At 55.7% G+C, this 69,346-nt stretch overlaps 1 protein-coding gene across 4 annotated transcripts; it reads right to left on the bottom strand.

The window, feature by feature from the left end:
* Positions 1 to 26,253: 26,253 nt before the first annotated feature.
* On the bottom strand, positions 26,254 to 67,253 carry LOC130159780 (receptor-type tyrosine-protein phosphatase V-like). Of its 4 annotated transcripts, XM_056361778.1 has the most exons (40): positions 67,155 to 67,253; positions 60,905 to 60,984; positions 59,743 to 59,806; positions 57,110 to 57,376; positions 55,844 to 56,113; positions 55,041 to 55,307; positions 53,303 to 53,575; positions 52,399 to 52,659; positions 51,558 to 51,830; positions 50,819 to 51,088; positions 50,030 to 50,299; positions 49,297 to 49,569; positions 48,728 to 49,000; positions 48,005 to 48,274; positions 47,347 to 47,619; positions 46,256 to 46,528; positions 45,453 to 45,725; positions 44,306 to 44,575; positions 43,544 to 43,825; positions 43,166 to 43,300; positions 42,850 to 43,060; positions 40,219 to 40,286; positions 39,920 to 40,046; positions 39,526 to 39,573; positions 38,997 to 39,090; positions 38,022 to 38,112; positions 37,427 to 37,503; positions 36,464 to 36,598; positions 35,764 to 35,886; positions 35,155 to 35,315; positions 34,630 to 34,765; positions 33,949 to 34,028; positions 33,083 to 33,170; positions 32,492 to 32,582; positions 31,762 to 31,838; positions 31,280 to 31,414; positions 30,658 to 30,780; positions 30,017 to 30,174; positions 29,345 to 29,480; positions 26,254 to 26,906 (listed from the first exon to the last, which is right to left on the bottom strand). In XM_056361778.1, the coding sequence occupies exons 1-40, from the start codon at positions 67,177 to 67,179 to the stop codon at positions 26,847 to 26,849; spliced, it is 6,861 nt and encodes a 2,286-aa protein (XP_056217753.1). In that variant the 5' UTR covers positions 67,180 to 67,253; the 3' UTR covers positions 26,254 to 26,846. The 4 variants fall into 4 exon arrangements, with proteins under 4 accessions (XP_056217753.1, XP_056217752.1, XP_056217754.1 ...); XM_056361777.1 differs by lacking the exons at positions 59,743 to 59,806; positions 67,155 to 67,253 and having other exon boundaries at positions 60,905 to 61,367; XM_056361779.1 differs by lacking the exons at positions 59,743 to 59,806; positions 67,155 to 67,253 and having other exon boundaries at positions 45,453 to 45,599; positions 60,905 to 61,367.
* Between the last annotated feature and the right edge of the window lie 2,093 nt (positions 67,254 to 69,346).

Here is a 69,346-nt window from a genome sequence, read left to right as displayed (position 1 = left end):
ATCTTCCTCCCACTCTGCCCTGCCAGGGGTAGGCTGGGGGCACGCAAGAACCTGGGAGGGAACACAGTTGGGACAGCTGGCCTGCGCTGAGCAAACGTGGATCACCATGCTCAGCCATAAAGCTATGGGGGAAGGAAGAGGAGACATTCATGGTTACAACATTTCTCTTCCCAAGTAACCGTTATGCGTGATGAAGCCCTGCTTTCCTAGAAGTGGCTCAGCACCTGCGGGCTGATGGGAAGTAGTGAGCAATTTCCTTGTTTTGCTCTTCTTGCATGCCCAGCTTTGCTTGTCTATTAACCTGTCTGTGTCTTGACCCACGACGTTTCTCACTTTTGCCCTTCTGATTCTGTCCCCCTTCCCGCTGCAGGGAGTGAGCGAGGGGCTGGGTGGGACTGAGCTGCTGGTTGGGATCAGCCCCCATAAGCTGTCACGCAGGGAAGCTCTCTGGGGCAGTGCACAGTCAGTCCTTATATTTATTGCAGCTTACCCACTCTCCTGCACTTTTCTCTGGATGGTACCACCACAGCCAGAGTGAGAACCTCATTATGCTGTTTTCTGATCACCTCTTGTGAGAAGCCCTAGACTATACCATCTCTTCTTTTTCTTGGACTGTAGCACAATGTCCCTTTGAGAGCCACCCAACCAACCTGGTCTGCCTTCCTTTTGGGACAACCTTATCAGCCTGCTGTTAAGTCCCTGATCCTGGGCTGCCTGCAAAGAAAGAGCCCAAGACATGGTCAGGGGGAGAGACTCTGCTCCCCATCTCCTTCAGTATCTCAGAGATGTGGGATCTGTGAAAGCACAGATTTCTGTGAAACCACAGTACCAGGGGAACTGCCCTAAACAGTTGATTTTCCCACCTGAATTTTTACACTCTCCCAGCCATGGCTTTATTAGCCAGCAGCATTCTGACTTGCAGTTTATCTTTCCTCTTTGAGTTGAATCTTACTGTGGAGCAAGCCACCAGCCAGTGAGCTCAATAAACAATGTTCCCATCCACACACAACCCAGACCCCTGGGCCAGAAGCAGCGTTCTGCATCTTGTTGGAGGTAATAGAAATGGTCTTTGGAGAAGGCACTGTGTTGGGCGAAAGAGATGATAAACTGTTGTGATCCCAGAGGATAACTGCCTGGAGACATTTGTCTCATCTTGCAGGAGACTCTAATAAGCAAGGAGCAAAACCCAACAATTGTTGACACTGTCAAAGCGAGAGCAGCATTTTTATCGGAATTAAAAATTGTTGGTGGTTTTCAGCCATTTTTGGCTGGAAATTATCTGTCTTCAGACCAAAGATTTCCCAAAATGAAACATTATGGCTGAAAGCTTTTGAAAAATGCCTTTTGGATTTCTGGCCTTTTCATGAGGAAATTTCGAAGACGGCAGCCATGAAATCTCAGCCAGCAGAAACTGAGGATCCAGCCCAAGGAGTCCATCCTGGTTATGGGGACACATGGCAGACAGAATCCTGTGGGTCTTTCCTTCTACTGACGCAGCCCATGTGGGCAGACTTCCCTTATGGTACCAGCACTGGAGCAAGTGATACAATCCGTTCGTTTTTGGGGAACCACTGATACTGGCAGCATCCTCCCTACCGTAAACCAGAAAAGCCTGGGTCTCTGTGACTAGTAAGTATCCAAGCCCTGCCTCCAAGACCGTGCATGAATTATAGACCAAGAGTCTCTGAGCAGAGGAGGAGAGCTTCTGCATGCTGTGTGTAGCAGCCTGGCTTCTTTGCTGAAACTCACAGCCCAAGGTAAGGGATGAATACCAGCTGCATTCCTCACCATGTTCACAGCCTTCTAGGGCAATAAGACGCCTGCAGGGGTTTGGGCTGAGGTGTTCTCCAGCCAAGCCCAGCAAAGGGCTGGGAGCTCCTCTGGTGGGACAGGCTGCGTTTCACAGATGCCAAGAATTGGCTCATCTCAGAGTGATCTCTGCTACCCTGTAACTAGCGGGTTTCCATTAACTGTGGCAGACTCTATGGTGTCACCAGGAACCCACAAGACATTAGAGCATGACAGCTCTTGCCTTGTCTCATTCTCTGGTGGGTGGTCCCTGTGCACCAAGAAAAGCCTTTCTTCTGCTGTCAAGTGGGTAACGAGAGCCTTGCTGTCTCCAGCACACATTGCTGCTGGAGCGCCCGGCTGCGTGGCTCACACTGAAGTGGTGGTGAGTCACCTCGCTCCGGACTCTGCTGGGGGAAAAGCTCCACTTATCAGTGCAATTGGGAAAGAGTGGGGCCGGGCTGGGGAGCTGAACCCTTCTGCCGAGGAGCCAGACCTCACTTGTGGGAGTTCAGCAACGGACAGACTGCTGCGGATGGACCTGACTCATCACCCTGGTGTGAGCCAGCCCTTGCTCTGTGGCCCCTGTGGTTCAGGTAGATGTCCTGCTCCTGCTTCTGCACGCCTGATTTCATAAGGCACGTGAAGCAACAAGGCAGGGGCATTATTTGACCAGAACAAATACAAAAATTCCCAGGAAGCCAGCATGTGTGGGATTTCTTGGTCAGAAAGCTTTGGCCATGCGGAAAACTGACAGAAAGAGGAGTGGATGCAGAAGGAGCACAATGGCTGACAGCACAGGGAAACCTGGATCCCAGAGCCCAGCATTCACAGACCCAAGCAGAGACCTGCCTAGGGATGCCCAGCGCGGTCCCCGGGGCTCCTCCTGTTTGCCAGACTGGGGCACAGCATCTGGCTCAGGCCACTCACCAGACACATCTGTGGTTTGCAGGCCTCTCAAAGATTTTTGGCACACATCTTATCAGGGCAAATATTTTTATGTCTGGATATTCAGATGCCTGGGATGATCCCTTGCTCCGTGGGCACCCCTGGTAATTCAGGATTATTGGAAATCTGCCTGTCTTTATTAGTGTAGAGTTTTGCTTGACAATGCTCAGCTACATGGTTGTGCCCAAAGTCCCGGTGTCAAGACTCTGCTCTCCAAACAGCGTCTGCTCTATAAGTGAGGTCTGGTTTTGATACGGATGTAGCATTTAGCATAAACTTCTGGACATCTCTTGAGAAGGATGTTTTCTCTAAGGCTCTGGAGCAGATTCTGGAGTCAAAGTGGCTCTGGCTGGCACTCCAGACCCTCCTCTGCTCCTTCCAAGACCACCAGGCATAGTTATAACACTGAGGCTTTATGAACCCTTCCTTGCAGCAGTTTTGAATTTCTCCTTTTTGTATCTGCCAGAAACAGCATCAAGTGAGAAGGAAGCTCCTTTGCAAAAGTGCTGCAGCCGGTGGCACCCCAGAGGGTGACCAGCATGCAGCTTTTTCCTGCACATTCATCTCCAGCAGTTGTTCCACATCCTCATGGGAAGAGTCTGCCTGGGAGAAGCTGCCCTGCTGCACATCATGCTGGGCACTGAAGTGCTGCCACGGGAACAGCAAGAGAGAGGCTTAAGGATACTGTGAAAGCCTGTGTGCACACTAGCTTTGCAGACAGAATTATTCACCATCCCATCTCACAGCCACAGTTGAAATGAAAGCTCTACTAAGCTAAGGCATGAAACTGCTTACTGGTTCAAGAAACACTGGAAGAGAATGGAGGCCTGGATGCTTGAAAGGAGTCTCTGGGTGCATTGGTGCAGTCAGTTCAGTCTGCTCCCTGGCTTGCTCCAGGGAACGGGTCCAACAGCAGGATAGGCTTGGTTCCTGCTGGAGCTCATCAGCTAGATCCCAGTGCCACATCAGATGCAGCCTGTGCCAGCCAGAGCCACTATTGCTACCCAGGAAAGGAAAAAGCATCCTTCAGGGAGGGGTCCAGTTCTAGCAAAACAATCTTCCCACTTCCACCTGCCTCTTGTGCCTCTGGTTCAGCCCTTCAGCAAGACCAGCTGAGTGCAGACCTGCCTCTGCACTCTCCTAGGTGATAGCCCCTGAAGCATGACAGCCAAGGCCTTTTCCCAGAATCTTTGAAGTCAGTGGAAACACTCAAGCTGATTTTGCTTGGACTTTCAAAGCTGATGGAAACCAGAGCAGATTAAATCATCCCCCCCCTTCCCCAGGAGAGGCAGCTGGACCTGCACACTAGGGCGAAACCCGATGCTTTGCAGAGCCTGTGACATGGGACAAAATCACCAAGGATGCTGTGGTGGGGAGTCCCACCTCAGCGCTGGGCTTCACCCAAGTCCTCCCTTGTCAGTGGGATAAGAGTGCAGAACAGGGCGGGAGAAACAACTTGAGGCTGATGGCAAAGGCTGTGCAGAGCCACAGATCCCATGAAGGATCAAAGCTGATCCCTGCCTGCCTTTGTGCTCTGCTCCCAGGCTGCTCAGGCACAGCTACGATTGATGGCTGGAAAGAGGATGATGAGCGCAGGATGCTGGATCTGGCCCCGTCTCTGCTGGAGTGCAGGAGGATCAATGTGCACAAGGCTCTCTCTGCTGCTCAGTGACACTGGGCGTTTGCTCCAGTTCCCACCCCAGCCTCTAAGCCCTGCTGAGAGTTACCTGTTCCCTTATTTCCAGTACCGGCCGGCTCAAGCACCAGGGACCGACTCTGTGATGGCTACAGCCTGTCTGGCAGCAATCAGAGCGTCTCAGAAAGAATGGTGAAAATGTCTGATGTCATTTTTTTCAGCAAAAACCACTCTGGAGTAGCTCCTCCTGGAGACACCCTTCTGCAAGACAGAGCAACTGGGTTTGGGAATCATGCCTGCACATGGGAATTCTTCCATAAAAGCCCCAGAGCTGGCAGTGCAGGGGAGCCAGCCCGCTCTGCTTCCCCCATGTAGACAAAACCTAATTCCAAGCTGAAATTTCCTTAAGACATATCTCATATTTCAGGATCTTTTGGTGCTACTTTCATCTCCAATCCACATATTGCAGCCCTATAATAATAATAATAGTAATAATAATAATAATAATAGCAATAATAATAATACCTTTTGTATGTGCATAGCACCTTTCATCCAAGGATCTAAGTCACAATTACAGCCCCACACATTCCTATATATTACAGCCCTATAATTCTAAGACTGCTCAAGTATCCAGACTTCAAAGGGAATGTGGATTTCCCCTCCAGCCCAGTCACGGTGTCCAACATGCTGGAGACGTTTCAAAGGTGTTTCAAAGGTGCCTTGGCAGTAGCCAGAGATTGTCAAGAGAGCCAGAAGAGCTCTCTTAAGCCAAAATGAGCCTTTGCGGATTCTTTCCTCCCCTCTCCCAGCCGCTCTCTACTCTCCCTAGAAAGTCAGCGCAGCCTGGGGATGAGGATGATGCTTCCGTGGGACCTGTGTGCTTGTACAGTGGGAGGTGAAAAGATGGAAATGGTGTTGAAAGGAAAAATGAGCGAAGGCACAAGCTCAGCTGGGTCACCTTCCAGGTCAGGCAGAACGTGCAGCATTTTGGTCAAAAGTAAAGTCACTGAAAAATCATGCTCCACTGGAAAAAGAAGGCAGGGGAGATGGTGTAACATTTCATTGTAAGATCTTTTTTTAAAAGGGTGTAAAGATCTTTAAGTAACTAAAAAATGAAACTAAGTAATCTTTTTTTGGGTCAAAGCAAAACACTTCAGGGATACCCAGACCAAACACATTTTGTTTTGGTTTGGTTTAGTTTTAATTGCATGGGAAACCTGAAAAAAAAAAATAATCTGTTTAACTCAAGCCAGTTTTTCCCCTCCTTTTTAAGTTTAGCCAAAGAGCTGAAATAGCTGTTATTTATTCCTGTATGTTCAGGAAGAGGTATGCTAAAAGCAAGGTAGCTTCCTATAGAGAACAGACTAGATTAAAGAAATGGGGTTTACAGAAGCTCTGGCCAAGCTGCCGTTTACCAGCTGGGTTCATTTCCTCTGCAGGGTTCTCCAGTGCTGCCCACGAGGTTTTAAACAGCTGCTGAACGCAGCTCCAGAGCAGCATCCCAGTATTCCAGTAGCTGCACTGACTCGTAGCTGCATCCATAAGCAAGGAGTGATGAGGTCAGTGGACGTGAAAGGCAGGCTACAAATCTGAGAGCTTCATATTGCTTTTTTTCATGTTGTGGCTGAACAAATGTAAAGCTCAAGATTTTTTAAATAAACTTTTAAAAGGTATTTTAGCTTGAGAGGTCCAGACGTGGCTGAAAGTGCTAAGAGTCTCCAACTCTTCTATAGCACTGTCTTAATCAGTCAACCTCAAAGTGCATTAGAGAAGCGTTTATTAGTAGTGCTTTAAAGATAGGGAGACTGAGACACAGGAAAAACTTTGAGGTAAACCATAAGGCTGGGACAGAGCTAGAAAACAGTCTGGGTTTCTCATGCTGCACTCCAGTCCTCTGTATCTGCCACCTCCACCATACAAAGCTCATAGGGCACCTGTCTGCTCCCAAAAGTCTGAGTCTTTGTGTCCCTCCGTCTAGGAGATCTGCAAGATGGTCAGTGAAAAGTCGTGCCCTGGAAAAGAAGTGCATCTACCTTGTAGTATCACCAGATGAGCCAAAGTAGCTCATGGAGAAGCAGGGCCATTTCCACAGCGTGTGCTATCTCATCTCAGACACACCACACTAACCAGCATGGGCTGCAACACGTTTCCTCTACCCCTTCTTCAATAAATCAAGGCTTCCAGCATTCATGCTTTTGTCACTAATAAATCTTGTGCTGTCTTACACCACATGAAAGCACAACAATGCCTTAACCGACAGGCACTTCCCTATGCAGGACTGCAGCTGCAAACACAACCTGCAGCACAAGAACCTGCTGTTTTGGCCCTGAGCTGAAGAGAAGTTAACGACAGCATGTTAGCAAGGCTGCCCCTATGCTCAGTAAAGCCCCACGTGCAGCTGCCAGCGCACATGTAAAACCACTCGTGCAACAGGCACCTCATGAATCTGTGGAACTCATTGCCACAGGAAATCAGTGCAACAATAAAAGTCTTACCTGCACCTATAATCAAGGTCCCATCTTGGTTGTGATACCTTTGGTTCTGCAAACACAATACACCTGACCCTGAAGGTATGTCTCTGTCCTTTGGTACCTGGGTCACATGCTGCTCAGGCAGGTGACCTCCCAGTCTTGGGGCAGAGCCTTGGGGCAGTATCTGGGACAACAGCTGGGGACAATATCTGGCAACTCCCATGCCCCTGTGTACAGGGAGGAGAAAGTCTTACAGTGCAGCTACGTGAATCTGCACCTCATTCTTCCCTTGGGAGTTGCTGACTGAGCAGCAGCAGCAGCAGTTTGACATGCCCATAGTCAGACTCACTGAGTGCTGCCTGGGAAGTCAACAAAATGCTCACACAATTATTGCCTTTCTCAGCTCCCAGGTACGGGGAGGCTTGTGGGGACACTGCCAGATGGCCAACTGCAGAAACAGGGGTAAAGAAAATGGCAGAGTTTGTCCCCTGAAACCAGAACATTTTCTTGTGTTCTCTGGGAAAGGCAGACAATGAATTTCTATCTAAAAGTGCAAATGCTGTTCCTGCTGTTTTCATGCATGCATGCAAAGTTGAAAATTTGCTTTACTAAGGTTAAAAAATGCCCAGAATTGGGAATTTTCTTGAAGCTGCAGAATGCAATTACACCCAGAGTCATCCCTCCACCAGATAACCTCCTTGGGAAGGTGACTTGTGCCTTCAGATCCTGCAGGTCCCTGAGTTCCCTGGTGCTTGGCCACACCATCACACTGCCAGCATCTGCTCTGGCCTTGGCTCAACTCATTGCTCCATACACAAGGCACCAGTGCCATTGGGATGTGGCCCCAGCACTTGGGCTTCACCTTCCCTTTGAACAAAGGTGAATGTTACTAATTGGTGCCTCACGGGGATGTTCAGTGCTGGAAGCTATCCTGTCTCCCGAGGGCCTCTTTGTAGTGGGACCTGTGGCTGCTCACAAGAAGAGACAGCAGGTCCCTTGAGCAGGTCCTACCCTTACAGGTGTGTCTGGCTTGCTCCACTCCCACCAGCTGCTTGTGCTTGGTCCTGCTTTTCTTCGTGAAGGCTTTTTCTGATACCTCTTCAGCTTCTACCAAACTCAAGTCCTTCCCCAACACCTCAGGCTACTCCCAGCCCTGACAATCCTTCCTTATCCCTTCCCACCGCTTTTCAGAGCACTGCTGTGGTGATCCTTGTCCTGGCCCCAGCACCTCTCTGGCTCCCTGTTGCCTCTCCCAGCTCCCTGGCAGCTAGACATGGTGCTGCCTGCAAGGAGCTCAGCACTGGGCTGCCCTTGGCATCCTTTTCTCCATGCAGAGCCATTTCCTGTGGTACATGAAGGTGGCTCATGTTCCTGTTTCAGGTACTCCAAGGAACCTGGCCCATGTCCAGAGCAGCCAAGAGGAGGAGTATCCATCCATCCCATTGGCAGCTGGCTCACTGGGATCCAGCCCAGTTCCTTCAAAGATGAATCTGGGGGAGCAGCTAGTTCCACAGCATGCAAGACATTTTGGCACCCCAGCTGAAGTGTCTGGGCTCAAAGGCAGCAGCACCCACTGCCTCGCTGTTGGCAGAGGGTGCTCCCACCTGAGAGGGGGTCATGGGGATCCCTCAGCCCCCACTGCAGTGAGCTGGGAAGTGCTGCGCTTCCCTTTCCCTCCTCCACCCTCCTGCTGCTCCCTGACCCAGGCAGGTGCAGAGGGGGAGAAGCATTTGCAGCTCCATTGCTGCCTTTTGGCACCAGAGCCTCTGCCAGAATCAAAGAGCTTTTCAAAGAAAACCCTAAACTCCTTTAATCGCCAGCTAGAGCTCCTCCTGCACAGATCTAAGGGCCATGAGCTCAGTGTTTTCATTGCCCTAGGCAGATTTATGAGCTTATTCTTCAAGGAAAGGAGGGAGAGAGGGGAGGCTGTGGCATATTACTTAGCCTGGGGGGTGGGCAAGGAGTAGAGGGGGGAGGATGGAGGAAGGCATTTGCAGTGGAAGTGCACCACGATGTTGCAGAAAGCTAGGCTCTGCTGTGGCTGGTGCTCTCAGGCATGGTGGAGAGGCAAAGCAGGATCAGATGTGAGCAAGGACCAGCTTGCTGTGCCTGAAGTCCAGAGCATGTGGTGGGTGAGCAGCAGCTCTCTCCCACCCAGGCTCTTTGCAGGGCAGTGCCAGCTGGAAAGGAGCATGCAGACACAGTGTGCTTGCTGCTGCCCAGCCTCACTCACTGATGGATGGCACCAGGAGTGGGACACCCCTCAAAGCACGAGCAGAAAGGACTGGTCTCCTTCACTTCCAACCAAGCTGCTCTGATTGCAATTTGCAGAGCGAAGAAGGAGGGAGGAGGCTTGCTGGAAGTCACACATGGCTACCCACCCTGGAACACAGCCCCTTCCCCATGCACTTTTGCTCTAGCCACTCCGCTGTGCTGCCTTTCTCACCGCGCTCATCATCCATACACCTGCTCCCTTCTTGCCAGGGAACGCAGTGCTCACTGCCAGCTGTGAAGCAAGTGCAGTAAAGGTCTGGCTGCTCCCTCTCCCGCAGAGAGACCCAGGCATCAGTTGTTGTCTTTGGGATGGGGCGGGTCCTGTGCCTCACTCCCAGCAGCCCTAGTCAGACACTGTCCCACCAAGAAGTGGGCACGTGCTCACATCCAGCACTCCAGACACCCTGCTGCCGCTTCCAAACAGCCCTGCAAAGGACACCCCTTTCTGTTTGAACTGAAATTTTGGAAAGGTCTCAGTATGACCTGTGGTACTAAAGCCACAGCCCCCCAACCGCATCGCCCACAACACTGCTTGTTGTAGCTGGAAGTATTTGGGGGCTGCAACCCTTGTCCATGGACCAGCCACTCTCCGGAGAGCACAGCATCCCACGACTCCTGACAGGACTCACACTGGGATAGCAGCAGCCAGGTAAAGCAAAACACTGTTGGACCCAAAGCATTTCTAGGTCGTGATATCAAGAGGCAAAAGAAAGCAGATTTTATGGCAGAGGAGGGGGCTGGGAGATGATGAGGCAGGAGGAGATAGGAAGAGCTGTAGTGAACCTGAAAGTTTTGCCTCACTGGAAATGCAGACTTCAGTATTTCCTTTCCCTTGAACCCAGAACAGAGAGCCAACATGTCAATATTAGTATAGAACAAAAAAAATCAGTATATTGTGGTTTAGATACATGAAGATGCTTTGCTTTGATAGTTTTGGAGTCCTGCAATGTGAATATTAAATCACCTAGGGGTAAAGGTAACACCAGCAGATGAAAATACGTAAATGGAAACTTTTTTTTAAAAAAAAGCCACCATGAAGTGGAATTGTTAAAATAATCTCTCTTGATTCAACTTGTTACTACATTTCTACCATTCACAGTTCCATGAACACCAATCCATTTCCATTAAGCTTTTCCTTTTCAATGAGATGAGGTATGACTTGGAAAATCATCCCACCAAATGCGCTCTTCAGGCAGGTCTAGGCCTGACCTCACTGTTAATGGTCCCTCAGTTCTGGCTTTGCCCTGAGCACCACCAGTCCCCCTGGGACACTGGTTTCCCCACCACTACTTTGTCTGGTGGGTTTGGAATGTCCCCGCTGCTCTGCCCTGAGCCTCAAGCCCAGGCACACCACCGTGCAGCATCAGGCTCATGACAGTAACGCAGGGATGAAGGTCCTCTGCTCTGTGACTGCTAAATCAGCAGTGCACTGAGCACCGTCAGGGGCCAAGGGACTGAGAAATTTCAGCTGCTGGCTGGGGTGAGAGTTACGTGATGCCTAGGGGATACAAAGGACATTTGGAAGCATATGCTGAGTAGCTGTGGCTTTTCCAGGTTGCTTTTCCGTTTCTCTCACAAGCCACTCTCAAGCTGTGCCTGATTTCACATCTGCTCAGTTTGGTTTTCTCCTCATTACAGGCTGGGGTATACAGAGGCAGGAATTACACTGCTTCTGGTTAGCTTTTACCTATCTGCCTTCTTCAGAAGGGAAACACCAGCCAGAGTCAGGGCTGGACCCGTTACCAGCAGCTCTCCCTGATACCTGGGACTCAGGCAGATCTTGGTTTGATACCCAGCCTACTTGGGTATCCCAAAGTGTCAGCTGTTATTAATGCTGGAAGATGCTCGCCTGTGGGGCTTTGGTGCAACATGCCAGCAAACTGTCACTGTCAGCCACAAGAGAACCTGAGGTGGTACTTGGGGTGTAGTTAACTGGAGCTGAACCCAGGTTGCCTGACCTTAAAGACCCCTTGAAATCCTGCTGACAAGGAGGCAATGAGGATGCAGAACATGCCTGTGTCCTTGTGGAGTACAGAGCCAGCAGGCTCTGTGGATGGCCTTTGTAGGGCCTCTTTGGAGGAAACCAAATCCCTGGAGGTAGGAAACTCTCATTATCCCTGATATTTTATGGGTGGGGGAAAATAAAACTGTCTCAAAGCTGTTAAATGGTGAACATAAATCTCTGAACCCACTGCAGGGTGTGTGTCAGAGCACAGCTCTTCTAATACATCTCACCAGCCTTATCTCCCATGTTTGGCACCCTGAGCTCATAAACATTTTCCCTTGCTCTTGCTGTGATGGCCATTCTGCAAAGCATGCCGGGCACTTCCAAGGGTGAGGCTGTGGACTTCTGCCTGTACAGGGCAGGAGTAGCACTTCCCATTAGTCTTCCGGCAGGGAAGAATAACAAGCAGAGAGCCAGCCCCTTAGTGTGTCAGCCTGCCCACCAGGACCTGGGGATGGCTTTGGAAAGTCCTGTGTTCTAATTGTGAACTGAAAAGTTGAAGGGTCTGGGAGCTCTCTGGGGTGAGTTTGCACCTTTGTGATGTCTTTGGATGGGTCGTGGTGCAATGATGGGGCTCCTGTGGTGACCATGGCATGAGGAAGAGGCTGTGTATGGGCCCTGGCACTGGGCAAGCATCAGCCACAGAATGGTGACTCACTGCTCTCTGCAAAATTACCTGTGACAGGGGAGCAGGGATGCCCCCCGGGAAGGACTTTACACCTTGCACGGGGATTTTGTGCTCTCTGCATTTTTGGCTGCTCTTTCTGCCTCCCTAGGGTGTGTGACTGTCACCTAGTACCCAAAGGCACACAAAAGTCCCTGTTGTCCCTGCAGGAGGTCCATCTCTTTGTCAGCCCCCCGCAAACCCAGTCAACCCCTCATCTCAACACTCCTCCCCACATCTGCAACGCCTGCCCAGGCTTCTATGGGTCAGGCACCAGTCCTGTCCTGAGGTGCCCTGGCCCCTCTGGCAGCTCCTGGGGTGCTTCCCATCTCAGGGGGGGCTGTGGTGGGGGTCGTCTTGCTTTTTCCCCAAGGTGGGGGCTGCAAAGGGGCAGAGTCAGGCAGATGGTTAGGGAGGTTTTTGGGCTGAGGGGAGCTGTCTTCAGCATTGCTGCTTGTCTTGCTCCAGGTGCAGCTGCAACTCTGTAGTCCGCCTTCAAACTCTGCTGCCTCAGCTACCCAGAGGTTTGTGGGTGCTTAGAAAATGCAGCTATCAAGAGGCATCTTCCACTCACTCCTTCCCTGCACTGAAGGCGACCAGGGAAGTGTCTGCCTGGCTTCATGTCAGAGCATCCCTGCCTCCTGCGGATCCTTATCATGGGTCTGTGTGGCACCTGATCCCAGAGGGATCTCAGAGAAGCATGGGTGATGTGGGGCCCCCAGGATCCCAGTGGGATGCTAAATTCCAGAGAATGGCTCAAAATGTCTCTGCAAGGTGATAACAGCCCTGAAGTCTCCTGATCCCGTTCACCTCAATGGAAATATGGGGAATGAGAAGCTTTCTGTCTGGACATTCTCCTGAGATGTCTGGTGATATCCGGGAGCAGCCAGACTCTCTGCTGCTCTTTATCCCCCCAGATCCTGCTGTGACAGCAGCAGCCCAACAACCTCATCACTTGTCTTGTGCCCCAGGTCTTTGCTGGCTTTCCAGGACAGAGCAACAGCATTGTGTGCAGTGAGCTGTGGAATGGCTGCCTGGCTTCACTGCAAGCTCTGCATGGGGCCTGGGGCAAGGACACAGCAGTCACCAATGTTTCTGGGGATGGGGCACAGAGCAGGGGTAGAGCCTGACCCCTCCGTGGTGCTGGGGAGACCTGAGACCCTGGGGAAAGGGGGGATGTTTCCTCCATCTGAGCTTTGATCCATGGTGCTACCGATGTCTGGTATCCTACAGGTCTGTGTCCTTCATCCTTACCACTTCCACTGCAGCGTTCCCATTACCCTGCCTGCCCTGATCTCCCTCATCATGATGCTCCCTGCTCCACTTGTGTCCCATACAGTGCTCATACAAGTAGGTTTGACCAGTCTTCACAAAGAAGGAGAAATGGAGGAGTGTTATTGCTGTCTTTAACTACTGACTGGGAGAGTCTAGAGAAGATGGAGCCAAACCCTTCTTGGAGTTGTGCAGGGGAAGGATGACAGGTAATGGGCGCAATATGAAACATGGCAAATTGCAATTAGATATTAAGAAAAACATTTCCCATGGTCAGAAATGGGAAAAGGGGGAGGGAATCTCAGAGATACTTAAAACCCTACTGGACAAGGTCCTGACCAACCTCACAAGCTGGACCTGTTCAGAGCAGGAGCGTGGGTCAGAGACCTCCAGAGGTGTCTTCCTGCTTAAGGTATTTTATGATTCCAAGCAATCCTTCCAGTTTCTCCCTGTGTCCCCTTAATCCAGGCTGGGGATAAGGCATTGCAAGATGTGTTAATTTCCAACCTATACGTGTGCAGGTTGGCCTGGGTGTCTATGTGCTGTCTGGCCAGCTGACCTGAATGTGTGACCATGACACTACTGCTGTTGCCTTTCCATCTGTGGGCACTGCTGAGGGTGCCCTCTGCTGAGTACAGGCACCCCATCTCCTTGAGCCCCCTATTTCCTGCCAGCCATGGTTGGACAAGCCAGTGTGTCCCTAGAAGGGACCCTGACAGGCACCAGCAACATGGTGTCACTTTTTTTCTGATGAAACAGGAGCAGCCTCAGAAAACTGAGATCATGCCTTTGTTCCCCAGCACTGCCACCAGTCCCCCTCCCCAGGGGCTGGTAGCCAGATGCAGTGGGGCAGAGGGGGGGTCAGGATGGCATCCTGGGGCAGGGTGCTGTGCTGAGCACCTGTTCCCAGTGTTCAGGCAGTGGGTGACAGGCATGGAGGCAGCTGAGGACTGAACTACCCCAGCCCATGTGATAAGGCACTTCCATACCCTGGGGGATCTGAGGTGGGGTCCCTCAACCAGGTCACACGCAAGGTTTGCAGTGGAGCCAGGGATCGAAGCTAAGCTAATACTCTTGAGTACCAAGCAGCTCTTCCCATTTTCCTGTCCTTTTCTGCACTGCTTTGCACAGTCTCCTCTCTGCTGCACAGGAACCTTCCCTTTTGCAGCTGCAGTCTCTGGCACTCTCAGCATGCTGCTGTCCTCTCCACAGATCCGCCATCAGCTCCAACTCATCTCTGTTGCTGGCCCCAAAAGCAACTCTCCTAGATATGGTGCTGGCCATGGAAGACAGAGATGTGATATTTGACACACTGCTGTCATACCTTAATGGCATACAAGCTAAAGGTTAATTCTGCTCTCTGAATAGCTCAACTCTTCTGGGTTGATACAGGCCCCGGGGTCTCTGGACATAGCTGCATAGAAGAGGGTGTGCTGACCTTCCATGTTTCATGGCTGGACTCTAAAGCCAGGCTAAGACATATAGTTCAATACCCCAAATATGTCATGAACCAAGAAGCTCTTTGCCAGCCCCTGTGTGATAAGCCAGGCAGGACGGTCTGTGCTGCTCCAGAGAAATGGGCTGTTAGAGCCAGCACGAGCCCTGATTCAGTTCAGGCTGCCTGCAGGAGCGACACAGACAGCAAGGGCCTGTCACCTAACATGGACAACCACCAGCTGAGCTGCCTGGGCTCTCTCCAGGGCTGCCAAAGAGACACCAGCATGGAGAGGCACGCCTGGGAAGAAGTGATTTGCTTTTCTCCCATCTGCCTGACCACAGCTGCAATGGCACCAGTGATACCTCCATTGGAAAAGCTTGGGTTTGGATGGTGGGATCAGGTCTGAGTTCAGGGAGGTGCAAGAGTGAGCAAAGACAGGGTTCTTGGAGAGAGATGGGCACAGCAGAGGCACAGCATTGTCAGGACAGGGCATGAATGTGAGCCCATTAGTGGTGAGGCAGTGTCTAAACAGAGGTTATTACAAGGATCCTTTATTTTGCACCCAAGGGAGTCCTGCTCTTTACAGAAAGGAGTACCAGCAATTTGCTTAGAAGAAAAGGCATGGAGCAAAGGAGCTGGAAAGTTTTGGGAGCAGCTGCCCTTCAGCTCCATGCTCCTTGTTGCCATTACAGGGCTTGCTGTTCAGCATTTGCAGCTATTAAAAAAAAAAAAAAATCGAGGCACTTCTTTACATACCTGAATGTGGATTTTTAAAGCTTGAATTTACATGAAGAGCTTAGATCTGGAATATCCATACTTTCTACAAAACTTTTGCTGATTTGCTTTGAACAACCAGCCCTGACTCCACACCTTACAGCCGAGGAACCAACCCTACATGACCGGCTGAAGGTAGTGGCAGAAACGAGGGGGAAACTCCGGCAATAATTCCCAGTTCATCCCGCCTCCCTACATAATTCCCAGTTCGTCCCGCCTCCCTACCCCTGTTACATCCCACTGGCTAAGCCACCGGCGGTGTCTAACAGGCGGGCGGCAGATGCGCCGGTTTTCCCCCAGCAGGTCCAGCCCCACGGGCAGGCGGGAGCTCCGGCCCTGCCAGCCCCTCCCCACCCCCGCACCCGCCGGGGGGGCCCTGCGGGGGGCGGGGGCGGCACGGCCGGCGCGTCCCCAGCCAGCGGCTGTCACCGGCGCCCCCGTGCGAGGCCGAGCGGCCGCTGCCGCACCGCGGGTGGGCCCGGGGGCTGCGGGGCTGCCCCGACCCCCGGCGAGCTCCAGGCTTCCGCCAGCAGCAGCCGCAGGCTCACCTGCCGCGCCGCGCCAAGAGCATCGCCAAGCGCCCGCCCGGGGGGGACCCTGCCGGGGGGTCCGTGCCCCGCTCCGGACCACCGGCACCCAGGTGTCCCTTGGCTCTGGGGCTCTCTGCGGCTCCCGGCTCGAGGGGCGGCTCTGGGGGGATGATGCGCAGCCCCTTACCTGCAGAGCCGAGCCGCGGGCGCCCCGTCGTGCGGTGCCGGGGGAGGTGGAGGGCGTGCCTGGAGGGGCTGCCGCTGGTCCTCGCAGTGGCCTCAGTTGCTGCAGAGCCCTGCACCCTCCCACGCTTACAGCCCACCTGCTCCAGGGCTGTAGTGACTTTTCCCTCACAGGCAGCTGGCCCCAGACTTAGCCCCAGGGTGTGTGCAAGGGAGGGGGATAGCTCTATACAGGACACACCTCATGTGACAAGTGCTCCCTGGGTCCCTCTCCTAGGGAAATACAGCTTGCATTACACATTTCTCTCGTCTTTTTGCTCTCCAGTGAAAATCATCCTTTCCTGTCACATTTCTTTCCCGGCTGACCCAATACAGTGCTGGCCATCCAACTGTTGGCACAAGACAAAGCAGTGCACTCCTCAGGAAAGCGGGACGCGGAGAGCAGCTCTTATCCAGCTGTAGCAGCTTCAACCTGGCTTTGCAAAGCCCTTCTGACTGTGTTAGGGTGCTTAGCTTTAGCAATTTAGTAACTGCATCCCGGGACAATCCAGGAACACCAGAAAACCAGCAACATGGTCTGTATGCCACCCCTGGACACAAGTCCCCTCTCAGCACAACAGGCACAAAATTAATGTCCCCAGCACTGCCTGGGGGCTACCAGCTGCCCTCAACAATTGTGGTACACACGGCTTCCCTTGGCAGCACGGTAGCTGCATCCCTAGCTGGGAAAGCCAAGGTCCTCACCCACCTATCTGCCACACAGCTGTGGTTGGTGGCTGCAGCACTTTCTGCTAATAAACAGACGAAGCATCTTCCCCAGTGCATGCCAGAGCCAGCTTGTCTGCCTGTGTTTCCTCTCCTGGTCAAACCCCCCTGAGATTCTTCCACAGAGTCCCTTACTCATCCTGGGGACATCCTCAGTCATCACTAGTCAGATGGCACCACTGAGACTGTCTCTCTGGGGTTAGAAACAAACCCACAAGTCCCAGTTGCAGTTTAACCCTTTGGGGTATTAATATCAGAAAGCATGGGAAAGATTCAGATAATTGAGAATTTTCAAATAAAAAAAAAAAAACACCAAAGCCAGCAACGTACTATAGCCCCCATACCTCTTATAAGACTTTCATATTCATTTTAAAGACACAACTTGGACACTGCTAGTGGCCAGCTCAACTCAAACCCCCAAAAGCCATGAGTTATCACAGCTATTAAAATGTTTGACAGAAGGATCCCAGAGCAGTTTGTACTAATTGCTCTGTATAAATACTCCATTATGTTCTCAGACAATCAGAATCCACCCAGCAAATCAGCCCCTCTGATCCACTGTAATCAAGAAGCAAAGCATGCATAACATCGCAATATAAACAGCATTTGCAGAGGGGCGAAGGGAGGAGGGGGAGCTGGCTTAGCTTGGCAGGTCCTGGAGTAATAGCTGCCTTTTTTGTTGTTGTTTTGTTTTACTTCTAATTTCCAGGGGAAATTTAATTTCAGGAAAATGCGGCACAAACTTCCAAGCCGGAGGAAAGCTGCAGCTGACAAAGGGGTCCGGAGAGAGTGTTGCAAAAGAAACAGCAAGGGCTGTACTTACAGGTAAGCTGTTAGAGGGCTCAGGTTGGCAGGGACCTCCGAAAGCCCCAGCTCGGAGCAATCCACCGAGAGCATGATGCCATCCTCCTCGCAGTGGCAGTGCGGTGGGCACGAGGGCGCCGCACCTTGTTCCGCAGGCACCGCCTGGAAGCGGGCACAGGAGGCCACCAGAAGGCCCCAGAAGAAGAGTTTGTCCATCCCTGCCTTGGCTGCAGCTGCGGGGACGGCGCGAGGTGTCGCCGTCCCGCTCCGAGGCCGGGGCCGGGCTGGATGGAGGGGAGCGCTCCCGCCCGGCGCGCGGAGGGCAGGGTACCTCCTGCAGGTCGGAGTGTGGCAGGGATGCAGCCAGGGAAGGGGAGGCATTGTTGAATGATCCTGGTTATTGGGTTTCAAGGGCTGGGCAGGGGCGTGAGACACTCCAATGGGAGGAGTTAAACTTTCTACTCTTTCCCTCTCTCTCTCTCCCTCTTAGAGCTGGCAGGAATTTCATTCAAAGGGAAGAAAGAAAAAAAAAAAAAAAAGAAAAAAGGAAAAAAAGAAACCTCAACAAATAAAGACCTGTTCATAGCTCCGGGACCTGTGCTTGTTTTGTAACAATGTTTTTGTGAGATAGCAGAGCAGGGGAAGGCAAAGCTGGCTCTGGCAGGGCAGAGGAGTATAAATAGGGAGGCAGGAGTACCCAACCAGCCCTTCCAGGGCTCCAGACTTTGGGACGCTGAAATATAACCCCAGATAAAGGACTCTGTGTGTCTGTGCTGGCTGCGAAACCCAGCTGCAACTGGAAAGTCAGGGTGCAGCTGGGGAGAAGGGAGTGAGGAGCTCACAACAAGCTGCTTGCTGGGAGCAGCCCTGCCCAGGCTGCAGGTCTGGCTGTCCTGTGGTCCAGCCCTTGCTCACGCACAGCCCCCTTGCTATCCCTGTCCGTGGGTCAGGGGCTGGGGGGGAGATGCAGAGGGATGGAAGAGCAGTGCCATAGTGCTGAGCTTGGTGGGGGACCACTCCAGAGAGTTCTCCAGGACAGTGGGACATGGTGCTCTCGCAGGTGTGCCACTTGCTATAGTTTTGCCCAGAACAAGGTCAGGTGCATGCGACAGCGTCGATGCCAGGAGCAGGTGGCTGATTTGCTCCCAGAGCTCTTCCTAACCTTGGGTAAAGTGGTCAGAGGTCAAAATAGAGGAACAGTTCACTGTGGGGGCTCGGAGCCACATCATCTAGAGCTCCATTACACCAAAGGGAGCAGGTCTGGCTTAGCAATGGGGTACTGCCCATGCCAGCCCAGCCCAAGGCCTCAGGGTGTACCAAAACATAGGAGATGTTCATCAGAACAGGATTTCTTGCTACTTGGGTGTCAAGGAGCTACACAGTTCTGGGGCAGCAGAAGCACTTGCTTAGAAAAGGGCTCTGGATCTGCCCTTGGGATGAAGGCTGCAAAGGCCAGCTCTGTGTGGCATCTCTGTTCCCCCTCCTGATTGCAGCCACTGGTTTTTCAGGGTCACCGTGGTGCCCCTGACTGGGGTGATTGCTGTCCTCCTGTGGCAGTGGGTTCACTGGTAGGGGCTGAGTCTGGCCCCACAGCTTAAACTGTGCTGTGCCTCTCTCTACAGGGCCATGCACCTTGTCTGCAATGGGGATGGCAGCTGAACAGGGTTGTCTCATGCTGAAGAAAGACAGCTGGCCACTGGGCTTTGGGCAGATCTGAACTCCCATCAGAGCCCCATGCCTCCCCTCTAGCCATGGCTGGAAGAAGTGAATGGGGCAGAGAAAGAAGGGCCCAGGTCTGCATGGCTGCAAAGTGCACCCATATAGTCACCCCTCTGGCTGTGGCCATGCCATGGTAATATGCCGTATGGCTGAAGCACAGACTGGGAGATGGTTTTCACAGCCCCGCTTCCTCTGAATGTGCTTTTTCTTCTGGCAAAAGAGTTTGCTAATTGTAATCCCCTTTATCTTGGGATAAAAGAGGCAGGAGAGTTATCTGGGGTCAGGAAGGTGAGCCTGTGAAGTGGGACACTTAAAAAGTTCCAGCTTACTTGGGGCTGGCAGGTATCTCCTCCAGAAAAAACACTGCTCAGGGTTCAGGGTTGATGCACAGACTCTGGCTGAGGACTCCTGGCCTGGGTGAGGCAGGGTCTGAACCTATTCCATTTGCAAAGTCCATTGAGATCCTGCCGTTTCAGGACTGAAACCCTATCACTGCTAAAGTCAGTGGAAACTTTAACACCAAGTACAGAGGAGCGAGAATTTTGGTCTAGGAGCAGGAACTGATTTAATTGGAATTAAGTCCCCTCCATCATGAGCAATTCTGGACATGTCATTAATTAAACATTTGCAATGTGTTTTGACAGCTCCGAATCACTGCTTGGTGGGCAGACAGGAAGCCCTTCTCAGAGAGAGGGTTCCTCGACAAGTTTCCCTTCCAGCTCTGACGTGGGACTTCAGCATCGCCCGAAATAGCTGGATTTGCTCTGACAGCAGCCAGGAATTTGGTGTCAGTCTGGAGAAAGTGTCAGGCCTATCACTCTGCTCCTGGCTGCAACAGCGGCTTTTATCTACAATTTCCCCATCCCTCTCTCTCCAGCCCAAGCAGCCAGACACCAACCGCATCGTGAGCTCCTGACAATTTCTCACTCAGTGAATTCTCCTTGGGGATCCAGGGCTCTGGCTGAGCACACTATTAATAGAGCTCTTAATAAAAATCACACTGAAGAGATTCCTATTGAAAACTGCCATTCTGCTGAAACAGAGCCATTTCCTCAGGAAGGCATTGACTGCAGTGACATTTTTCACATTGTTTTTGGAGCAACACAGCCTGAAGTTGGAGGGCTTTGCTCTGTCTGTCTCACTTTGCTTTGACTTTTCTCTATTTGCTTTTCATTCCGGCTCGGCTGTGGTGTTTCATTTCCATGTCTCATTTCTTTGAGACCTGATAATGGACGTTAATATTCAAAGTGTTCACTTATTCCAGCATGTCGCTCGGCTCCTGGCAAAACCAAGAATCTGGACATGAAGTCATTTAGACCAGAGAGCTTTGACCTTTCCATGGTAAACCTGGAATTTCTGAATAAGTCCCCCTAGGGTGGAAGTGTCACTTTTCAGCCACCTATCACTGAAACCGCATTTTACTGCGAGTAGCGTGGGCTGCACTGTGCCCTTATTAAAGGCACCGGGAGCTCCAAATGCAGCTCGTTCCTATTAACGCAAGTGGATGTTTTTCTGCAAGGCTCACAAGTGTTTGCGTGTTGTCCTCTAGTGGCAGGCTGCGGCTGGGGGGATGAGCAGAGCGCTGCTCCAGAGCAGGCTGAGCTGCGCTACCTGCTCACTGTGCCTGGCACATGCATCTGCACCCCCCTTCCCAGAGACCTGCTCTTATAGGATGGAGCTGGGACTCTGGGATCAAACACCGGGGGGGGGGGGGCTGTGGCCGAGCGTGACACCTTAGCATGTGGCACCTCCGAGTGGCAGGTGACATCCCAGGTGGTATTTCTCCTGCTGCCTTCACACTGCATGGCTAACAGGTCTTCCTACAGCTTGCTTAAAAGCAGGAAAAAAAAAAAAAACCTTGGAAAAATTTAGAATACAGCCAAAGTGGGGAACAAGGTCCAGCTCATGGGAGGTACTGCAAGCACAGTTATTGCCTCTGCTCGTTGGGGTGGTGGAAAAGGGCTGCGTTACTCACGCCAGCACAACATACTTGAGGTGGTCTGGCTCCAGATCTCAGCCTTGGGCCTCCAGAGACCTGGGACTCCGGGTACCAGCACTGGCCAGATCCTCTCTGCGGACCAGAAATGAAATGCCAAACAAGCTTTGGGTTGTGGACTGCAGCTGGCAAGGCTTTTCAGAGCTGCTGCAGTTTAAAGGCCAGTGGGGTTGTTGCAGAGGTATAGCTGGGGCAGGGCTGCAGCTAAACCCACACAACAGGCGCTGTGTGTCCCCCCCGGCGCCCAAGCCAAAATGACTCTGTGGGCCCAAGCAGGACAACTTGCTGTCACTCAGCAATGCTCTTCCTGAGGGTGGAGGGAGGTGGTGGGCAGTGCTGTGCTGTCACTGCTCCCAAGGTGCTGCCAATGCCCTGGACATACAGCCACGGACCTTCCCAAGCTGGAAGACTCATTGTGCTAGCTGAGCCAAAGGGCTGGAGGCTGTTTGTTTCTGCCCTCAGCATGCGCCAGACCTGGGGGCCCTGGAACAAACCCACGTGTGTTGTGTCTTCTGCCCTGCTCCCAAGGGGCAGCTGTTTGTGCCCTCTTTTATTCCCTTCCAGATTTTAGAGAGTTCAGGATCACCCCAGTAGATCCCAGTTAGGCTATTGATCTCCAAGGTCAACCAGTCCTGTCCCTACTGCAGACAAGGAGGATGCTGGCTGTTTTTCACTGCCAAGGTCGTGGCAGGAACTGAGACCCCACTGTGCTGCACACTGGAGAGGGACAACAGAGAAGCAGTTCCTCCAGAAGGGCTTGCAGGGAAAGGAGGAGATGCACAGAACCCCAGGCAGTCTCACAAAGCACAGGGATACCAGAGAAAAACAGGCATCACCAGGACTGGCTCGTGTGTGCCAGGGCATGCAGTCATCCATCTCGTCTATGGCACCTCTGTGGGTGGGACACATTCTTGGGATCTGATGTCTCTCCAGCATAAGTCCTCCAGACTTTCTCATCATCCCTGGCTCCTCCTGAAGCTGGTCCTCCAGGTTCTGGGGAGAGCAGGATGCGGCTCACACCAGCAGGGATGGGCTGAATGCAGCAGGAGCCAAGAGTCTGGTGCTTCAGATGCATCTGTAAGCCTGCGGCATACGCCAGGGAGCTGTTTGAGGTCAGGCACAGGGGCAAAGGCCAGAAGAATGTTCCTGGTGCTCCTGCTCCCATCAGGGCCATCCAAAGGCTGAAATACCACAGTCAGGCTGCAGGTGAATCTGGGCCCAGCAAGGACTCCCAGAGACTTTCCAAAATGTAAATGCAAACACTTCCAAAAAAGCAGAAAGCCCCAGTGCCCAGCAAGCTGCTCCAGCTGCCTGACCGGGGCAGGGGAAGGACGGGGACTGGAGGTATCTGTGCTCCCTGATAGCAGGAAGGGCTAGTGCCAATGAAGTCACACAGAGAATGATGCCTAGGGCACAGAATGACACAAGCCTCAGATACACTTTAACTCCTTGCTCTGAGAGGTGCTGCTTGCAAAAAGTCATGAGGCAGCCTGGTGGCTCCATGCCCTGCAGAGAGGAGGGACAGAGGTGCAGAGCTAGGCAAAAGACCTGTAAGGTGGAGCAGAGCCCTGGTTCAGTGTTCAACATTCTTGAAGACCTTCCTTTTTGGAGTGCCTACATCAGCTGGGTAAGGAAGCCAAAGCCGTGGCAAGCCTAGCACATGCAAGAGCAGGGTGTTGAAGAGGGAAGCTTGGCTCTAGTCCTAGTTGGCTTCCCAGGAGGAACTCCCCTTCCAGTTCAGACCTACCCTGAATCTGTCTGGCCCCAGTGCTTCTGCTCTCCAGGAGGTGTCTGACAGCAGTAGCTGATGAGAGAAGATACTGGAGATCCGGGGGAGGAATAGGCTGCAATCTTGGTGCTGGTAAAGCTCAGGTGGAAGAGACAGTGAGCAGTGGGCATCCCCACACCATGGCTACAGCTGGTACAGCCACAGCCTGATGCCAGGCACTTAATATCATGAAGGTGTCCAGCTTGGGATGTGCCAGGGTGTCATGGGCTCCCTGTGGTGGGAGCAATACCCTGTTACTGTGTTGTGTGAAGATGTGGCAGCTGCTGGACTCTGTGTCCTGGAGGGAGCAGGAGCAGGGGAGACCCTCGGGCAGAGGTGCAGCACCAGTGAATGGAGAAGTAGTGGCCCCAGCCGTCACAAGCATGGTCCCATGGCTGTGGGTCCCCAGGAGATCCGAGCATTGGGTACCCCTGTTCTCCTGTCACTTCACAATGCTAAGCCAGTCTGCCCCTGCTCTGACAGCCATGGGAAGGGGGTGGGAAGGAGGGGTCCAAATGGACATGGTCCTCCTCATCTCCAGGGTCTTGACCTCTGCATGGGGGCTGCTGAAGGAGGGTGGTAGCTGGATACTGCCAGACTTCAGCAGGCTAAAAATGAAGAACAACACAGCACAGTCCAGAACTTGCTGGGCGGCCTGAGCTGGAGGCTTGTTTTGTTTTACTGTTTTGTTGTCTCTCTCTCCCTTCTGGGTTTTGTGGCTCTGAGCTGCAGGGTTGGAAAATTATTCATCCAAACCACAGCTCCCACGACACCCTCTGTAAGCATCTGTGGCTCCAGACTCCACTGCAGCAGTGGGTGGGAGGTCGTAAATTCATCATCATCACCAAGTCGGCCTCCTGTTAGACAGGACGTGAAACGTGGAGCAGCGGGCTGTGCCACAGTCGCAGCCATACTGAACTCACTGCATAAAACCTGTTGGCACATTTGCATGACATATCCCTGTCCTGTGCCTGTCCCGTTCATGGGACGGTCCCTTCATACTTGCCGGAGCAGCTGTGCTTTAGCTGCAGATGCCTGCAGGTTCACCTTCACTGCTGGCTCTGCTGGAAACACTGTTGTGCTGTGCGAGTCACACGTGAGGGCTGTGGGATCACTTGCTTCTGGACTTCAGGAAGCTCTGCAGACAACAACGTGCCTCCCACAACGTGGCTTTCACTTGCTTCCTCACGACTCAGAGCTAGCACCCCTCACAACTCTGCCACAAGCTCCGTGTCCGTGCATCAGACCTGCTTGGCTGTGTGTAGCTGTGCTCCATGCTGGGACTGCCATCTCTGTGCATGGACACACAGGAGACCCATGAGCACTTTCCCAAGGGACTGTAAAAAGATCCTGGTGCAGCAGCCCATCAGACAGGGCTGATGGACAGTGACGTGCTGAACTGAGCCCTGTTGGGATGAGAGGTGGTATGGGACAGGTGCCAGCAGAATTCACTCCCCCATCTTGCTTGGCCACTGCCATCAGCTTAAGGTGAACTGGGTGGTGGCCAGGTTGTCTCATGTGGATGTTGCCTTGCTCTTCTCCACAAAAGGCAAGAGCCCACAAGCAGTCCCTGGGAATGCTGTCCCATTCTGAGGCCCCTCACCTCTGCCACAAGCTGTAAGGCCAGACCCAGACCCTCCCCACGGGGAATATGGCTTTGAGCAAAGCCCCAGGCATAAGGACTCTGAAAGCCACAGCGTAGCTCTGATTGCAGAAAAACAGAAAAGAGGATGAGGAGTTCCTGCCCCTCCTTATCCTTGGCAGCTGCCCCTTTCTGAGGACACAGTACTGGCCAGGCTGTTGGGAGATCCTGGTAGCTGTGTTTGGCAGAGTGTTGGAGGGCTTTTCTCTGCAGAAGCCCAGCCTAGCGTGGGGTGATGCACAGCCAAAGGGGCAACGACCACGCACCCAGGGTAGGGGTCCAGCAGTACAAGCCCCGCACACTGGCTGCCAGGCTCTAGAGAGCAAAATCCCTAGTAAGCCTGCTTCTGCGCCCCTCACAAGGCTCCTGCTACTTCATAGCAATGAATCCTCCTTCACATCTTCACTGTCACTGTGATTTGCCCCACTTTGCAAGTCAGGGCACTCCACAGATGTTCTTGAAATCCTCTGAGAACAAGAGCATTAGGTGTTTTACACATCATAAACCATGCTGGGACACACAGGTACAAATGCTTGCTGGTGCTCAGTGGAGACTGCGCAGCTTGAACAAGAGCCTGTGGGGTACCAGGCTAAAGCTCACACCTACACACACCTTTAAGATGTGACCGCGCACAGCACCTGGGGGTTCTGGGCCATGCAGAATGAGAGCCATAGGCTGTGTCCAACAGCACCAGCAGGGAGATGCTGGAGCTGGAGCACATCTGGTTCATCTCTCCCCTGTTGAGGGAATGAACACTGGTCCTTTTCTTACATCAGCAGCTCATTCCTGTGCAGACACCTTCCTGTGCTTTGTGGGTGAGCTGTGCTAAGGTCTCATCATAGCTGCTGTGTCCCCCACCCCACTCCAAGGCAGCTCCTGCAGTTGTGGGTAGGCGCTTGGGTCCAGATTGGGACAGAGGTGCTGCTTTGGGACTGTACCATAACGCCATGCTGCCTGAAGGGGTGAAAGAGGGTAAATGGGTTCCCAGATACAGTTTTTTTCTACCCCAGGAATATCCTTGTGAAATCATTCGCTATTTTTTAACTCTTCCTTCTGACCTGCACTTGGAGCTCAATAAACCAAGTTGCTACTTGCAATTTCAGCTTGTGCATGGCCAACCCTGCTTGCAGAGCAGTGGCGTCTTTACATGTGGCTGCATGGACGACACAATTCCCAGAGCAGAAGCCAGTGCTCTGCAGTAAGGCACAGTGCTGCCAGCTGCTTGACAGCATGTAAGCTGCATCAGGTGGCTTTGCCCTGATCCTTGGCTCTTAGGAGTCAGTAGGGTTCACAACTTCAAGCCCAAGCTTGATCAAAAAATGTCTCTTCCTTGTAAAGCTGCAGGTGGGTTGATGAATCACTGCAGAAGTGTTGCCTCAGTAACAGGAGCAGATGAAATTGAACAGAAGATGCTGTGTGTCACAGGCTGCAGTATCTGGAGTGCCCAAGGGCACTTCATCTGCTGGCCGTGGCTAGGGACACAGCTGCCCTTTTGGGAATGGCTACTGTGCTGCAGCAGGGAAAAAACTCTGCATCACTGAGACCCCACAAAAGCCAACCCACCCTTACAAGCGCACTCTTTTCTAGGGCTGTTTATTGTTTGTACCTAAGACTGATCCACCAGCCAAGACAAGCCAGCTCCCACCATGCTGTGCCCACAGTGGTGTCTGAGACCCCAACATGCCCAGTGCCGACGGGTGCATGGAGCCCATGGTGCTCAGTGCTCATGTCAGACCTCAGCAGCCTGTAGGTGCCAGGGCTGTCCAGGAGTGAGCCCAGGGCTGCCCCTTCCGTGCTGAGGGGCAAGGGCAGCGTAGAGCTCCCACAGCTGGCACTATGCACCCCAGTAGCGTCAACAAACCTTCCAGGCACCAGGAATCCCAGGAGGTGGCCAAAGCAGGGGAACATCCTGCCCAGCCCCTCACCATGTCTGCACCGAGGGGCTGCAGCAGTGCATAGCAGGACAATGCTGCCCATCTGTTCAGGAGACCCCATGAGGCTGCTAACACCACACGGGGTGTGCTGGTGACAGTGCTGGCACAGGCTCCCCCATTGCTGCAGGGCTCACTCTGTGCCAGGACCCCCACAGTGCTCTCAGCGAGCTCCTGGCTCCAGACAGGACCCTGCAGAGGAGGAGGGCAGGACAGCACCAGCAAGGGCCGGGCTGTGTTAGGGCAGCTTCTGAGCAATGATGTCCCGGATGCAGGTGTACAGGAACATGTACTGGTCCTGCAAGAGAGGAAGGAGGTCGGGAGTCAGGTTTCTGACAGAGACCTCCTGGTTGCAGGACTAACCCTGCAATTTGCCTTAAAAGGTCCTAATTAACTAACTGTTTGATGGCAGAGTAGGATTTGCTGTCCCAAGTGATCCATGTTTGCCCTGTGTCACCAGAGTTGTCCAGAAAGGAAGAATCAGGCCCAGAGCTGTAGTTACACTATGTTTCTTTCCTCCTGCTCCATCACCCCCGTGATGAGGATGAGAGGAACATCCCCATCTGAGATGGGGAGGAACAATGCCATCTGACTTCCTCAAAGGGCCACAGTGGCTTTTGGACATGCCATGGTGTTTACATCCAAAACAAGACTGAAGAGCAACTCCAGTGATGCTGCAGGGCAGCGAGCAGGGAGAGCTCTGCCTGCGGGAGCCCAGGGTCTGGCAGTGACCTGAAGCCAGGAGTGAAGACCTCTGGAGCAAGTTTCCCTTGGTGGTAGTCTTAGTGTACACCAGTCAAGTACTGACAGTGGATCAGGGTAGATCTCTGCAAGTTCTCAGAGGTAGACAAGAAGATCTGGATGGTTTTAGTCCAGTTGCACCATTTCTCTGTTTTTAAGATCACCAAAATGATCCATCAGTACCTAATGTGGGTCCAGAGATCTCAAGTTGACTGTGGGTTTGATAGGAGGTTCTGCTCAAATGCCAGGCCACTCCAAAATGCTGCTAGGCTACAAAACAGCCAGGACTGACCACCACCCGTGGCAGGGCCCCGGGAAAGGCGAGATGTGGAAAAGGTAAATGAGGTTGTACTCAATGCACAAAGCTGGAGAGCAGGACCAGCCTGCAAACCATGTAGGTCGAAATCACATGGTATCCAGGAAGGGGGGATTAGGGACTCAACAGAGGGGCCTCTGAACAACTTGCTAATGTGTTGGCTAAGCTGCAAGTCACGAGGAGCCTCCTCCCCTGCTGGCGGTGGGTTTAGCCCCACTGAAGGGCTGAGAAAGCCACAGATCACACAATGGCTGTGGTTCCAGGTCACCAGAGCATGTTTTCAATGAGCCTGGCCTGATTGTGAAATCTGGAGTGAGAGCTGAGCATTGACTTCAGACCAGGCACACTCAATGCCTGGCCAAATGCAAGAGCACATCCCCAGAGACACGTGCCGCACTGGCGCTGGGGGTGCTTAAATATCTGGTGGTTAGTCGTGGACAATCCCTCAAAGGTTCATCTTCCCCCTTGTTTGGCTACTAAACTCCCCCAAAAATCATCTGATGCCCCCAGCATGACAGCAGCATGCCCCTGCGAGAGATAAAGGGGTCCTGGCAGGCCCTGCCTGGCGATGGAGGAGGCTGGCAGCCACATGGTAGCAGGCTGGAAGGCAGCTCTGCCGGTCCCTCACTGGCTGTGCCGGAATCAGAGCGACCACTGCTCGCAGCAAGGTGGGAAGGCATCTGCCTCTGCTGCCCGCCCCCCCCCCCCCCCCCCCCCCCCCCCCCCCCCGAGTGGGGCAGTGGCTTTTGATCAGCGCTTGCTGTGCCTTTATGGGCGCATTGTGTCACTGCTCAGCAAGGCTGCTGCTGAAATACAAAGGAGCTCTGAAGCAGGGGCAGCGGATGCTTTGACCTCCTCCAGCTCCCACCATGCACATGGTTCACATTAATTAAGAATGCAATTAGCTGCTTGCAGGCGACTGAAGCTAGGAAGCCCCAGAGAGATCTGTCCCAATTCTGCTGTCCCCTGTGGGGAGGGTTTCCAGGGATGCTGCATCAGCTCATTCAGCCGTCGCAGCAAATGAAAGCGCTGTCCAGAGGGCACCTGCCACCAGCACCCATCAGGAGAGGCACGCCGGAGGCCTGTAGGGCTGGGCTGGGCTGGACTGGCATGGCACAGCAAGGCATGGCTGCGGCACCATCAGACAGTGCCACAGCCCACACGGCTGCAGGGGAGCTGCAAATGTGGCAGGGTGTCCCACTGAGCCCCTCGCAAGCAGGCCCCACTCTGGCAGCAGGCAGGGGCTGGGAGCAGGCTCTGGGGGTGGGGAATGAGGCAGGGAAAGGCACCCGATGAGGGGAAACGCAGCAGATTCTGGGTACCCAGGCTAACAGCCATGTCCAGAGACCAAGGGTGAGCAGGCAGGTTTGTCATGTGGGATGAAACCAGTGCTTCATGCTTTCCAGGGCAGAATGGGAAGAGTACCTTGCATTTATGGTGAGCTCACATGCAATTTAACTTATTTTAACTCCAGAGCTGAGCAAATGGAAAGCTCTTCCCTGAGAAAAGACAGTGCCCTTAGCCCTTGGTGGCTGGCAGAGCCACAGGGTGGGGAGGAAGCATGGAATATATCCCTGCATAGGCTGGACAGGCACGGGCAGCACGCTGCCAGCTCCAGGCAGCTCAAGTGTGAACATTCCCTTCTGCCTGGCCCACCACCCGTCCTCCCTCCCACCTACCAGAGTCGGGGTCATGAGACAGCAGCTTCTTGTCAGCTGGAGGGTCACGCCATAGACATCCACGGTTCTCTCCGCTTTCATCTGGTGCAACAGGCAATCCAGGGAGATCAGCGTCCCCATTTGGCTCATGCCACCACTGCAAGGGACAAGGGAAGGACACTGATGCCAGGCCAGGCTGGCCTGAACCTCTATGGAAGCGGGCACCAGCCCAAGAAGTCAGAATCCCCATGAGAAAACACGCAGCAACAGTATGGTGGGGACAGAGGACTGTGAGCACTGGTCTAGGTGGCAGTGAGGACCTGTGCTGACCAGGGGATGGGACCCCAAGGTAAGTGCCCACTGAAGGAGCCCAGAGATCCAGCCTGTGCTGCCCCGTCAAGCTGTGCATCCCTCGCCCGAGCCAGCTCTGCCTGTGTGCTGGCTGTGCTGGCTCCTGTGGGACTGTGAGCTTTCCCTGGCTGCAAGCGGACGAGGACGTCAGGGCTGCCCCCATGAGCCTAGCAGTCAGCCCAGGGACGGCCTGGGCACCTCAGCCCACTCTCAACAGACCCCAGAACCTCAGGGCCCGTGGTGGAGGGCGCAGCCTTGCTGGTGGCTGAGCCAGGGTGCTGTGCAGCCCGGCGGCACCGGCTCTGGGAGGCTGCCCATGGAGGGAGCAGCAATGTGATGTACCTGCAGTGCAGCAGGAGAGGACCGGCTCTCTTCCGGGGGCTCATGCACTGTCTGACAGCAGTGAGGAGCTCCACCAGGCTCTGGACATCTGGCTGCTTCTTGGGACTCCAGAGCGTGTATAGGAACTGTTGTACCTGCCTCTCCTTTGCTTTCTTCTCCTGGTGAAACACAAAGACTTGACATGGCTGTTGGGAGGGATGGGTGAGTTTGGATGCAGAGAGGTCCCAGCTCTCTAATGCTTAGGCTGTCAGATGCTTTCCTGAGCTAACTGCTAGCTACTGGAAAGCTTTCCAGGCAGTCTCAGGCAGGCCATTGCCCACCACCTGTGCAGTGGGTACAGTGCCTCTGGCAACCTGCTCTCCTTCCCCATGGCACCTGACCTGCCCCTTGAGAGGGAGACAGAACTATGCAGGCCTTCTCAAAGAAGGTCAGAAAGACCTGTTTCTCCTGTGTCCACCCAGCAGATGTTCTGCATGCTGAAGTCTAGATTCTCTCCTGCATTTGTGGACTGCTGGCACTCTGCTCTTGCAGCTCAAGACAAGTCTCCATGGACCTTTCAGCCCTTGCCCCTACAGACCTGTTTGCTAGCAGTGAAGAACATCCCAGGCAGTGGGAGCCAGGCCAGCCCCACCAACACGTACGTGTTTCATTTTGAGCTGGATACACCTCCATCCAGAGACAAGCTTCTCTGTGCCACACTGGATGGTCAGCATCTTTGTGCAGAGAGAGTCTCCTTCCAGCGGCCAGCACTCCTCGCTTGGGACCTGTGTCCAACAGCAAGTTTGACTTCATGTTGACGGTTGCCATCTTTCAAATCAGCCACCATCTTAGGGGTCTGCGATGGGTTTGGACCGAGAGCACCCTCATTGGGTGTTCATTCCCTAGCTAAACACTGGGGAAGTTTTGGAAGCAACAGCAGATCGCAGGCAGCTTCCCTGTTAACACAGAGCTGCTCGGCTCCCCACCTCGGCTGGTCAGAGGCAGGAGCTGCTGCCCTTGGGTGCCATGGAGATGCAGCTTGAAGAGTACCAGCTGAGTCCAGGGCCATGGACTGGGTGGTGGGCAGACAGAACCTGTCTCCTGTGACAAGCTGTGGGACCACTTTGACACAGCAAAGGTTTAGCTTTAGCTTCAGCTAAGCTGGATCTGCGCCCAGGCTTCAGGAGGCAGTGAAAAGAGTTCAAGTTTTGGAGCTAGGCTAGCTTCCAACTCCATTAAAGAGATCCCTGCTCTGCCATGGCACAGGCAGGCATGGAGCCTCACCTCCACCTTCTCCTGCCGTGGGAGAAGTGTTAGGATGGTGTGAATGTCCTGTTCCCACACCAGGGTCCAGAAGTCCTCCATGGTCAACTTGTCAGGCCCCTGGACAGCCAGATATTCCCTGCTGGAGCTGCAGCCCTGGGTGAGGAATGAGAACATCACTCTCCTGTGGGAGGGGGTGGCATAGGCACCCTGCCAGCCCAGGCATCTGCGGGAGAGGCCAGGAAAAGAAGGGAAGCTCAGCAGGTCAGGAGGCAATGAGAGAAGAGAAAGCACCAGAAGTGAGGACAGCCCAAACTGGGCAGGTGTGGGAAGACACATCCTCAGCCCCCTCTTGCCCACAGAGGATCACAGCAGCAGCGACCAGTGGAGCAGTGCAGGAACCAGGCAGCAGGGAGCAGGGGCACTGTGAGGAAGGGGGATCATCACCTGCTGCCTGTGGGACCCAGGCACAGGGGTGGGCATTGCTGCTGGGGGTGACTCACCGGGACACGCCACACCTGCAGGAGACCTGAGAAAGGGCCGTGTTCCAGCAGGGAAAACTTCACTCTGGAGCGATCATCTGCAAAATAGATGGGAGGTGGAGGCATCCAGGGCAGCCTTGTGCTCACACAGCTCCTGCAGACTGACTGCCAGACTCTGCACAGCCACACAAATTCAACCTCCCATTCACTATTTCTCTGCAAAGGTGCTCCCCTCTGCAGTGCTCTTCTCCAGCTCATGGACGTTGGTCCCCAAAAGACAGGTCTCTATCCCAACCTCCCACTCAAAGCAGATACATGTAGTGCAGGTCGCTCAGTGTCTCAGACAATGGAGATTGCATACCTCCAAGGATGGAGAGCCCGCAGATGCTCTTGGCCCCTGCTCCAGTGTTTGGCCACCTTTATTGGAATTCATTTTTCCTCATAATGAGTTGATTAACCCTTCCAAATCATCCCCATTGCCTCTTGTCCTTCCATGGTGCACCTCTGAGAACACCTGACATTTTCCCTGTGCCCTCCCAGCAGGTACTTGAAGACAGCAGTAAGATCTCCCCCTTGCCTTCTCTCTTCCACACTGAACAAACCCACCTGTCTCAGTCCCATACATCCCTGTGCTCCACCCCTGAAACACCTTGGCAGCCTTGTGGTGGACTCAGTGGAGCACGAGCCCTGGTTCAGCCTGGCTCCACACAGGTACAGGAAGGAAGAGGATGCAAGGTGTCACAGCACTTACATGGGAGGATGCTGGAAGAGGGCCGTGCCTGCTGGTTGCCTGAAGATGGTGTTGCAGAGCTGGCTTCTTCCTTGACTGCCTCTAGGAGGGTCTGCCAGAGTGAGAGTGGAAGAAGAAGGTAGCAGGGAAAGGTCAGGAGGAATAGGAGGAACTGGGGACCCCTGAGGACACCTGGCTTCAGCAGAGGGGAGGTTACGGCTGCACGTGCAGAAGCCGTAGCAGGGGTGCTATGTGACCACCTCTGGTGGTGCGCTGCCAGGTCTATTCTGTGCTGTCAGGAGATGGCTGCATCTCTCTGTAGAAGAGTGTTCAGGCAGGTCCCTGCCCTGCATGGGGTCTGGGAAGGAGTGAGTCACGGACAGACCCTAATCATTGCAGGGTGTGTCAGGGAGCTGTGTGCCTGGGGACGCAATGCCATGGAGGGGGGACACTGCTAGGACAGCCAGGCACGTGGAAACTGAGGCATGGGACCTACTCAGGAGGCACTTATTGGGTGTCCCCCAGCCTGATGAGATGCAATCGCTCCCCAGGTCCCCCCAGAGCCTACGGCCATTGCACCACTCCCTGCACCCTGCCCAGGACAGCTCTCACCTCGTACTCCCTCAGGAAGCCCACATGGGACTTGGCTGCCTTCTGGGCATAGTGCTGAGCAAAGCTTTTCAGCGGGATACGGCAGGACCTGGGGAGAGAAACTGGGAGTGAGGGCGAGGTCAAGCAAACTCAGCAGTATGCAGGCTGTGTCTGCAGTAAGTGGACAGGGCTGTGAGCAGACCTTCACCCCTCAAATGCCGGGGCTCTCGCAGGTCCCCAGCCCAACTCTGGCCTGTGCCAAACCTGCTCTCCCCTAGACAAAGGCAGGTCTCAGGTGTGGCACAGCCCAGGGCCCATTCCCAGGATGCAGCAAGGACAAGGGCATCCTGTTCTGCATGAGGGAGGAGAAAATTTGACCATAAATATAGATATGTGACCTCCAGATGCAGCCTCAGCGACAATGAGGGTAGGCTGGCAAGCCATGCCTAGCCTGACCTTGCTCCCTTCTCTTGGCCTCCATTAGGATTGTCATCCCACGGCCACCCAAATGCCATGAGCCCCTCCAGTGCCAACCTATCTCTAGGGCTTCCCTGTTGGTTGGGAAGCCAGGGGCTGACTGAAGTACCTTCCCCAGGACAGCTCTGCAGCTCCTCGGACCTGGCATTGGCATAGCCAGAGGAAAGGAAGGTGTAGTTCCACAGGCCTTCCCAGTGTGCCCAGTGGCTCACACCTAGTTATGGGCTGGGCTCCTCATGCTGCAGGGAACAACCAGCCCTGGGCTGGCCCCCCTCGAAACACTGGCTGGGACGGCTGGCTGGGCTTCTCCATCCTTCTGGCCTGGAGCCAAGGCTCAAGCCGGGGTCAGGAGCCCAGTTTGCCACCTGAAGGGTGGATAGAGTGGCAGGCAAAACACAGCAGCCCTTTACCTCTCTGTCCCTGATAAACCCACGAGCGGCTCCTCCAAGATCTTGTCCAGGATACAGCTGTGCAGGAAAATATACTGGGACTGGAAGGCAAAGGCAGACAGCGATATAGAGCATTGCACCACGCAGACAGCACAAAACGGCGGGTACAGCACTGCCCAGCGGGCAGAGGGTGTCTACGTTCATGCCCTAACAACCCTACATTCATGCCCAAAGGGCCTTGGTTACTTCCATCTCAGAGCCCACAGATCCCTCCACTGGGTCTGCCCTTCTGTCCTGAAGGGTAGTACTGACACCGTGTCCCAGTCCCGAGTATTAGAAATATTAGATGGGCTTGTAGAGCATCACAGGCCAATGATGTGGTGTGGGTTAAAAGTTGCCTGCAAAGGGCCTGATCCTGTTCCTAGGTGCTCTGAGGTGTTTCTGAGCCTCCTGGGAGGGTTCTGAGACTCCGTATGTTGCTGCTGTGGGTCTAGCAGGGCATGAAGCTGCTGGGGACCCCCACAGCCAAGCAACTCCCACTGCAGCTGAACTGCTGCTTTAAGCAGCACCATGACACAGTGTCAGGCTGGGGACCAGCCTGGGGGCGCTACGGCCAGCCAGCCAGCTCATCTGCCTGCCAGCCCTGCTGGCTTTTATGCCATTGAGCAAGGGACCAGGGGGAACAGGGAGCAGAGGTCTTACCAGTGTCTGAATCATCAGGTAACGGTTCATCCGCAAGGTGTAAACAACACCAAAGATGTCCACCACCTTCTCCTGCTTCATCTGCTGCAGCAGCCGGTCCAGGGCAATGAAGGTGCCGGTGCGGCCCACGCCAGCGCTGAGAACATAGATGGCAATGGTTACACTTTGCCTGACCTCACAGCCTATGGGCTCCCCTCCTGCTGCTAGACATGGCTCCTAGATGCTGCACACTGGGGCGCCAGCCCACACACCCTGGGGCACTGGTCCCAGCACAGCATGGGGCTGAGAAGCCATTCAGGCTGCCCTGGATTTCTGCTGACCATCTCCAGCTGCCCCATCCCCTGAGACTGGAGGGCAGGCTGCAAGCAGACCTGTAACGCCCAGCACTCAAGCAGGAGACTCTCTACAGACCAGCTGTGTCTTCCAGGCACTGCCTTCCCTCCCAGTCTGTGCATAAGTAGGACCTTTGTCCCCCGTGCCCACTCCCCTTGTCCCCTCCTGCCGTCCTCTGGAGCAGAGACTTGCCTGCAGTGCACGAGGGTTGGCCCCGCGTCCTTGGTGCTCTGGATGTGCTCCCGGACCAGTTCTCTGAAGGTCATGATCGAAGTCGTGGACTCTGGGATCCCGTGGTCGGGCCACGCCGTGTAGTGCAGGTGGGACACATGCCGCTCTGCCCGGAGACCCTCCTGCCGGTGGGGGTGTTGGTGATCAGTGTGCAGCCCAACAGGGCAGGGGCATGCTTGCACTCTGCAGCCCTGGGAACACTCCGGGACATGGGGACACCTGGCTCAGCTGCAGGCAACAGCCAGCACCAGGTCTGCTGCACTGCCTGGTGTCTCCTGCTCCTCTGTCCTCCTCCACAGCCCTCCGGCATGGTGAGGCACATGGAGATGGCAGGGAGCAGACCTGCCTTTGACTGCTGTGCAACATGCCCTTGAAGCTGCAGGCTACATGTTGGACACTTCTGTGTTACCAAGTCTGAAGTGACAGACTGCTCCTCAGGGAACTTCTTCAAACCCCAGTAATGGCAGGGAAAGGAAATTATGCCACCACCACCGAGGAGAAATGCCACTGCATCCCATGCAAACCCCCAGCTCTTGATGGGTTCCTGAATCCTCTGGGGTCCTTACTCACATGCCACAGTTTGAACTCGCGTATGGTCCACTCCTCAGAGCTGCTCTGCATCAGCAGGTGGACCTGGACCTGCCCATAGGAGACTGGGGCCGATTCGGATGGCCAGTAATGATCACAGAGGACCTAAAGCACAGGCAGGGCAGGGTCTCAGTGAGGCCAGCGAGGGCCCAGGTCCCACTGGGTGACCTCCCAGCTCTCTGGGAGCATCTGGAGAACAGCAGCTGTGCAGGGAGCCAGGGCAGGTCTTGGGGGAGCCAGCAGGGGTGCTTCCCCTTCCCTCTGGAAGCTTCGCACAGCTCTTCCTGACATTCTTTCATTTAGATCTCAGCCTCCCCCAGAGAAAAGGACCTGTGTGGGTCTCATCATCCCCGGAGACTGAAGGAACAGTCTATGTGAAGTGTCTTATCAGAGGCAAGTGGTAATTTCAGATGCTGCAGAAACATCTGAGGGTGATGGGCATGGTTCCAACTAAGCTCCACTTCTGCCTCTTCTTACCCCAAGCTAACACCAAGATGCACACATCAGCCTCTGTCCCCCCCAGACTGCCTGCTGAGGAAGCTGTGTGGCCCGTGCTCACCCAGGAGCCACACCTGAGAGGGGGGTGGACAGAGGGCACAAACCCAGCCCTGGGCTCAGCTCACACAACCAGGTCAGAGCTTGGCTGGGGCTGGCACATGGAAGCCCAGCGATGCCGACCTACCCGCCCATTCTCCATGCACACTGTCAGCATGATGATGTTGCAGATGTTTTGCTCCCACACCAGCCTCCAAAAGTCCTCTATCGTTTTCTTCAGGGGGCCCTGGGTGGCAATGAACTCCTGCTGGGATGTATAGCCCTGAGTAAGAGGCAGACAGAAGGAGCTGACAAGTTGCTGAGGCAGGTGGATTCTGCCCTGGGACAGTCAGTGCCTGGCCCACTTTTGCGGCACAAGGAGAAATGCCTGTTGCCCTTAGCCCATGCAGCTACATTTCCCAGGCAGCTGATGTGAGAAGCAGCTGATTTCACAGGAAGCATGTGCTGCCCGGCACATGCTTTCTACATATTTGGAATAAAGATGTGAACCCCATCATTCCCCTCCAAGCAGTTCCTCATTCAGCCTAACCAGGGAAAGACAGAACTGGGTCTTTCCTGTGCTCCCCAGTCGTTGCAGGTAGGGTGAGCATGCAAGGTCTCAGGCTGCTCCTTTGCCTTTGACCCTCTGACACACACATGCCCCACGGATCCACGCACCCACGCATGCATGCTGTGTGCCCTGCCTGTTACCTCGGAAATATCTCCTGGATTTGGGATGTGGGCACAGCTCCAGGGTTGTTCAAATGCTGCTGCACAGACCAGAAGGAGAAAGAGCAAGCAGACAGACAGGGAAGTAAGCTGGGAGATGATGGGAAGAGGACAGTCCTCAAGAAGAAACCAGAAAGCCTTGCCAGTCTCCCCACACTCACACCTCTGCACTCACAGCACTTGCCATCGGACGATCTCTATCAATCCCTGCTAAAGGGCAACTATGCATCTCCGCCTGACCCCCAACTCCTTGCCAATCTGTGCCAGCAGTGGCTTCAGTGGCAGCTCTTGCCCACCAACCCTCACAACCTGAACGCAGGCAGAGTTCCTCTGGTGGTGCCCTGTGTCCATGTCTCTGCGGGGAAGGCAAGTGGACACTCACAGGCATGAAGTTTGCATTGATGTAGTCTGAGTGGGGCTCCTCCCGCAGCTGGCTCAGCTTGACCCGAGAGTGATCATCTGAAAGAGACCATACACACATGAGCCCCTAAAGCAGCCCTTCACCGGGATGTGGCCATCTCCTCTTCACCTGGGTAACACACTGGGAGAAGCCCCAGCAGCTTGGTGTACGCAGCCAGCAGTGGGGGTCTGCACCTTCTCCCTGCAGAGGTGAGCGTTGCCTGCCAGCTGGGTTGGCAGGGGGTAAGAAAGCAGAGCTGGTGTCATGAGGCTCATCAGAGAAGCCACGGGACACCCATGGTCTCCAGCTGGGACCCACCCCTGAGCTGGGCTCACCCAGCACCTGCCCAGCAGCCTCCTGGAGGAGCTGAGGAGGATGGTGGCTCAGCTCTGGCTCGACCTTAAGGTCTCCAGCAGAAAAGGGGAAACTGAGGGCCATTTAAAGACTCCTTCTTCTCCCAGGAGAGGAGCCAGGCTCTGTGAACACTGCAGCGATGCAAGGTGAGTCCACCCCTGCGCACCGCAGTACGAACTCCCACCACAGATGCTGGGGGGAGGCATGGGGAGACAGCACTTACAGGGCAGCACGTGGGGATATCTGTTCTTGGAGACGTTTGCTGGTAGCTCAGCCTCCACCTTTGGCTGCTCCTTCCCAACTTCCTTCAGCTCCTGTAGGACAGGGGAGAAGATGAGCACAAACGTCTCTCTGGAGAGCTCCTGGCCAACCCAGCTCCCTGCTCATGGCCAACAGCAATGTCTGTGGTTAAAGAGGGTCAGTCCCCCAGCACAGGGAACTGCTCTGTTCCTCCCTCAGCACGGCCTCTGAGCTCTGAGCCATAGGTGGCTTTTCCCAGTGCCTTTTCCAACAGCACAGTTTGTATTTAAAAGAACACAAACCCAAGAAGAACTGAGGAAAAAAAACTTCTCTGAAACCAGAACTCTACTGAGAAAACAGAATCATCTTGTATGCAAAACCAGAAATACCTTGTACTGCTTCTGCCCCTGTCCCCACTCAGGCCAGAGAAGGGTGATCTGGGGAGGGTCTGAAATCGCTGACGGGACCCTCGCAGGGGCTGGCAGCAGGACAGTTCGGAGCCTGCAGGTGCTGGCAGCAGGAGTCAGTGCAGGGAGCCTGAGGTGCGTTTCGCAGCCTGGCCCCTATAGCTTTGAGGGTGCTCCCTGACCCTCCTTTTGGCTCTTTCCTAACACTGTGAAGGTGGATTTCATCACACCACCACTCAGCATCTTCACCTCCAGTCTAGGCCTGGGGCCCTTAGCTTTCTCCACCAGCAGCTATGGACAGTGCTAGTTCACCTCACGCCACAGACAACACGTGTCTCTACCAGAACTTGAACAAAACAGGTTTTGAGTGAAGGAATTGCCTGATCACTTGGTTCATCCAATCTTTGGCCTCCAAGACTGCCTAGTATGGCAGTTGGATTGCTAGAGGGGTGGATTACTGTCCCTGGAGATAAGGAATCCATACAGGCCACCCAACAGCATGAGCTACCTAGAGAGGAAATTCTTATCGCTAGCAGTAGTCTCAATCTCACCTCAAACTCTTGGAAAAAAGCGTAGTTAGCACTTGCTGTCTTCATCTCATAGTACTGCTTGAAGTTCTGTATGGGAATTGGCCGATGCACGTTTCTACGTGAAAAGAAGTCCAGAGAAAAACCTGCCTTAGCACTGGGAAGTCTGGCAGGCCAGCCAGGTGGCCCGGGAGATGGCTCAGCCTTGAGACACACAATGGCCAGGTGCACACACGCAGGGGTGGTTTATAGCCCACGCCACTGCCCAGGGACGTGAGTCCAGCAAAGCACTGTTTAAATATTGGGAGGGACTTCAAGATGATGATGAAATGCTACTGCAGAAGCCTTGCAGAGGAGCTATGGACAATGCATTGGCTTGGAATGGGGCTGGGCAATAAATACTGAACATGGGAAAGCCTAAGATTAAAAAAATAACTGAAGGAGAAGAGACAGAGCTGGGCTTTTCCAGAGTCGAAGCACGAGAAAGGAAGTAGGTGAAGGACTCTCAGACCTGCAATGGGGACACACAGCGCGGGAAGACTCCAGCACTCACCTCAAGCTGTAGGTCACCATTTCCTGAGGCAGGCTGCTCTTAGTGGTTCTAGAATCAAAGCATGGGAGATGTTACCCTGCCCTGCAGTGTGGGGACAGATGCCGTGAGTGTATTGTGTCCTGCTGGCTCACGGTGCACTTGGGAGCAGACAGCTCACATCAGGCGCACTGCCTTGTGCACGGGTAGGGTTCTGTGAATCAATTTCATGTGGGCAGCTCGCCTCTCCCCTCTCTCGCCCCTGCCCTTCGCCCCTGTGCTTGCCAAACACAACTCCACTAGTGGCTGTCCTAGTTTGCCTAAATGTCTTTTTATACCCTCTCACTGCTCCTGACCTGGCACTGAAGGCTGGGTTTCTCAGCCTGCACCCAACATGTAAGAGATGGCCCATCCTCACCTCTTTGCTCTAAGCTGTTTCCAGTAGACCAAAGCAAAAATAGTGACAAGTGTCAAGAGAAATCCCGTGATGATTCCAGCGATTATTGGCATTGACAGTGGAGTTGCATCTGCACCAGATCCAGCAGCTGGGATAAAAATGAGGCAGAATGGACAAAATTAAGAGTCAGTAAATGCCTGTGTTTATTTATTTATATTTGTAACAGCCTATGATCTCCCTCTGGCTTGTCACTGTCAGGTTGTTGTTAATGACCTCCAACTGACACAGCCAGGTAGGGGAGGTGGCATTCTCCATCTTACCTGAGAACATGGTGAACGTCACTGCAGGGGCTACTGGGTCATATTTGGTGAAGGCAGCAATGCTGAACCTAGGGCAAAGCAGAGTCCTGCCATCAGGGGCAATCTGCACTGAGCACAGCACTCATGCAGCCAGCAGCAGGAAGACCCAAGGGAACAGGACAGCTGCCTCTGTTTTGAAATGCTGTATTGGAAGAAGCTGGTTTTCTGGTGGGGATTTAGGGGATGTGTGGCAATGGTCTTTCCTCCATTTTCTGCCTCTTCGACAAGTCTTTTGCACTTGGGAGAACATAAGAAAATGTTCAGAAAGCACAGATGGGAAACAGGCCTCTAAAGGTTTATTTGCAGACACAAGCCTGCAAATATTTGCAGACAAAAGTTTCTGCTTTCTTATAGAATGCAAATAAGGAAACACAACAATAAGTAGGGAAAACCAAGCTGGGTTGAGTCACTGTCTTAGTTCATGTCAACCCATTAATTGGGAAGACTTAAAAGACCTGAGCCTGCGTAACTGCTTGAAACAAGGGCACCTCACCTGGGTGGGCTGAGCCCCAATCCAGACCCCTCCTTACGCACACTGAAGTGACTGGCACATCCTCATCCCTGCGGAGCTCTGCCCTACATCCTCCTCCTGGCAGTGCACACGCCAAACCCTGCAGCTCCCTGCGGAGCTGGCTTCCTTCTGTGCAGGTAACTTGGAAGGGTTGGTCTTCTGGTGCCCCAAATGCAAGCTATGGCTTTCAAACGTCGCTTTGGATTTTAGCAGCCAGAAGTTTGCACAGCCTGGTGTAAGGCCCCTCTAGCAGTGCCCTGGACCCAGCTGCCAGAGCAAAGGCCTCTCTGGAAACTGAGCCTGCAAGTGCCACGGCACGAGAAATAAGGGCTGGTGGATAAATAACTCACTGAAAGACAGGAAACAAGGGCTGTTCAGAGGAGACAGGCTGTCAGCAGTATCTACACTACTGATGATTAACTGGGAAAGCAGCACAGCATACTGAGGATGCACGTAGCTTAGGGCAGCCAAAAGGAAAGCAAGCTGTGAAAACCTGCAAAAGGATCTTCTAGTCCCCAGTTAAGTTCCTGTTATTTGAATCACAGTAGGTGGACTAAGGACTGACTGGTGGCTCTGAACCAGCTGCTGCCCTTCGGGAGGTCGGTGTTGGAGTGAAAAAGGCAGCTGGGAAGCAGGGAGGGGAGAGACACTGCCTGGACAGTATTTGGGGGGTGGAGGGGTATCCCGGTGTGGTTTTGCTGACAGACCTGCCCGAGCCAAAGCGATGTCCCACAGGCCGGGCTGTCCTGCTCCAGCTGCTCCGGCAGGAGCAGAGGCCAAGTGAGGCTGCCAGGGCCAAGCAGCGAGGCTTGCCCTGCTGTGCCCAGGGCAGGCAGGTGCCCTTAGCAATGAGGAGCAGATGGGCTTGATGGGCAATCAGTCTCAAACCTCCTGAATCAATTGGAGACCCTCCGGTGCCAGCCCGGGGCTCAGGACACCTGTGGGGGCACAGGGGGCACTGCCATGCAGTACTCCTGCCAGGCGTGACAGTGCAGTCCCTAGGGAGAGCCCAGACGGCTGTTTGTTCTTGGTGATCCTACTCTCAGGTGGGGGTTCCAAAGGAATGGCTCCCTGGAAACTCCGGTTTTTTTCCCAGGAGAAGCAGGTATTTCCCCTTCCCCTGATGCAGCCCAGTGTGCACACCAGCCTCTGTTCTCTGCCAGTGCTGCCCCAAACGTAGCTTGAGTTAAGAGCCCCTGTTTGGCAACATGTGTAAATTTAAAACAACTCTGTTAGAATCGATGTAAGTTCTTCACTTAAGTGCAGAGTCTGCATGTAGCAAAAAGAAAGAGAGAGAACAAAGCAGAAAAGAAGAAAGGAATGAGAGCCAGCAGGCCCAAACCCAACACCAGGGACCTTGATCCCACTCATCACAAAACTTAAGGGCAGATCTAATACCCGCTTTACTCATAGGGGAAAGTGAAGCTCTCTCATGGTCTTTCCTTCTCTTTTTCCCAACTCTCTCAGCAACTTCTACCACTAATCAGCCATCCTTGCTGTAAGTTTCTTTAAATTGAAATGGGACAACCTTCCAGATTCTGGGGCATCCCTTTTTCAGAGAAATGCCTAGGGATACAGTCCCTGCTTGATGAAATCGTAAGCTGCTAAATTAACAGAGGTCTGACTAAAGATACGATTCTTTGTAATAGAAAACCTGTTATAAAGATATCCCAAACTATTACAAAGGTGCCCTATAACAAAATATGGCTGTATACATCCATGGAACATGTATCCATGCTCCTGGATTCTACTTATTGTTAAATAAGACTCCGAATTCATGAATATTGTGATCACAATATGGCCCAGCTCCAATGGCAACACAAACAGCCCTTATCAGCCTCACCTTCACTTCTGCTCTCCCTCTCCTTGGCCTCTTACACCATCTAATGTTACCTGGTACATCAGCCCTTGCATCCTTCAAATGCTGCTTGGTGGAGCAACCCTGGGGGTCCACTGCTGGCAGTCCAAGAAGTACAAGGGTGAGGTGACATCCAGGGAGCTGGTGGAACCTTGCAGGGACATGTGCAGTCCCTTTTCTCTTCTAGCCCCTTCCCCTCAAGAGGGATGCTGATGTCTCTCACCTGTACTGTTCGTTGGCTTTCAGCTTCCCGTTGCATGTTGCCCTGGACTGGCCGCACTCCTCTGTTCCCACTGGCACTCGCCAGGTTTCTGGGGAGCTCCTGGGGCTCAGATGGAAGGGATTGGGGATTAGCACAGCCAGGTAGGAGTCCTCTGTCCCATAATAGTGGTCATACCATGTGCTGGACATGATGTCCTGGGTGGGCCTCAGCACTGAAGGGGAATGTACAAGGTGACAGTGGTAGTCCCAAAGTGATGTCCAGGGGACCTGCTGCCCTCCAGGGAGCTACTGCAGATTGGGACGCGCAGGGCACTTACGTGAATCATTAGTGGTAGCAACGACACCGTAATACTCAATCTGGCCATTCTCCTCGCTGAACAGGTCAGATGGAATGACAACTGTGGAGCTGCCCTCCACCTGGAAGATATCTGCTCGCAGGGGTGGAGGCAGGGCTAGAAGAGGAACCAGCAAGCACAGCCAACATGTTAGTGTGTCCCTGCTCCCACAGACCCACCACACATTGCTCAACCTGTGACTGGTCCCAGTGTCACTGGCCAGAGCCCTGACACACTACAGTTCAGTGCAGGACCACATGGGGCTCACAGGCACCTGAAGGAGTCCCCATGACTTATTAGCAACACTGGGTGTCTTCTCCTGGGGTCTGTGGCAAGACTGTAGGAAAGAAAGGGCCTCACCCTCCACTGTTGTGTTGCAGAGCAGAGTCACAGCCTGGCTTCTCATTGTGTTCGTGCCCACTGTGCTCACAACAATTCGGTAGGAGGAGTTTGGCCACAGCCCCTCCAGACTGGCCTCGCTTTTAGGGATGCTCATGACATACTTGGAGGTGGGAGGACCATCATCAGAGAGTCTCTCTGTCACCACCTCATAAACCTCCACATCTCCAGGAGAGCTGGTCCAGTTTAAGTAAAGGCTCCTTGACTCTGGTAGGCATTGCACATCCTGCACTGGGTTTGGCTCTGCGAAGGAGATACAGCAGGTTCTGAACTTACTGGATCAGAGAAATCCCACCCTCAGCCCATGCATCGGCTCAGAGCCAGTATGGTCCTCTACTGTGTCCCCCTAGGTCAATGAGAGAGGAGCTGAGCTAGACACCTGTGACCTGGAAGCCTTCTGTGCCAAGGGCCACAGGACAAAGTGAATGGATAAGGACCTGAGCGGATGTCTTACAGGAGAGGCAGACCACTGGAGATCTTTGCAGAGTCCACTTTGCTTCACAGGTAGCCAGGCCACAAGGTGATGGGAAATCTCTGTGATGGAGCTAGCTTAGGGAGCTGATGGCTACCAGAGGGTCACCTTGCTGGCTTTCCTTCTCTCCTACCATGAAGACTTCCCATGTTTCTGTTGACACCCAAGGGCTGAGCCAGTCTTGAGGCCACCCAGGCATTTCTCTCCCTTCCAGCCTGCACTCCCCCATCCCCACGGCAGTGTATACCCACCCATCGGCACTGCCAAGGGTTTGGTGCTGCTCCAGTAGGGCCCAGCCACACAGCTCAAGGAGACAGAGTAGTTCCTCCCTGGGATCAGCCCCTGCAGGAGGTGCTGGACTTGCCCTCTGCCGAGGGCATGTCGCCAGGGCAGCGTGCTGTTCCTGGGATCCCGCAGCCACAGCTGGCAGTCGTCCTGCTGTCCAGAGATGCTGCCCCAGGAGACGAGCATCGTGTTGTTCCCTTCAGCCACCGCAGAGAGATTTTTGGGAACTGAGGGGGCTACAATGAAAACCACACCGGGGAGAGTTACTGGCATGCATGTACTCTCTTCCATCCTAGAGATACAAATAGAAGATGGGTAATATGCAAGGAAACTTCATATGTTCAGTGGTAACATTTATGCAGCTGCTGGGTCCCACTAACAGAAATGACCTTTAAATGACAGCTGGAGAACATGCAGGGTGAAGAGCATGAGGAGATGGGTTCTTCCCCCTGCTAATTAGCAAGCTGCATTAGAGACCTGCCTGAAGGGCTCTGCACATGACTCCCAGCACCCTGCCAGGGGCTGGCTGAGTGTGGGAGCAGAGATCTCTAGATTCCCCAAGCAAAGTGCAGGGACTGTGGGGACAAGCACATGAAAAGGCTTATTGTGCTTATCTGCAATTTCCACATTCCTTAAAAAAAATATATCCCAGTCTCCCCTTATCCCCCATGCCAGGAATTTTCTGAGTGCCTGGGAGAAAAGCAGCAGGGATGGTGGGGTGTCCTCCCCCTGGCTGTAAGGCCTTGTGATCTCCCAGGCTGTGGGTGTCCTATCAGAGCAGCACTACTGCTATGAGATCCCTTGCTCTTGTTTAGTCACTCATGTCTGGAGGAACTAGCTTGTGTGACCAGTGGGGCCACGAGCTGACGGTCTGCCTCCTGAAACAGCAGCCATGGCTGCCAGACTGTCCTATGGGCAGCAGCATTGCCCTGCTCTCCCCTCCGCTGGGGGCTTGCATAGCCCACAATCCCATTGCTAGAGTGGTACCTACAGCTTCCAGGCAGCAGCCCTAGCTGTGTCCCTGCCCCCTCCCACCACCGGTGCCGAGCCCACCCAGCTGGGGAAGGCTGAGCTTCATGCATGGTGCAAGGACCTCCAGCTCTTGCCACTCACTTGTCCAGTCGCTGATGTTTCCTGCAGCGGCTGTGTAAGGCCCTGCCACAGCTGCCACTTCCAGCAGGTATTTGTGTCCTGGAGCCAGGCCAGAAAAGGTGAACTTGCTGGTGCCTTTCCCAACAGATACATTGGCTGCCACAATACCTGATCCCGAGTGATACAGAAGAAGCCTGTAACTGTCTTGTCCTTGGGGTTCAGCTTGCCAGGATGCACTCAGCCTGTTGGGATACCCCTGGTTTGTCATGTACACATTACGGGGTGCCAGCGGGTCTGGAGAGACAGGATCGGAGACATGTCGGTGAAGGGTCTGAGGACACTGCCTGGGTATCTTGGCAGCGCCATCAGAAAGGAGGCACCGTATAGGACAGGGCACTTCATCTCAATTGAATGGCTGCATCCACCAGCCTGGAGGCAGCTAAAAGCAGCTAATGCAAGCTTCACGCTGGGCAGCTCTGAGCAGACACAGCCCCGTCCCAGCTGGAGCGAGACACCCTGAGATGGGTGAGGAGGGAGCACCCAGCCAGCCAGAGGGGAGACAAGGTGAATGCTCCGTCTGCTGCTCCCTCCTCCGTGCCTCTCCTCTGAAGCACAGCCCCTGGAGCTTCAGCTGGCCTAATGCAGGCTGGTGGAACCGATGGTGGGGGTGGGCAGAGCCCTGCTCAGTGCCATGCCACTGATGTGCCCTTGGGTTCAGGCAGGGCTTGAGGTTTGCCATGATGGGCAGCAGGGCTGCATCCTTTGCCATGAGCTTTCATAACTGCCCAGCAAGGCACACACCACACTCAAAACAGGGTACTCACACGTCCAGTTGCTGACATTCGCCACAGGTGTCTTGTAGGACCCAGCCATGGACACCACCTCCAGCATATACTTGCTTCCTGGGGCGAGTCCCATGAAGGTGAAGTTGTGGGTGTCACTCCCCAGTGAGGCTGTAGCTGCCACGGTGCCCAGTCGTGCGTGGTACAGGGTCAGTGTGTAGCCGTCTCGGCCCCCAGCTGCAGCTCCCCAGGATGCGCTCAGCCTGTCGGAGTGTCCCGTGCTCAGCAAGCGCACGGTGGCTGGGGGCAGCGGGCCTGGGGAGTCATCAGACCTGATATTAGGGATTGGAGACCATGCAGAAGGAAAGAGACACTTGATGGGCACTGTCCAGCAGGACAGATGCTCCCTGAGGGCTGGAACTCCCAGATCCCCCCTAGCACACTCATTTTCTCATTTCCACCCCCATCTCACCCCACCTTTAATGCTGCTCACCCTTTGTGGCCCCTTACTTGCCTACCCTCCTTCACACAGGTCACCCTCATCTCCGCAGCCCCACTGGAGCACCTTTGCTACCGCTGCTTGCACATGCATCCTCCAGCACCCCGCTGGTGCGCAGCTGCCTGGGCAGGGCTGGCACAGCATCTATACTCTGGCCTGAAGTCTTTCTGGGTGGGGAGAAGTGCTGGACTAGTCCATCTCCCATCTCCATGGATGGACTAGTCAATCTCCATCAGGAACCGATAAGGCAGCCTGTTCTCCTGGGAGGACTGGGATTAGCCTCTTGTACTACACTGATTCATTTCACAAACCGTTACGGTAACGTGGTTTCCACCTGCTGGAGGAGACTCAGTGAGAGCACGAGTGCTCCTGTACGAAGGGAGATGGGGCAGCACAGGCAGAGGGATGTCCCCGCCTGGGCACAGCTGGGCAACCCTACATGTCATCAGCCTGGACTTGTACAAGTAAGTCTACAGTTGAACATCCACATGCCCATGAGGGTAATAGTCTGCGCATGTGCGTGCACATCTCCAAAGATAATAGGTCCCCTGTAAACCTCCCAGCCTTGCTCAGGACTGCCCAGGGGTGCGACATCTCCCACCCCTCTGCAGGGGACACTCCTCCAGGCACTCACGTGTCCAGCCACTGATGTTGGGTGCTGCTGCCTGGTATGGTCCAGCCGTGGCACTGGCTTCCAGGGAGTACTCATATCCTGGGGTCAGGTCCGTGAAGGTGAAGTTGTGGGTGTCACTCCCCAGTGAGGCTGTAGCTGCCACAGTGCCCAGTCGTGCGTGGTACAGGGTCAGTGTGTAGCCATCTCGCCCCCCAGCCGCAGCCCCCCAGGATGCGCTCAGCCTGTCAGGGTGCCCCGTGCTCAGCCAGTGCACAGCAGCCGGGGGCAGCGGGCCTGGGGACAAAACACAGGTCACTGCCAGGAGCCACATTTGGACTGAGAGAAAGGAGATGCTCTAAGTCTGCCAGGCCTGTGCTGCGGGAGGTGGGTCAGCCCTGCAAGATCCCAAAGGCTGGCTTTGCCCTTGACTCACCGGCAGCTGCCTTCTCCTTGGCCCTGCCCAAGCCTGTGGATGCATGTGGATGCATGTGGCCAGGCCACAGGATCATGTACAGATTCCCCACGCTGCATCTAGCAGGGCATGAGCACTGGGTGCTTGCATGGATGAGAGAGGAAGGCAAGGCAGGGTATGGCTGCACCAGTACGGCCTCTGATTTGAACTGGGAAGGGGGCAATCTGGTGGAGGTCAGCCGGCTTGCAAGTACAGCATCGTACTCACGTGTGCAGTGGGTGAGGTTGGGGGTGCTGGCATGGAAGGGTCCAGCTGTGGCCTTCACTGCCACGCTGTAGTGGCTGCCAGGGCTCAGGTTCCTGAAGATGTGACTCCTGGCATCCCCACTCAGCACCGTGTGCCCAACAGGAGCGCTGGAGGCAGTGTCATAGACATCCACCACGTAGCCTTCTGCTCTTCGCCCCATTGCTTCCCAGGAGACCTGCAGCATGGAGGCAGAGGGGCTGCCCAGGGTGAGGTTGTCAGGGGCCAAGGGGTCTGGAAAGCAACTGGGAGACAGTCAGTCCTACGTGCCACTGCTTGCTGCTCAGAGCTATGAGCTATGCTTTGCCCAGTGGTTCCTCATGCTCTGGCAGTGCTGGACCCCAGCCCCCAGCTCCCACTGGGTGGTGGGCAGGGTGGCCACCAGAGATCCTCCCAGAGAAAAGCATGGGGAAAAATGGGCAGACAGTGCACGTGGCTCTGCATGCAGTAGCCCCAGGGTTTACAGCTGCACATGGCAGGGGAGATACCCAGAGCCTTTGAGGTGGGTGGTGAGGATTAGTTGCGGAAGGAGTGAGGACAATGAGCAGAAAGGTGGGACAACTGTGCGGAAGCTAGGGGCACAGATGGTTTGGGATGGGGAAGGTGGTGGTGGATGCTCTGCAAGGCTCAGATGGAGGCTCTGGGGCACAGTGGAGTGCTGTGTCAAACCCAGCCCATCAGACTCACATGTCCATTGGGTGACGTTGGTGGAGGAAGCTTCAAGCGAGCCTTTCACAGCAGTCACCTGCACAGCAAACCTGCTGCCTGCCTCCAAGTGCATCCAGGTGACATTTTGGGCATCTGGACTCAAGGTCTGGACTCGATTCTTGCTCTGAGTGCTGAGGCTATACAGAACAACGCGGTAGTGGTCCCTCCTGCCAGGGGGCTTGTTCCAGCACATGTAAAGCTCTGAGGAGCTGCCTGGGTTGGTAAGGCTCAGGTTTGTTGGTGCAGCAGGAACTGTGAGGAAAGAAAGACATGTGAATCAGAGATAAAAATATCCAGTTCTGAACACGCAACTGTTTCCAGGGAGGACATTTGCATTCCCCAGGCAGCCAGCAGCAACTGGTCAGCAAGGGCTCTGTGCCCATATGGTACAAGGTGGCTGCAAGAGGCAGGAGATGGCTGCAGGCCAGCATCACTGGGAACCAGGCCAGGGCGCCCTCCTCTCCTCTCCCTGAGGAGATCTCCATCCTCTTCTGGAGCCCCTTGCAGTGCTCCGACCCAAATCACCCATGGATGGTATGGATGCTCACCTGTGCAGCCAGTGACGCTCCTGGGGAGGGAACGGTAGGGTCCAGCTACTGCCCAGATACCAATAAGGTAGCAAGTTCCCGGTTCCAGCTGTGCCAGGGTGACATTGGTGCTGTCCTTCCCTGCTTCCAGCTTCCTTGCTGGTGCAGAAGAGCCCTCCTCATGCATGCTGAGCAGGTACCCATCTCTCTGCCCTGGAGGGGTCTCCCAGTGCACAGCCAGAGCCCAGGCAGTGCTGACAGGGCTTGCCAACAGGGAAAGAGGAGGTAGTGGGACTGCGGGAGAAAAACAGCATTACAGGAGACAAATCTGGGGTGCTCAGGGCTGACTCTAGTTTGAGAATGAAGCTCGGAGCTGCAGGACTGTGAGTATTTAACATGCTGTCTAAAGACTGCTGGAAGCAGTGGATTGCTCCCAGATAAAAGCTGCTCCCTGTGTCCCAGGTGGAAAAGGTACATCACCACCACAGCTTGAGACTGCCTTGCCCCAAAGCGCTGGGGCAGGCTCACAGCATGCACCACTCAGCTGCTGGGCTCAGGATGAGTGAGGGTCCCAACGAGAGAGCCAGCATCTTGAGCAGGAGACAGGCACCAGTGGGGTTGCAGGGACATGGCCACAGAGCTCTGCTGCAAGAGCAGCCCTGGGACCCCTCTCTTGGTCCTGAGCCCCTCTCCAGGTCAAGAGCCAGGCTGGGTACCAGAGATGGGTATGGGTGCAGAGGAGCTGCGTTCCTACCAGTGTAGGCGATGGCAGTCTGAGAGGAGGTGCGATGAGGCCCAGCCTGAGTAATGATCTCCATGCGGTACCGGGAGCCTGGCACTAGCCCCTCCAGGTCAAGCTGGGTGACTCCACGGGGGACAGACACATTCCTGATGATGGACAGGGACTCAGCCACCGAGAGCTGTACCAAGTGCTCTCTGCCACCGCCTGACTCCACCCAGCTGACATGTAGGTCCTGGGGTCTCTGGCCAGGCTGTACACTCACGTTAGCCAGAGACAGTGGATCTAGGGGGAAACAGCATGGAGATCCATGAGATGGTGGAGGAAAGCATGTGGGGAAGCCAGGACGCAGCCTGGCCTCTGCACAGACCTAAAGGAGAAGCAGTGGCAGCAGGCTGCCAGCTCCACTGTTGTCCTGGGGGAAGCTGCCCGCGCATGTCCCCAGGTGCTTTACTGAGAAGAGAGCACTCAGCTCCCCAGTGGGCTGCTATGCTCCATGGCCAGGGAGCAGCAAGCTCATAGGGGTCTTTGTGCTTCCTCTCTCACATCCCTCTCCCACCAGGCCCAGGCTGGCCTTGAGATCATGAGTGGTTTAGGCAAAAGGTTCAGCTTGACTGGGGAAAGCCTGAGCTGAGGAAAAGGGTCTTTTGGGGCCCAGAAGCCAGCACACAGCACCTAACCCATGACACGTGCTCCGATTCCCAGGGGCAGGGAGCATGCAGGTCTCACCGGAGCCCTCCCTCCGCTCAGACACGTCCCTGCCACTGCCAGTCTTGCAGAAGGCTGAGGACACTTCTCACTCACATGTCCACTCAGTGGCAAAGTGTGACGAGGATCTGTACGGGCCAGCAAGGACGGTCACCTTCAGGAAGTACTGAATGCCAGGGGACAGCCCCAGGAATGTGAAGTTGTTGGTGTTTGGCCCCACTGAGATGTTCCTCTGCACTGGATGGCTCTTGCTGTAGAGCTGGAGGTGGAACTGGTCCACATCGCCAGCACCCTTGTCCCAGAAGGCAGAGAGTCCCAGTGGGCGTCGGGTGTTGGTCAGGGTCACGCCGGCCGGAGCCAGGGGGTCTGAGAGAGAAGAGACATCCAGGCAGTGAGAAGCAGTTGTGGTGCTGCTGCCATGGTGCGGAGCGTGGGCTTGAACACGCTCATCCTGGGCACCTCTGCCGCCTGCCCCTGGTGGGCTCAGGTCAGACACCAGCCCCGGCATACCGAACCCCAGAACAGCCTGAGCTTCTGCTCCGCAACAAACACGGAAGCGGTTCCCCACCTTTCCCACTGGGTGACACTTGGAAGCATTTTCTGTTCATTGTTGGGTTTCTCCTGCACAGAAGACCCCTTTACTTCCAACCTGGCTGAATGTGGCTCTGGCTGTCCTTCCACTCCTTGTCTGTCTATGCATCCCTGGCCCTGGTTCCCCTGCCTCTCCATACGTGGTCCACACTTTGCCTTTATTCCATGCCATGAGCTTTCTGCTCTCATTGGCAGGCCATGGTTGCCATTTGCAGTAGGATTGAGGTGGAGGTATCACACTCACATGTCCAGTCTGTGGCTGATCGCACAGGGGATCTGTAAGGTCCAGCCATAGCAGCCATCTCCAGTGTATACTGACGCCCAGGGACCAGGCCCTCAAAGGTGACATTCGTCCAGTTGTTCACCACGGTCAAGTTCCTGACCCACTCACGGGACCTGGTTTCCCAGAGGGTGCCTGTGTAGCCGGTGCTGCCAGAAGGAGCTGCTTTCCAGGAGGCTTGCAGAGAGGTGCTGCGGCCCTGGTTGCTGAGGGTCAGCTGCTCTGGAGGCAAAGGATCTAGGACAGGAAAAGTCTAGAGTCACAGCTGCACCCGGACTGGAGTCACCTGGCAGAAGTACAACCCCAAATGTGCTGGGGCTCAAGTCCCTTCTCTGGGAAGACCCCCATCTGGCCGCCCGTGGGGTCTGAGCTGGCCAGCATCCCCCCTGCTGACACCCACACACCAGTTTGGCAGGGACTGGGCCAGCACAAGAATTCAGGCTGACATGGTGAGAGGGCTGCTCTGGTGCTGCAGGAGGTGGTGGGTGGGATGGTCTGGACCAGGGCTGTGGAGAGGCTGTTTAGGGTGGGTGCAGCCCAGTCAGTGCCACAGCAGGCCAGCCCGAGGGAGGAGGAGGAGGATGCCACTGGGCTCTGCTGACACTTGTGCTGGGTGACTGGGATACAGACCTGGGTCAGACACGTGCAGCAGCACTTCTGCTTTCCTCCTGAGCCTTTCGCCCTTTTATTGCATGAAGCTGCAGAAGACCCATGCTATCACATGGCTTGAGAAACGACATTGCAGGGAAGGGCAAAATCCAGTGGGAACCCCAGAGCTGGCTGCAGTGAGGGCTGTGGCACTCACATGTCCAGTTGGTGATGCGCCGGGGTGAGGATGTGTAGGGGCCAGCCACGGTGCTGACCTCAAAGGCGTAGAGGGTCCCAGGGCGGAGGCCCTCGTAGGTGAAGTTCATGACACCTTTGAGCAGCGAGCTGTTCCTCATGGTGTGCTCCACCGGGCTGAGTGCCAGCATGTAGCCCTCTCCCGTTGCCTCCTCCCAGCTGGCCAGTAGGCTGGAGGAGCTCCCCTGGCTGGACAGACTCACACCAGATGGTGCTAGTGGCTCTGCAAGGGACAAGGACGGGATACTGCACATCACTGCATGTGGCAGTGCATCAGGCAGCCAGATTGCTCTCTGGACACTCTGCAGCATTCCCCCCGCCGAACAGGGGCAGCCAGCACCGAGAGCCTTTTATTGCTCTAGGCACCAGGGGCTGAAGGAGTGCCCCCCCGTGCTGCTTAAGGCTCCAGTCCTTCCTTCCCAGGGCAGCAGCACCAACCATGGCTCCACGAGTCACCCAGGAGGGCCCGGGCACAGGAAGATGCTGCTCGGGGGGCACCAGTGGCACTTCACTACTCACCAAACCAGCTGCTGTGAGCACAGGGAGGGGCAGCTGGCTCGAAGCCTGCCGAACTCTGAGCCCAAAGGTTACTGCATAGGATCTAGTTTTGGTTTGTGCCTGACACTACCTGGCACAAGTCCATCAAGGACCTCCAAGTCCTTCATCACAGGGAACTACGAGGCAGCAGATTTTGCCGCTCTGACCCACAGCTTACTCTTGAGACCTGGTACCACTGTGCTGCACAGCCCCATCTCTGCCCCTGCCGCAATCCCCCTCCCCATCCCACCAGCCTCCCTCCAGGCATCAGCGCCTCCATCAGGCAGCAGAAACGGCCTCCAAAGGACATGCTGGGGCTTTCTGCTTACGTGTCCAGGCTGTTGTGCTGCGGGCTGATGCCCGGTAAGGCCCAGCCACCGCCATCACCTGGACAGAGTATTGCTTTCCGGGGCTCAGCCCGTGGAAGGTGACATGACCATTGTCGCCGCTGACAGAGATGTTCCTCGTTGGAGCACCATCCTCTCCCTCCTGCAGCGTCACCAGGTAGAAGTCCCTCCCTCCTGCTGGGGTGCTCCAGTGAGCCTGCAAGGAGCTCTGCTCCTCTGCACTGCTTAGGGTCACATTGCCAGGGCTCAGGGGGTCTGGAAGGGAAGGGAATGGGATTGTGTGCATCAGGATTATGAGGTGCTCTGGACCTCATACACCCCTGACCCTTGTTCCTTGCTTATCTGCAGGGTTACATCCAGCTTTAAGACGTCCTTTTGGAGCATGCTGTCTCTACTCCCTAGCACAACCATTCCTGGTCTAGCAAAACTCAGACAAAGCTGGCAGCCCAGCTCGGAAATTCCTAAAAGTCCCCCTCCTCTCCATTCGTGTCCTGTCACGAACTTGCTGATATTCCCAGGACGTGGCCTGGACCAGACTCCTGGATGGACGCCCCTGGCTCATACATCTGGCACTGGGGACTTTTGCTCAGTTGGGTAGGTCAGAGCTGCAGCCAGCAACAGCAGGGATCAAGTCATTCACTTCATAGCAGAAACAAATGAACTGGGGCTGTGGATGTCTTCCAAAATCCCAGCTGCAGTCAGCAGTGAGCAGGCTCCAGCTTCCCAGACTGGCAGGTAGAGCAGAAGAGAGCTGGAGACTTGTCATCTGGTGGCACCCAGGTCCTTCCAGCACACGCCTGACCTTCCAGCATATGCCAGGATGAGTCACTGGCCACAACAGCTCAGAGTTTGCAGCTTGGCACCTCCACAATTTGTTGCTCCTCACTACAGAGGGCCAACACTTTCCTGGCGTTCGGCATGAGCCTTGCTCTCTCCAGGAGGCCAGGCTTGGCCTCTCCATTTCCCCTCTGGTTTTCCTGGTAACATCTGGGAGAGCAAGTCCAGGGACAGGCCTGTTTGCAGTGCTGTGGCATGGTGTCAGCAGCAAACCAGGGCTGCAGTGGTGGAAGTCACAGTCTCTCACGGCTCTTGTCAGCTTGAGCCAGGAGGTGGAGGACGCTGGGTTGAATGGTGCAGCTAGCTGGGGTCTGGGAGGACTACCCTCAGTTTCTTCACCTGCCAGAGGCTGGCTTCCTTGGCTGTGTTTGCACAGCACCTGGCACATTAGGGACATCCACCAGGATGAGGTTATCAGGTGCTACCAAAATATACTCTTGATAACAATCAAAGAGGACCAAACACCCATTTCCCTCCAGAAACTTCCAGTTCAAACCAGCTGAACCACTATTGCCTTGCCCCCTGTTTTCTCTGCTGCCCTTGGACAGCCCTGAGGCACATGACAGCCTGGCTCCAGCTGCACCGAACACTAGTGGGATCTGCTGCCCCTCCTGCCTCCTCCTCAGGGAGAGGCTGATCCCAGTGCATCTGAAGGAGAAGCAGGCTGGCACTGGGAATTCACCTGCCATGGTGACTCACTGGCCCTGCTATCTCAGTGCCCCAGAGCTGGGTCCTGGAGCAGCTTTTGGCCAGGTCCAAGCACCAGAATTGCACTCTGGACCCAGGGGTCTGGCAGGAGGCCTCTGGATTCAGAGGCTGGACCAGAGGCAGGGAGAAAACCAAGTCACCGAGGTCCTCCCCCACCCCTGGCCATCATACTCACATGTCCAAGCGGTGGCATTGGGCCCCACCACAGTGTAGGACCCAGCCGTGACACTCAGCCCCAGCCAGTACGGGGTGCCGGGGTGGAGATGCTGGAAGGTGTAGCTGGTGAGGCCCCTCCTGGCTGACAGGGTTGTGGTCACCGTCTGGGTGAGGAGGTTGCGGAGCACAAGGTGCAGCCAGGCGGCTCCCGCAGCACCTGCCCAGGAGGCGACGAGGCTGGTGCTGGAGCCTGGGCTGAGCCTCAGCTGGGTGGGGATGGAGGGAGCTGAGGGGAGAAGCAGGAGGCAGCAAGGTTCAGCACCAGGGTTGGGGCTCCCTGGACCCTTCTCTCTCCCCAGGGTCTCCTATGGCCACAGCTGCTCCCTTGCCAAGGGATGTATCTTCCACATCCCTTCCCAGGCAGGCTGAGGGGCTCTTAAGGCCCCTCCATACTGTCACGCTCTTTCAGGCTGCAGGGCAGAGGGGCTGGCAGCTTGGTAATGCAGCTCCCACCACCCAAGATCTTTTGTCAGGATCCCCGGATTGCCCTTCTTCCACAGGGACACAGAGGACACAAACCCAAGCTGCTGATCCCTCAGGGCAGGACCGAGGCGCAAGGTTTTGCCCCCAGCCCGGCACACTGGGCTTACAGCAGGGTCGTGAAAAACTCCCAGCTGCTCCCCATCAACACAAACTCTCCACCACAGCCCTGAAGGAGACCTCCCCTTCTCTGCCAGCCCAGCGCAAGGGTGCTGCATGCCTCCTGCCAAACCCATTCTCCCACCCCTTCCCTCCTGGGCAGGCACACCCATCGCTCCCTACCTGTCCACTGGTGGATACTGGTGCTCGCCTGGCTGGATCCAGCCAGCGTGCTGACCTTCAAGGCATACTCGCTGCCAGCCAGCAACCCGTCAAACAGGAACATGGAAGTGTTTGGCAGGATGGACACATTTCTCACAAGCGCCTGGGAGTCGCTGTGGTAGAGGGCAAGGTGGTAGCCATCTCGCTGCCCGCGGGCATGTGCCCAGGAGGCACGAAGCACCTCGGAGCTCCCGCTGCTGCTCAGGCTCAGGTTGTGGACAGGTGAAGGACCTGCATTGGACATGGCACAGACAGCGTTGGCTAGTTGTCTGGCGATGCCTGACCTGCTAGGCTGCTCAAGGGCTGGTGGGACAGTGCCTTCACCTGGTCAGGTCCTGCCAGCCAGCTCCACAGGACTCAGTCCCCCAAGCATGGCCCCATCACCTCCCTAACAAGTCACCAATCTCCCATGGGTTGTGTGGGCTGCACCAACCCCTTTGGAACCTCTGCACAGTCACTCTGAACTGGGCAGGAAGGCTTGATCAGGGACAGCACACCAGGTGTGTGCTGAGAAAGGCAAAGCCATCAGCACTTACCTGTGAGTTCACTTGCTGCCAGGTCCTCTGCTCCTGCCTTCCTGTGAGCACCAGCCCCTGCTCCCTGCAGCCACCACTGCTGCCTGACACCATTTCTTTTGCTGGTCAACCCCCTCCCTCCAACTCTACTCTCCTTTTCTAGGTTTTCCACCTTCACATGCACTGATTTACTCAAGGATCTTCTGTGGCGATGCAGGTAAAGGCTTCCATCCTCACCTGAGCTGTGGACTCACCAGCCCTGCCCCCTTCCCCCAATCCTTGGCATCAGCTAGGGAGGGCACAGAGCAAGGCTCGGTGGGTGAGCCAGTGATTGGCAGAGATGTGCCAAAATCATGAAGCAGATACTACTTCTTTGTAGCTCTTTCTGCACCTCCAGGCATAACATTTTCCACCCCTCAGCTCTCTGCAGTCCATATCATAGGATGGTCCATCATTAGCTATATTATTCCAGAACATATAGTGTGAACACTGCCCATGCAAGATCCCTCCACATGGATGAGAGAAAGATCCTTGGGGCTTGGGGGATGAGGGGAGGACCCTAATCCTCATGGAAGCAAAGAAAAACCTGACCTCCCCATGAATGCATGGGAGTCCACACAGACCTGTACTTCACACTATCCAAAGCAGTGTAACAATCACTGGTAGGAAGACTGAGACCCTTTGACTCTGCAGTTACTGGGGAACCCCTTACTTGTCTGTGCTGTGACTGTCTGGCTGGTGGTCTCCATGCAGGCAAACATGGCTGTCACCTCAATCTTGTAGCACATGCCAGGGGTCAGCCCGTGGAACCAGAAGCTGGTGATGTTGGGTCCAGCCGATCCATTCTGCAGCAGCGTGCCTGATCCCAGGGAGGAGAGGGCGAGCAAATATCCCTCGGCACCCCCCTCTGGCTCATCCCAGGACAGAAGGAGGGAGCCTGACCGGCTGTGGTCACTCACGCTGAGGTTCAGGAGAGTTCCTGCAGAGGCAACGCCAAAACCTTCAGCAGGGAGCTGTGGTGCTGCCAGTGTCCAGCCTGCAGGGCCAGGCTCCCCAGCCCACCCACCCTGGCACAGGCCACCACCATGGACACTGCCCCCCTTCAGCCAGGCGCAACCCCAAGGGCTCTGAATAACCTTTGGAAAACACAAGAAGGTTCAGAAACCCTCATGGACTGGAGTCAAAGGCATGTGGTCATGAAAGAGATGCTCCTAAGCATGGAGCATCTGTTCCATTGGAGAAAGACTAGAAGGCTTCAGGCAACCACATGCTTTGTCCAGACAGCTCTGGTTCATGGCAGAAAAGTTGCCTTGGCTGGGTATAATGCATCACTTACCACCTTGGCTGGTTTGAGCCCCCCAAAAATGTTGAAGGGCTCTGGGTCCACCTTGCAGAAGAAAGACAATGGCCAGTGAGGAAGCAGGATGGATATGGCAGTGGGGCTGTTACACTCCCTGCAATAGTCTCTGTGTGGTCTCTGACAGAGGAGAGGGTAAAGGCTGCTTTGGAGGGATCCAGGCACCGAGTTGCCACTGTCCTGCCCAGCACAGAGATGACATGGGAAGAACAGGGCACTGCATACGTGGAGGAAATGTGGGGCCAGATTTGCACAGCCCCCTGCTGTGGTGCGTCTCTGCCTTGACCGTGCAAGTTCAGCACGCTGTGGCTACAGGGCTGGTGCTCTGCCATCCAGATGGACTGTCTGGGGACAAGGAAGTGGCCTACAAGGCTTGGCCTAATTGGTGGGTCAGCGGCCAAAACTGCTATTGAATCTCTGCCCTTGGAGTTGCTCAGGAACCACCTACACAAACAGGAGCCAGACAGAGCCTGTCTGTTGGGACCAAGCTGGCAACATGACCCTTGCAGGCTCCATCTCTGCCTCCCCATGCCTCCACCAGCGGATGGCCACGCACTCCCCATCCCGTGAACCATGAGCTCTCTATTGCTTTCAGCATTTGGAAAACACCAGAACAACTCTAGTGCTAATAAGACATTTATGTAATAATTAGCACTTAAAATTTATGATGTGCAACAGGCTTACATGTGATCTAGCACGGCAAGAAAGTTTTAAACAAGCACGGCTATTGCCCCAGAGGTCTGCCCAGGGGGCTGCCTTTACACAGCAAAAGAGGAGCAGTGTGAGGTGAGCCCTGGGGAATGGGCACCTTTGGGACTGCTCAGGCGTTGTGTGTGGCCTTCCCACAAAGCTGGATAGTTTGGGGGGGGTTTTTTACATGCAAGTTGTTTCATGCAGTGCTGTTGTTTGGAGCCTGCTGCCACGCTGAGAGCTTCACTCAGCAGATGAGAGCAAAGGGAATTGGAGAAGTTAGATGGACACAAAAGGAGAGCATGTAGTCCTCCTGGGAAAGGCCTTCTCAGTGCCATCCCTGAGCAGTTCAAGTGCAGATTTATGAACAGACTGCTCAGGAACGGTTATCTGAATGTAGCTGGGTGTCCATGGATCAGGTGCCTACACCTGGACGAGCTGCCTTGGGCTCCCTTTGCCGTCCCAAGATGCAGAGACCCAGCTGCAGCAGCTTGCGGAGTACAGGGCATGGCTAATGTCCTCCTGAGGACAGCCAGCAGGATTGTGCCCTGCGTGAAGTTCAAACAGGGATGGTTTTTCACTGCAGGCTCTTTCTTATCTCATGAAGGTATGAGTTCTCCTCTCATGCTTGTCTGCTTCTCTCAGGTTTCCAACAGATTGCATCGCCTGCCTCCATCTGTCACTCAGCAATCATCTTCACCCAGCAGTACAAACGCACTAATATCTAAGTGGGACCAGAGGCATCCTCCAGCCCTGAGGCCCATGATCACAACACTGCTCAGGTCCCCATGGATAAGATTTGCTAACCACATCGCAGACAGCGACATCCAGGTACACCCCATGCCCTGCCTGGGCCCACGCTGTGTGGGCCCCGCGCTGGCTCCAAGCACACAGCAGCCCTTGCTGGCTGCAGGGTGAGCACAGAGGTGTTGCCCCAGACAGCTCAGCACAGCCAGGGGGCTGCCCCATGGAGCACAATCCTGACCAGCCAGCCACAGGGGCTCTGTGCAGGGCACCTATGGCTGTGCTGCAGCTGAGCCCACTTGATGCTCTGCAGGAAGGAGAGAGCTTGGAGACTTGTCTGTCTCTCATGCTGCCCCCCATTAGGATGGTTGCTGGCGGAGGATGGGGCTGACTCCCTCCCCTTCCTTGGCCATTATCTGCAGCCTGCACTAAGTCTAAAGCAGAACATTTACAAAGTTACTCCCAAGTTCTGGCCCAGCACATTTGCTCATCTCACCACTCCTAGGCACCAAGACCATGCTCTGCAGCCTGGGAACCTCTTTGCGTTGACTTACCTCTACCACTGAGTGCACCCTGTCCCTCGGGCCCTGCCCGTGCTGTCTGGTTGCATCCCTCGCCCTGGGGGGTAGAAGGTGTCAAGTGAGAGAGGGGCAAGGTGAGGTGGTTGGAGCCCAGACCAACGCCTGGGAGAGGTGCCCTGTGCCAGGCCAGGGTTCAGGCTAGCCAGGCACAGGTCCCATCCTGCCATGACATCTGAGAGCTGCGATCCTCTGGGCACTGTGACCCCTTTTCCCAAGGCAGTCCAGGTCACTCACTGCTCACATCACCTTCCCCTAGCTAAGGCAGGGAGACAGACTCAGCAGACATAGCTTGTGGGCTGCCTTGGCGTTCTGCACGTGTCCTGGGACTGCAGACCAACATGGGGTCATGCCCACGGGGAAAGACATCCCATCAAAACAGCCAGGGCACAAGGGAAAGATCTGGGGAGGAAGGGAGCTCTGGATAGGCCCTGGCAATCTCATTCCATCTACAGGCACCTGCCCTTCCCGTGGTCATGGGGGGGTAGGATGCAGGGATCCCAGACCTCAGTCCAGCTGCCGTCCCCCACGAGCTGCAAAGCAAGGGCTTGGCCTGAAAGCTGCAGAGCACCCAGCACCCTCCACACCACAGCAGGTGCGGAGCCACGCTCATGGGGCGCCCGTCTCCCCACAGCCTGCTCGCAAGCAGGGTGTGCGCTGCCTTAGGCTGAGGCTAGCTCCCTCCACATTAAAGGAAATACCTCTGCCCACTCTGTCCCGCAACAAGCCTCAGAGCAGCAATCATCTTTCTGCAGTTATTTTCCCCTTGGCTTTGCCGGCTGACTCACTTCTGGCTCCCCCACCGACTGCCGTGCTGCTGGAAGCGTGTGCTGGGGGGGGGGGGGGGGGGGGCGGGGGGGGAGGGCCGGGCAGGGGAGCTGCGGACCCCCGGGAAGAGCGGCCGGGCAGTGCCTGGGGCGAGGGGCACGGCGCCGGGCCGAAGAGGGCACGGCTCGGGGGGGAGGGAGAGCCAGCTCCAATTGCAAACGCCGCTAATTTGGTGCAGCTGCAGGGCTGGAGCGCCAGCCCAGAAACATGCCGTCATTCCTCAGCGGGGCAGGACTGTGCAGAGCCACCAGCGAGCTCGGGGCCCAGCGCCTGCAGGGACAGTCGGGGAGCTGAGGCGACACGGGCTTACCTCGGCCAGCGTTCCCAGGAGCCGCGGCACCCACAGCACAAGCAGCAGCAGCGGCGGTGGTCTCATGGGGAACGAGGTGGCTGCAGATTAGAGAGATGACGAGTTGGGGGTGGGGGTAGCTTCTCAGCAGTGGCTGTCCCCAGCCTGTCCCCTCTCCCCTGGCAGCGAGGCGCTGCATCCCCGCATGCTTCCCGAGGCAGGTGACAGGCTGACATCAGCGGGGACGGCGCTGCACATCAGCGCCGCCGGCAGTCCCCGGGCTGGGAGCAGCCCCGCCGGCCTGGCCGCTCGCTGCGTGCATGTGCTATTGTTCCCGCGGGTCCGTGTCGCTCTGCGGTGGCTCCGCTGCTGTCCTGCTGCGGGCCTGGGCGGGCGGCGCGCCCGGGGGCGCGGAGGGGGGGCGCTCGCTGGGGCCGGCTCTCCGAAGGGCTGGAGCTCGGGCTGGCCATCCGGAGGAGTTCGGCAGTTGTGGGAGTTGGTGCGGAGAGGGGAGGAGACAGGGAAGGACGGATGGCGGCTCTGGGCTGGGAGTGCCCAAAGCAGCCCCCAGCCGGGGAGGAAGGGCAGACCGCAGGCGCCGGCCGCTGGGCTCGGATGCTGGAGGGAGCACTGGCACGAGTGCGGGTCCGGGGTGCTGTGCACCTTGCAGCTGCCTTTGTACCCAGCACGTTCATGCACCGTTTAGCTCTCCGTACACATGAATTTCTGCACAAGATGCTGATGAGGAATGGGAGGTTTGGTCAGGCGGGGTGAGGAGGGAGATGTCGCTCTGCGTGATGCCCATGGCACAGGGGCAGGCAGACTGGAGTTTGGGGTGTGTGTGCACGTATTGTGAGAGGTTCCTGCGCGCTGCATCCCACTGGCACAAAGATGCCTGGACCACGCTTTGCCCATTCAAAGGGCTGGCTGGGTCTGAGCTGCGCCCAGTCTGCTCGTAGGTTGTAGGAGTTGTACTTCCTGCTGCTGCCATGGGGAGCACGCTGTGCCCCCCGAGCTGTGTGCAGGGCTGTGTGTTGTGTGGTGCTGTGCTGTGTCTGTGCAATGCGTGGCGGGATGCCAGCTCTGATTCAGAGCAGAGATGCCATTGGCTTCACATCAGTGTTGGAGATCTGGGACAGGGCTGGAAGAGGTTCAGTGATACATTTATCCCAGAAGCCAGTGCAGCCTGTGTGGCCATGGAAGTCTGTCCCAGTAGCCAGCACAGCCACCAACAGGAGCTATTCAAGCTCTGCTCATTGCTGTGAGCCACCAGGCTGTCAGGGTGGGGCACATTCCTCAGCTGGCCCCAGGACAGCAGATTCCCTCCCCAAAAAACTCAAAGGTTTGTCAGGTGGGATCAATGACACACAGATCAGCCCCCAGTGCCTGGGAAAAGACGTGGGAAAGCCCCAGCACGTAACTGAGAGGAGGACACAAGGCCCCCCAGTCCAGGACCCATCTGCCACCCCAGGTCCATCCCCCAAACCTCCTGACAGCCCCCAGGCTGATGGGCCCAGCTGGGAAAGGAGACAGAGGACGTGAGTTCCCTTCCCTTTGCACGGAGGACAGTTAATTAAAGAGGCCAAGCGGGGCTGCTGCCAGGACTCCTGGTCCGTGCCTGCAGGGCCACCCGCTCCCGGCGGTCCCCGTGGGCGGGGCTAATCGCTAGGGGCGGGGCCATGCCGCTCCCGGGCGGGGCGGGGCGGTCCCCGTGGGCGGGGCTTGCCGCTAGGGGCGAAGAACGGTGACAAGTCTCCGGCGGTCCGGCCCCTGCCTGCAGCGGGCGGGGTATGAAGTTGTGCTGGCCGTGCTGCTCAGCCCGGCAGTGAGGGCTCGTTTGTCACCTTCGCCTCCTCTGTTAAGGACTCGGAAGTCCCCCCAGCAGCGAGGCACAGCTCAAGAACCAGAGGCCCTTCAAGTCACTCTGTCCCCAGACATGCCCTCCCCCTGCACGCTGGTCACAGGGATCAGGGTGGGAGCAAAAGGCAATGCTTGGCTCCAGTGCAGGCAAGCTTTTTTAATCCTTAATACTGGCAGCTCTGGGGAGGGCTGAATGCCAAAAATGCAAGCTGTACATCTGCTCAAGTGATGGAGGCCCAGGGTAAAAACTCTGGCTCTTAGGGATCCCCTGATAAGCACTGGGGACTGAGGTCCACCAGCACCTGTGGTGGCAGGAATGACCCATCAACCAGTGCCACAGACAGCTGGGGACACCCATCCCTGCTGCTGGATGTCAGCATGGCCAGGGGCTGCCCATCTCCCACAGGAGCCGAGTGAAAGGCGGGTGCTCGCAGGTACTGGAGGTGACGCTTTCCAGCCACTTAGAGGGAGGGAGGGAGTCCCCCTCCATGAGCCGAGGCAGGAGGAGGTTTGGGCCTGGCTGCTGCTGTCTCCAGTGGGCTGGGGACTAAAAGGCCCCTTTCCAGACCTGGGCGGCTGCAGCCAGCTGGGAGGAGGCTGGAGCTCCCTGCTGCAGCGAGGACTTGCCAGGTTTACCCAGGGGCCCAGGCTGGGAACTGGGAGATTATAGCTGTCTTTTCCCCAGACACGTCTGTAAAGAGGCTTTCAGTGGATGTCCCACGCAGGTCCATGGTGGGGTGCAGGCTGTCAGGCCATGCGCCCTGCCACAGCGGTGTGGGAGGTGACCCCATGTTGGCCGGGGACTATGGGGCAGTTTGCTGCTGTGAGCAGCCTGGAGGGCTAGGATGGCTGAGGCAGAGGCAGGGGAGGCTGGGAGCGGAGGGGACCCTGTGGTGCCCCCACAGTGTGGCAGGTGATGGCAGAACTGAATTGGAGGAGCCCCTGGCCGATGAAGCAGACGTTGGAGGTTAGGATGGAGGGCCTTGGTGGACTGAGGATTGTGTTCCAGGGTGATGGTGCTGGAGGGACCCTTGATTATCAAGGAAATCCCTGGCAAGAGATTTGGCATCCCCCAATGTCTAAGGCATGTGACAGGAGGCAGTGTCCCCTGCAGTGGCGCAGACAGATTTTCCCAAGCTACAGAGTCAAGGTGGGGCTCCTCTAGCTTCAAAGCACACCAAAGAGTAGCTCCAGGCCAGCAAGAGGACAAACCCACTCACTGGAGTCCTGGGAGACTCCAGCTGGGACTGTCTGCCCTGCCCAGCTGGGGAGCAAGATGACCCCTTGTGTACTTGCTACACCTGCCTGCCACCAGCCTTACGGCAAAGCTGGTCGTCTCCATGTCCAGGCACTTGGGCCCAGTGGGATGGAGTTGCAAGGGAGGTCGGTAAATGTGGTATCTCAGGAGCTTGTTGGAAAACAAATTCTGCTGCCACAGTCCCGCATGGGAGTACAACTCCACCACCAGGGAGCTTCTCCGGGCATTGGCTTGCCCAAGGACCGAAGGGTCTGCCTTCCTTCCCTGATCTCTGGGCTGGGGAATCGAGCAGGGACTCCTGGAGGATAGTGTCTCCATCCCGCCGGAGCCTGCTGCCCCACTGTACCACTGCGCCACACCTCCCCATCCAGGAGCAGTGGTGACCCCCTGCCCAGCATGAGGATGGGCTGGGAGGATGCCTGGGGAGGATGCCATGCTGCCCATCAGGATGGGACTAACCTCTGGGCACAGACCCAGAGCTGTGTCCCAGCAGCTCTCCTAGCCTCCACATGCTGCTGGTGGCCCATCACAGGGCATGCAGAGCTGGCACCCCACTGGCCATGGGCATGCATCTATACCAGTCCCACTGATTTAAACCTGGGGACCTGGTGGTTGTGCTCCCTGAGCTCAGCGAGTTTGGGCTGTGTCTGTGGTGGAAACAGCCCAGAACACTGGTGGGAGCCAAACCCAGGCCCTGTCCCTGGTGCCGCAGGGCTCAGCAGCCTCCAAACTGGACAGAAGCAGCTGCTCATTACGTGCCGGCACCACTCTCCCCATGGCCACCCCAGTGACACCATGCCACCACGGGTAAGGACAGAGAGAGAGCCTGTCTTCAGCTGGAGATGCCAGATCTCCCCTCACATCCCCCTGACAGTGAAGCCTTCAGCTGTGCCAGACCCAAAAACAACTGCAGAAGGTTTCTCCACCCAGCAGCTGGAACCAGGCCTGGAAACTCAGGGGCTGCCAAGTCATCACATTTTCTGTGAAGTAGCAAAGGCTACCGCAAGAAGCAGGGGGATGGGGAACGCCTCGCCGACCACGAGTGCTCAAAAGCTATGCTGGCCAGCGCTGGGGTGGGACTATGGGGTCTGTGCAGCCAAGCCACCAGGTCCTGCAAGGGGGAGAGCCTTAGGCTGGGAGATTGTTCTTGCCCTGGACCCCAGTGGGATCGTGCAGTCTGGAGCAGAGAGAGGAAAGGGGACCTCTGACAGCATGTCCATAACTGGTGTCAGGTCTTGCTTATGCCGAGGGACAGCCGTCACAATGCAGTGAGAAACATCCTGTCTGGCAAAGGCTCCAGGCAGTCCTCCCGGGCAGTGCCCACCTCAGACCAGAGCAGAGCCCACCCCCCGTTTGCCTTTGTACTCCATGCATTGGCCTTTGCTCCAGGTGCCCTGGCCACAGAGATAGTGGCAACAGGGCTTGTCCCTGGCTTATCACCCAGACCTGAGGGTGGTCCTCCACACCTGGGGAAGTATGGCACCTCCCTGGGAAGCACTGCCTAGGGGCAGGATGAGCAGGGTGGGCAGCAGAGTGCGTGCCTGCGGTACCTGAGCATGCCCAGTCTCAGAGAGTCTGTGCGTGGTGACAGCCAGCGGGAGGGCAATGCTCCCAACGCTGGGCACAGGCAGTGCCCAGCAGGGTTCCTGCACATCGCTGCCAGGCGACAGGTCCCCCGAGGGACTCAGCCTGCCACCCAGAGGGGGCACAGCCATGGCCTGGCACTAGGCCGTGAACAACGCTGTCACTGCATGGAGGTGCCTGTACCCATGTCTGGATGGGCAGCACTGCTGTCCGCGTGGAAGCTCTGCCATCCGTCCCTGGGCAGGACCCCTAGCATCCAGCCTGGCACTCTGCCACAACATGTTGCCCTGGAGCCCCATGATGTGGGACACTGGGGCCACTGGGATCGGGCTGGGAGCAGTTCTGGGTCTCCTGTGCTGCCTCGGCCCAGCAGCCACATCCCTCCAATCCCTGTCTCTCCTTGTGCCCACCAGTGCTGTGAACTGCCCCAGGCCACAAGTTCTCCCTTCTGCCACTTCTGAGGTGCTGAGTGCTGCCTGGGGCTGCGAGGGAGGAACAAGGGGAACAGGCTGTTCCTGGGACAGAACCTGCAGAGGATGCGGGTGCTGCTGGGACCTCTCTCTTTGCAAGGTTCACACGCCACCGTTCTCCAACCCAAAACCCTAGAGCACTGGGATGCTCTTCCTTCAACCCCTTGCAAGTGTTTAATCATTTCCACATGGAGCCCTGCCAGCACCCCTGCCTGCCTCCTGCCCCAGGCTTTCAAACCTTGGAGCTCTTCCCATTTTGCAGAGGAGAGGGCAGGCAGGCAGTGGGGGACGCTGCCCTTTCTGCAGGGCAAAGCTGTGCCCAAGGCATACGCGGCCACACTGTGGGACAGCCAGAAGCTGCAGGAGTGACTCCCGTGCGCGGGTGACGCTCAGCGCTCCCCCCTCTCCCCTGCTTGCTGCTGGAGACCTGGCAGCAGAGCCCAGGGTGCCTGCGGGTGCGAACCAGGCGCCTGCAGACCTGGGAAGAGCAGCACTGCGGGTGACTCAGAGCACACCCAAAGCCTGTAGAGCCGGGCGGACCTGCTCTGCCCTCCCCCGGGTGGGGGTGCCGCCCCTGGCACTGAGCAGGCTCGGGAGTCCCCTTCCCCTGGCCGGGGTGAGAGGCACCAGGTGGGGAGGGCTGACAGCAGCCGGGAGAGTGCCTGCCCCACACCTACTGCAAGTAGCGCTAGGGCAGCACCTGGATGGCCCCAAAACCAGCCACCCCACCGCCACCAGCCTGCCACCCTGGGGTGCTGTGCCAGCACAGGCTGACAGCAAAGGTGCCCCTCACGGAGCCAAGAAGTAGCCACGAAGCAGCTCCCAGTGCCCAACTGCACTTCACTATGCTGGGGACCCCAGGCACAAGATCCCCCCTGCGCAGGCACAGCCGCGTAATGCCAGGCTCTGCTTCTGGCACAGCCATGCACAGAGGCTGCCCATTCCCTGCTGCCCGCCCCGGGGCCATGGGATGGGGTTTGCCCACGCTGTGCCAGAGCACAGGAGGGTTTGTGCTCCTTTCCCCCCACTGCATGCATCCTGGCTGCTTCCTGACCGCACAGCTGGGAAGAGAGAGGGGAGCAAGGAGTGGGACTGGTACCTCTCCTGGTGGGCATCCCCGGCATGGTCCGCAGCCTGTCCCCACGAGCCTGGTGCGTGCGGTGTCAACTTGGCGCACTCTCGCTTGCCGTTTACTCCCTCTTGTGCACAGCCCTGATGCTCAAGTCTGGGCTGGTCCTGCGGGAAGGCCCGCCTGGGCTTGCCCAGCATCTCAGCTGCAGGATGCCAGGGAGGAGGGATCAGCTGGACAGTCTCCTGCGACTCTGTGCTGGCACAGGTCTGCGCACAAGGGAGGGTGGAAGATGCGTGCCGTGCCACAGGCTGGGCACGGCTCACACCTCCCTGCACCTCACCTGGGTTTGCACCACGCACTGCGGGGCACCCTGTGACAGGACCCCTGGAGATGGCGAGCATCCCTTCATGCTGCTGTTGCAAAGAGAGACAGGGAGAGCCCCAGGGCTGTGCTGGAGCCTACACAAACATCCAGACCCACACTCCAGCCCTGCAGGCGTCTGTGGGCTGTGATTGCTAAAGGCTTTGCTGGGGCCATCAGACAAGCCACCATCCCAGAGTGCGAACAGCCTGGTCTCTCTCAGTCCCTTGTCGAGGGGGTCATGGAGAGGAGCTAGTGAGTTGGCTCAGGAGGTGCAGAGCATTCAAAGAGCTGCTTCAGGATGGCACTTGTCATAATCCTGGTGTGTGAGTGGCCAGCTGGTCCCTGAGAGCAAGGAGAAGAGCCTTGCCAGAGGAAAACTGCGACCATGGGAGCAGGTCCCAAGGCATCCCTTCTCCCACAGTGGCAGGAGGAGGTGCAAAAGCCAAGGCAGTGAGTGCAAGGGCTCCTGTTTCCTGCAGTCCCAGGTGCAAACAAGGCCTGGAGCTTATGTTTCTGGTCCCCTTGCAAGAGGCTGGCCGGACTAGCCTAGCTTAGCCCCACGCGGGAGCAGCGGGTTCCTGTATCTGCTCTGTGGTGCATGGCAGGGGGTCTTCTGCATCTGACTCTTTCCAGTCCCACAGGGGTCACACATGTCTCAGTGGCCACTCAGAGGGGGTTCAGCCTTCCCAGCACGTGCACCCAACCCTGCCAACAGCTCCCTGTCCCACCCCCTTGGCTGGGCAAAGCTCTGCAGAGAAAAGGGAGAAGGGAAGGTGATGCTGGCTCAGTCCAAACGAGCCTGCCTGCACAGCAGGGAGAGTAGGAAGCCCTGGACACTGCTGTCATGCTCAGCAGCTACATGAAAACACAGCCTCCAAATCTGGAGGCAGCTCAGTTTCCAAACAACGCCACAAACAGGAAAACTCACCTCAAAATGAAACCAGCCCCATCCCTGGGGTTCAAAGTTTTCTGTATAAACCCAAACCTGCCAGACGGCTGCATTTGCACACAAAAGGTTTTGTTTTCAGGAGGAAGGTCTCTTTTTCTGAGGAGTAAACACAAGATGTGCCCACCCTCCATGCCCCTGGGCGGGCGGCCTACCTGGCAGCTCAGGGTGAAGGCAGGGCATTGTCCCATCTTGCTGCCTGGCTGCTTTCCCTCTCCCATGTACCCTGCGAGCAGACCACTGCCTGCAGTGATGGTGACATCACGGCAGTACCAAGCTGCCGACCAGCTTGCCCTGCAAGCACTGCACCCTGGCAGGCTGTGGCAGCCTCAGCTCTTCACACACGGCCCCGTAGCTGTGATGCCCGGGAGGGTCCCAGGGTATGGGGGTGGGTGTAGGATGGGGCTGTGCAAGGGAAGAGCTGGTGCTTTAGCAGAGGGATCAACTTCTGCCTGTGGCTCTCCTTGCACCAGGGTGGTCCCAGGGTGCTGTGACGTAGCACCCAGGGGTGCTCCCCTCCCAACAGCATGGCTGCAGCCTTGCCAGCACCTGCTTCTGCAGCTTCTCAGCTACTCGCTGGCATCTCCCATAGCACCCAGAGCCAAAACCAACACGAGCCTGTCTCTTTGGCTGTCAGCAGTACCTGCTAGTTTCTGTGTCCAGCCATCCCAAAAAAGGCAGCTCTGCTTCTTCATGGGAGCAACTGGGGGACTCCCACCCTGGTTCTACTTCCCTCAGCTCAGCTGAAGGCCCCCCTCGAGACCACCCTCCCCAGGCTGACACATGTTCAGGGCTGGCACAGCTGCAGCCTGGCTGCTCCCTGGGGTGCTGCCATAGGTGGCATCCACCCATCGCAGTGGAAGCTGCTTCCTGGGACATGTCTTGGCCATGGGTGCGAGTCTCACAGCTG

This window comes from Falco biarmicus, chromosome 16 (genome assembly GCF_023638135.1).
Source record: "Falco biarmicus isolate bFalBia1 chromosome 16, bFalBia1.pri, whole genome shotgun sequence".
Lineage (NCBI taxonomy): Eukaryota > Metazoa > Chordata > Aves > Falconiformes > Falconidae > Falco > Falco biarmicus.
Note: the sequence above shows the minus strand (reverse complement) of the source record. Positions and strands in the feature narration are given on the sequence as shown.

Excerpts from the sequence above, each read along its gene's own strand:
- LOC130159780 (XM_056361777.1), bottom strand. The coding sequence starts at position 61,082 with ATGCAGCGCCTCGCTGCCAGGGGAGAGGGGACAGGCTGGGGACAGCCA. Across the intron at positions 43,061-43,165 it reads TGCTACCACTAATGATTCAC|TGCTGAGGCCCACCCAGGAC; the intron begins GTAAGTGCCCTG and ends ATTCCCCTTCAG. Across the intron at positions 31,839-32,491 it reads CTCTTCCAGCATCCTCCCAT|ATGATCGCTCCAGAGTGAAG; the intron begins GTAAGTGCTGTG and ends TCTATTTTGCAG.